A 72,089-nucleotide genomic window follows, 5' to 3' on the forward strand; every position below is an offset into this window, starting at 1 on the left:
GTCTTACTGAAAATACAGCTGTCCCGGTGGATATATTATCGAATAGATATTTGAAAAACACCTTGAGGAGTGATTATAAAACAACGTTTGCCATGTTTCTAATATAGAATATTTTTCGGCGTTGTCGTGACTGCAATTTCCGGTCGAATTCTCAGCCAAACGTGACGAACTAACGGAGTTATTTCGGCTACAAAAATAATATTTTGGGAAAAAATGAACATTTGCTGTCTAACTGGGAGTCTCGTGAGTGAAAACATCGATGCGCAAAGGTAAGCGATTTAATTTGATTGCTTTTGACTTTCGTGACCAGGTTGCCTGCTGCTAGCTAGGCATAATGCTATGCTAGGCTATCAATAAATTTACACAAATGCTTGTGTTGCTTTGGCTGTAAAGCATAATTTCAAAATCTGAGATGACAGGTTGATTAACAAAAGGCTAAGCTGTGTTTCACTATATTTCATGAATATTTTTTCGAAAAGATTTGTCCGTTTTTTGTCCGTTGCGTTATGCTAATTACTGTAGTTGATGACCATGCTCCCGGGATGGGTAGTTACGCCACCTGGCACGCTAACCAAAATACAGGGGGTGATCCACCCAGGTCTTACCTAGTTTGCATAGACAGAGTACATACTACGGGTATATGTATGCCTGCAGGCCTCTTTCCTAAACACTCCCAAGGTGCCTTCCCCTTCACGGAACAAAAACGGAACAGTTACTAATGTAAAGTGAGCATTTTCAAATAAAAAACACAGCCCTTTTGACATAAACATACCTCTGCAGGACCAGCTACAAAATACTTTACAACAAATTATACAGACCCACACCAAACCACATGACATACAAAGAAGCTCTCTCTTCTCCTGACAAAGGAACACTGGCTTTTATCCAGCTGCAGAAGGAGTTTGTAATTGAAGACAGCTGTATCCCTTGACGAGAGGGCGGAGTCAGAGTGCCAATCTGCAATGGGGCCGACCAATCAGCTGCTTTGGACTTCAGGAAGCCATTTCCTGAAATACAAACATACACACCCAAAACAACACTGAAACTGGGGAACGTAACACCAAGCTGCCGCGAGGATGGAATCTTTCCCGGAATGGTACTGGGAAAACGGTCCTCTAAATTTTGATTTCATCATCCGATTTCACTGAACTGGAAGCTACATAATAAAACAACTATCTACGTATGTTGGGATACTTTTAAATATCCTGGACTCTGTGGACAGCCTGGCATATTTAGTTAGTTAGCTAATAGTCATAATGTATTCACCATACACCTCCAGAGTACATCCTCTTGATCGTTTGCTTAGTTGGGCTGGGATTTTCTGGAACATTCTCTTTTTCCTGTTGTATAAAGGAGAGGACACCATGCATCTGTTCTGATTTGGGACTTTACTGTGTCATGTTGCTGTGAACTCACATAGCCCCTGTCTCATTTCACCCAGAGATCAAACCAGGCAGCCATGACTTCTCCTAGGTGGGCACCGATAGCTCTTACTGGAGGATTCAGTAAAGAGATGTGGACTCAATCATTTGAGTAAATCTCAGTAATTGGTGGACTCAGAGCTGATTAATGCAAATTGGGATGATTCTTATGACCCTGTCAGTGCTACATCTCAATCATGTTTCCCCTTCGATAGTTGGCACATTGTTTTGGAATCCTGATTTAAAGCCGGGAACTGACTTTCTGAATTAATAATGTTGCAGGGAATAACGGTTTCTGTGCTGGATGTAACTCTGCATGTCAATGACGCATAAAGCAGGCAAGGATTTTTTTTGCCACTGAGAAGGTATTCTTCGTTCTCTGCCAGAGAGAAGCCAGGGCTGGTAGACAGCAACGGGAAGCCCTATTCCCTCCCCTCTCCCTTCGGATAATGGGCTCTAAAAGCTGGCGTGGGCCAGCACTCATTTAGCCCACAAACAGGGACAGTAGTGGGGAAAGCCTCTGTGACCTTCAAATTGGTACTGCCAAGGAGAAAATAGTCCATCCCTCTCTTCCCTCATGGTTTGGGCTCATGTTGTGAGAATAAAGGTGGAACAGGCAGATGGGATGCAGGCAGGCATGTTTTGTAGGAGTAAAGGGCAGGGAACATGATTCTCATGTGTTGGTAGCAGACAGATGCTAGAGTCCAACAGTATTGTCTGGCCCTGGTTCAATGAATTGATAGTTTACTAGAGTAAAACTAGAGTCAAAGCTCATAGACTCCATTCTGGTCTCTATTATGAAGCAACTATTAATACACTATTAGTTTGATGTATAATGTGTCAATGGCAAATATGTTGACATGCCAAAACACTGTTCACAAACTGTTTAGTCACCCTTGCTGTGTTCTTACACTAGCGGCTGCTTTTGCAAGGGATGCAACTTTGGTTTTAGAAGTGGGGGGGACAGAATTGTTTTTATTTTTTATTATTATTTTTATCCAGTCGGATAAACACTCCAAACAGCCTACCCGATGCTCGGAGGCTTCTGCATGGTCCTAAAACACACCGTATCCTCGTTTTGTGTCCCATTCCAATGATACACCTGGAGGGGGGGGGGCAAAAATGCAATTTCAGAATGTGTGTGTGTGTGTGTGGGGGGGGGGATGTCCCCGCCCCAGTGAATGTTGCGCCTCTGGCTTTTGCAGTTAATATTGTGTGCATTTTGTCTACAGGAGTGGTTGCATGTGCTAGATATAAAATCAAAACTGACAGCCTATGGATAGTTTCCACCTACATATAATCCATAGGGAGTTTATTGAGTGAATATAGACTGGTAACACACAGCTTAATGGAGAGGCAGACATGTATCGATATAGGAAAACAAATTGAGTTATGATAGGATTTCAGAATTTCTACAAAAATATATTTCTATCAAGACCTCTCTAACTTCAAGTTACGATTGGTTTTGGCAAAATATCCAAACTTAGAATAGAGTCTATATTCAGAAGTGAGAAACTGTGTACCACCATATCAGACCATTATTCTCACTGCAGAAGCCAGACAGGGAACAGCAGAAAACTCACATAAATAGTCCAGCTCAGGCCAAGGGTAAAATTGTGTGATATTTCCCTAGAAAAGTATTTTGGGAAGTCATGACTTATGAGCAAAATACTAGCAAAAAGTTCTACATAAAATTGAGATCAGCTCTCCATGGGCTATTTTTCCTCACAGTTCACTTTTTATTCCATCATAACTTTCTTGTATCTGACTCCAAAGGGTGCTCTCTCTATCAATCATTATTTTGACAGAGTTGGATGACAAACCTTTGTGGTTACATGGTAACTTCTCAATCTTGCACTCAATCAATAACTATCAATTTGATAAAGTACAGGGGATTGTCTCCAGAGAGAGCCCTAATAGCAAACTTCACATTCAGAAAACGTAGAATAACAGATTTGTTATGATTTATCGTGTTAGCATATTGGTAACGCTACATTTTAAGGGGTCCTTATTACAATGTAATTACATATGTAATAACACTGTAATTACATTGTAACAAGTATTGTAATTAATTGTAACACGTAGTTACATTGTAATAAAAACATGTAACTGATGGTAATTGCAGTCTGTAATTAGAGAGGTGTGACAATGAGTGCTTGTTACTATTCTTATTACAAATGTTAAAGTTTCCAATAGCATCCCAAGCATATATCCCAATGCACGATATTTCTGTGCCTGCACATTTCAGCTTGCACAAACCATGTGATAAGTGTTAGCCAATTGAAAACCGACCACCTCATTGATACAACTCTGTAATAAACTAATAACTGACTTGCCTAGTTAATTAAAGGTAAAATAAATACAAATGTGACAGTGTGCAAAGAACTGGTCGAGAAGAAGGTCAGTGTGCAAAATCCAGACGAGAGATTGCTGCAAAAGAAGCAAAGTGTCATGGACAATACAAAAACGTCAACACAGGATATAGAAAGTCAGTTTCCATGCAATTTGTTTTGAATTTTGCATAGGTAGTTAGCTAGCTAGCCTAGTGTTGGCTAGCTATTCAACTGTAGCTAGCTAACGTGACCTTTTCTGAAGTTTTAGTTAGGCCTATCAACTAGGCTAACTAGCTAACTTACGCTAACCCCATTCCGTACAAATGTGCGCAACCGCGACATTCAAACAAGGCTGCAAAGAAAACTAATGGGACTATAGTGACTGTGTTGACATCAAAATCTGGGGTGTGAACTACGTTTCTATTCAAGCGTTGATTGACATGGTAATGGCTCTATAGTATTGGAGAAAAGTTGAAAAAACGTACGTCATGACGTGTAATTGCGTAACGTGCAGCATGCTTAAAGCAACTAATTCTGTCTTACAGCCTCTCTCCACCAGGTGTAGCACTGCTCTCACCATTTAAAAACAAGAAAGGGACAGGGACAGGGTAAGGGGTGATACCTAGTCATTTTTTGCGTCATCACTGCAAGCGGTCATGACTCTCAAAACCACTGTTTACTTTTGAAGATCACTTTAGCACCGCCCTAAAAACCTGATTCAAATTTGACACAAACCTTCAATAGGTATGTAATGACACATGTAAACTCTTTATAGTGTTTTATTTACATTTTAGAGGCGATAAGGTGATAAGTTGGACAGATAGATTGAAAAAAAGCAGTTTCCCCACAAGACATCTCTCCTTCTCACAATCACGCTATAGGTTTCGTTTCCCCACCCGTCATTTAAAAAAAGACCCGATGAAGCTCATTGCCTTCTTGAATCATGCAGAGATGGGCATCATGAAGGACTCGTCATTGATTTTGTTGAAAAGGGGAGAAATTGTGCTTTACAGTGGTATTGATATTACAGTTGATCTGGAAGAATTACGTTTTTTGGGCGCAAAAATAAGGTCAATTGTACGGACCAGCGCAATGTACAAAAGTGAGTTAGTTTACATTATCTAGTTATCATCTACGGCACATATGTCAGAGTCAAGGCCCGCGGGCCACATCCGGCCCGCAAGAAGGTTTTTTACGGCCCCTGGGATGATCTTGATTTATTATTAGAACCGGCCCGCAGCAAGCCGGCAGCCCGCAGATCTTTTACACGCACCAATACTACATTTCCCACAATGCAAAGGTGACGCACCGAGCAGTAGGCTGCTTCATTTCAATATTTATTGGCACAGCAGTCGTCAGCATCACAGTAAAATTAACTTTCAGATACCCATCAAAAATGGCAAAACGGAAGGTGGATACTGAGAACCGGGGGTTTCAAACAAGGTGGGAGTCGGAGTATATGTTCACGAAGGTAGCTGGAAAACCTGTGTGTCTTCTGTGTGGAGAAAGTGTGGCGGTACTGAAAGAGTATAATCTGAGACGACATTATGAAACGAAACACGCGGACAAAAACAAGAATATGGACATGGAACAAAGGCTACAAAAGGCAGAGGAATTAAAACGAGGCCTCAAATCTCGACAGGCTCTGTTCAAAAAAGCCAAATCACAAGGCCAGGCTGCTGTCAAGGCCAGTTTTATTTTGGCAGAAGAGATCGCTAAATCAGCCCGGCCATTTACGGAGGGGGATTTCATCAAAAACTGCATGATTAAAGTTTGTGACGAAGTTTGCCCAGAAAAAAGGCAACTCTTTTTAAATGTGAGTCTGAGCAGAAACACCATTGCCGAGAGAGTAGACCAGTTGTCCATCAATCTAAAAGAGCAGCTTGTGAAAAAGGGAAAAGATTTTATTGCATATTCCTTGGCTGTGGATGAGAGCACCGACATTTCTGACATTGCCCAGTTGTCAATTTTCATCCGCGGAGTGGACTCCAACCTAAGCGTGACAGAGGAGTTTTTGGCTTTACGTCCTATGCATGGCACAACTACGGGGCATGATTTGTATGAAGAGGTGTCAAGATGTGTAAATGAGATGGAGCTGCCTTGGGAAAAACTTGTGGGTTTGACAACCGACGGAGCACCTGCGATGTGTGGACACAGGAGCGGACTGGTGGCGAAGATACGGGAAAAGATGCAAGAGGAAAACGCCACAGGTGAGCTGACAGCTTATCATTGTATCATACACCAGGAAGCGTTGTGCGGTAAAGCCTTGAAAATGGAGCATGTAATGAGCATCATCACGCGCACAGTTAACTTTATCAGAGCCAAAGGTTTGAATCACCGCCAGTTCAAGGCATTTCTGACGGAGTTAGAAACGGAGCATGGTGATTTGCCTTATCACACAGAGGTGCGATGGCTAAGCCAGGGAAAGGTGCTTCAAAGATGTTTCGAGCTTCGTGAGGAGATTTGTCTGTTCTTGGACAGCAAAGGGAAAGACACAACACAACTCCGAGACGAAATGTTTCTGTGTGAAATGGCTTTTCTGTGTGACATTACGAGTCATCTGAATGCAATAAACTTGCAGCTGCAGGGTCGGGATCGTGTCATCTCTGATATGTACAGTACAGTGAAGGCATTTAAAACCAAACTGACTCTGTGGGAGACGCAGATGCGGAAAGAAAATTTGAGCCACTTTCCCAGCTGCCAGACCATGAAAGAGAAGCTCTCTACCAGTGCGTTCCCGAGCACACAGTTGGCTGATAAAATAGGTATGCTTGCCGCTGACTTTCGACGCCGATTTGCTGACTTTGAAGCACAAAAAAGCAGGTTGGAACTGCTCGGTAACCCATTTGCTGTTGACGTGGAAAGCTCACCACCAAACCTCCAAATGGAGTTGATTGACCTCCAATGCAATGATGCACTGAGGGCAAAATATGCGGCAGTGGGTGCTGCGGAGTTCGCCCGTTTCCTCCCCGGCACAATGCCCCAGCTGCGCATCCAGGCTGCTCAAACGTTGTCTATGTTTGGCAGCACATACCTGTGTGAACAACTGTTTTCTTTGATGAACCTGAACAAAACATCACACAGAAGTCGACTTACTGCTGAACACCTCCACTCAATTCTGAGGATTTCTTCAGCTCAGAGCCTTACCCCGAACATTGATGAACTTGTGGAAAAGATGGGACACCACCAAGTATCACCCTCAACCTCAAACAAGTGAACATTACTGTGCAATCACATATTTAGAGTTTTTACTCAGTTCAAGTTTAAAAGTTAAAATTTAATATTTGTTTTCACTGCATGTTACTTCTCCTTAAACAAAGTGTTGTTTTTGATTAATAGATTTTTGCACTTTATTTTTTTGTATTTCAATCCAATTATATTTTAAAAATATTTCAGTTGAGTGGATGATAGAAAATTGCTATTATTGTTTTTTCTTTGAAGTAAATTTAGCCCACTTTTGCTAAAATAGAAAATATAGTCTACTGATGGTGCCTTGAATACCGGTTTCTTTCATTTAATGTTCATGTTATGGGGATATTTATATAAAGGAAATTTGTCTTTTGTGTCTGTTGAAAATTAAAGATTACTGACAGAGCCATAAGAAAATATTGCTTTATTTATCTGATCATATTGTAATATATTTGTTAGGTTTTCAGTAGGTTCAATTAGGTTCACTAGACTATATGCGTCATTTAAAAATTTTTCAATGAACATTCGAACAGTCCGGCCCTCGTCTTGTAGCTGATTTTTTTATTTGGCCCTCCGTCCATTTGACTTTGACACCCCTGATCTACGGAATAGAATTTCAATGCAATCTGTTTAGTTTTTTTTAGATTAGCTATCACACTAACTAGCTAGCTGGTTTTCTAACCTTGAATAGCTGGCTACTGAAAGCGGACAAATAGCTATGCTATGGTCGCTACTCGCTAGATAACTATCTAGCTAACGTTAGCTGGACTCGATGGTCTAATCTTTCCTGATCCTAATTTTCAGGTATCGGAGCCCAAAGGGTATTACGTGAAACACACCCAGCATGCTAACGTTAGTTATCTAGCTAGCTACTTGTGTCAACACACTATGAGTAAGTTTCAATGTAGCTAAACACAAGCAAGTGTATTAGTTTCAGTAAACACTATTATTGCTATCTGGATAACACAACAACTAGCTAGGTAGCAGGCCTAAACTATAGAAAGAATGATGATAATAGTATAGAGTCATTGAGGATGAGGATGACCCCAGTCTGTGATGTTGAACTACACCACCTCGTTCACAAAAATGGATCACTACAACAGAGTCACAAACCCCGTGGCTTGTTATATAGAGCAGGCAGGCACGCATCAAGGCTTTCAGTTTCTGTTTTGATTGAACATTACAATGGGCAAAATGAGTGACCCAAGTGACTTTGAGCATGGTATGATCGTCGATGCCAGGCGTTCCGTATCTAAGAATCGTCCGCCCTCCTGGACTTTTCATGCATGACAGTGTCTAGGGTTTTCCGAGAATGGTGCAAACAAACAAAAAATATCCAGTTAGCGGCGGTCCTGTGGGCGAAGACACCTTGTTGATGAGAGAGGTTGAAGGAGAATGGCAAGAGTCTTTCAAACTAACAGGCGTGCCACAAACAGACAAATAAAAGCGCAATACAACAGTGGTGTGCAGAATGACACACGTTAGGTCTCTTGATACCAACTGAGCAACAAAAGTTTCCGACACCTTACACAATCCATGCTCTGAAGAATTCAGGCTGTTCTGGAGGCAATGGGGTGTCTGACCCGGTGCTGATAGGTGTACCTAATAAACTGTCTGGTGAGTGTAAAAGTTTGGAGACACCTACTCATTCAAGGGTTTTTCTTAATTTTGTACTATTTTCTACATTGTACATTGTACATCAAAACTATGAAATAACACATGGTATCATGTAGTAACCAAAAAAAGTGTTTAACAAATCAAAATATATTTTATATTTCAGATTCTTCAAAGTAGCCATCCTTTGCCTTGATTTGCCTTGGACAGCTTTGCACACTCTTGGCATTTTCTCAACCAGCTTCACCTGGAATGCTTTTCCAACAGTCTTGAAGGAGTTTCCATATATGCTGAGCACTTGTTGGCTGCTTTCACTCTGCGGTCCAACTCATCCCAAACCATCTCAATTGGGTTGAGGTCCGGTGATTGTGGCGGCCAGGTCATCTGAAGTAGTATCTCAAATAGCCTTTACACAGCATGGAGGTGTGTTGTTCATTGTCCTGTTGAAAAACAAATGATAATCCCACTAAGCACAAACCAGGTGGCATGGCATATCGCTGCAGAGTGCTGTGGTAGCCATGCTGGTTAAGTGGGCCTTAAATTCTAAATAAATCACAGACAGTGTCACCAGCAAAGCACCACCACACCATCACACCTCCTCCTCCATGCGTCACGGTGGGAACCACACATGCGGAGATAATCCGCTCACCTACTCTGCGTCTCACAAATAGACGGCGGTTGGAACCAAAAATCTCCAATTTGGACTCATCGGGCCAAAGGACAGATTTCCACCGGTCGAATGTCTAATGCTTGTGTTTCTTGGCCCAAGCAAGTCTCTTCTTCTTATTGGTGTCCTTTAGTAGTGGTTTCTTTGCAGAAATTCCACCATGAAGGCCTGACTCACGCAGTCTCCTCTGAACAGTTGATGTTGAGATGTTACTTGAACTCTGTGAAGCATTTATTTGGGCTGCAATTTCTGAGGCTGGTCACTCTAATGAACTTATCCTCTGCAGCAGAGGTAATGCTGGGTCTTCCTTTCCTATTGCAGTCCTTATGAGAGCCAGTTTCATCATAGCATTTGATGGTTTTTGCGAATGCACTTGAAGAAACTTTCAAAGTTCTTGAAATGTTCCAGATTGACTGACCTTCATGTCTTAAAGTAATGATGGACTGTCCTTTCTCTTTGCTTATTTGAGCTGTTCTTGCGATAGTATGCACTTGGTCTTTTACCAAATAGGGCTATCTTCTGTATACCACCCCTACCTTGTCACAACACAACTGATTGGCTCAAACGCATTAAGAAGGAAAGCAATTGCACAAATGAGCTTTTAACAAGGCACACCTGTTAATTGAAATGGATTCCAGGTGACTACCTCATGAAGCTGGTTGAGAGAATGCCAAGAGTGTGCAAAGCTGTCATCAAGGAAAAGGCTGTCTACTTTAAAGAATCTTAAATATAAAATGTATTTTCATTTGTTTAACACTTTTTTGGTTACTACATGATTCAATATGTATTATTTCATAGTTTTGATGTCTTCACTATTGTTCTACTTTGTAGAAAATAGTAAAAATAAAGAAAAACCCTTGAATGACTGGTGTGTCGAAACTTTTGACGGGTACTGTATATTTAATCTGTTTTTGTAAACTCAGCCAAGTTAAGTCAGATAGTACGGTTTTTGCAGCAAGTGCTAGCAACAACATTGAGTGGAAATCTTTAAAGAGTGTGCATTCACGGTTAGGTAATTAGAGACTATGTAATCTAAGACACCCAGCACATCTGTGAGGAAGTGAAACACTAAATTGGTGAATTTAGTGGAAACTTGCCCATTTGTAACAAGCATTGCAGACTGCAATTACATGTTGCTATTACAGTGTAACTATAAGTTATTACAATTAACTACAGCACTTGTTAGTGTCATGGCACATGTCATTACACTGTAATAAGGACCCCTTAAAATGAAAGGTTACCAGCATATATTTCTATGGTTGATGTTGCAGATAATTGTGTCATTATGCATTTCTATTAATGTCTTTTTTGCATTTTATTTATGTCAGACACATTCATTTCCCCTTCACAGATGAATCACTATTTAATTAATCACAATTTTTCTTATTTTTAACTCTGCATCGTTGGGAAAGGGCTCATAATCATTTCACAGTCAAATCTACACCTGTTGTATTTGGGTCATGTGACAAATCAAATAAAATTTGATTGGTTGGTTAAATATAGAAAACATGACATTGCATACCGTACCTGGCTCCATATACAGTACTGAGCTCCATATACAGTACCATACAGTACCTAGCTCTATATTAGCAGTGTCGAACACAAACTGATGTGGTTGAAAATGAGTGAATATATGTCTAAACGTTTCTGTGTAGCTTGCTTTTGCACAAGCTATACAAGTGGTCAGTCAATTTAGGGACAGAGTACCATTGTGGTAGCCTTGGGAACGATGGGAAAAATGAAAGTCTATTCATTGGCAGTTAAAGCAGAAATCATTCAGCCCAGTTGCATTGATGCACAAAATGACAGAGTCGCAAGCTTTTGTGATGTACTGTGCAATAATTACCTAAACAATTCCAGTCCAGGTTGTAATTCAAACACACTCGTCATCTCCAACGTAATCCTGTGACCAATCATCCTCGCTCTACGGCCCGTTTCAGATAATTGACTATTCACATCACAATGCAGCCCATTTCTGACTTCTCCCAGGGCACAGACGGTTTGATCTTCAATAACCATGCATTCTCACAATGCTTTGATTAGAAGTATAAGCAACAACTTTTGGATGGGTCCCAAACACCCTCTCATCCCCCATCTTCCCCCCTGCCCTGATGTATTTTTGATCTACCCAAAAGGTTGAGTTTTCAGAGTGAACCCGCCATATCGTCTATATACCAGACCGTTGGAATATGAGGTTGTAAATCTAAAATATATTATCCCTCAGGGAGGGGTGGTGATTTCATGTTTTATTAAGCCCTTAAGCTAAAATGTAGGCCTACATCTCTTATTTTTGACAGGGTTTGATGTAGGAGGGTTTGAATGATGGGGGTTTGCTATTAAAGGGTGGTGAGGTTCCAACATCTGAACATTGGGTACATGTCAACAGCCCTCTGATGTTTAAAGATACAGTGCATGCTCTCTTTGTACAGGCATTACTGAGTGATGTTTTGTACATTTAGTATAGTACCAAAGTATAGTAAGGTAATTATAATGCTGTTCCTTGAGTTGACCTTATTCTGAAATATGATGAGTGATGCAACTGTCAGGTGGGTAGGTGGCTGAGACCATGTGAGAAACTTAGCTCGTCTTACTTCCTGGTATTATGAGATGCTTGAGCAGGCTCCCATTATTTTTAAACAATTGATTAGGTTATTTTTTCCAATTTGTCTGGTTAGTTTTAAATAATTACCCCGGGTCCACTGCTCAGCTAAAACTGCATTACGTTAATTAGGTGATGGATCTAACCAGGAATAAAGCCTGTATCTATCATGCAGGGAATTAAGTTACATTATCCAATGCCGCAATCCCCTGAAAACCAGTGCATGTTATACGTTTTAATTGACTTGCTACAAAGAAAGTTGAATGGATGCTTTTGACAATCTATCTTCTTTCAACTGACAGCAAACTCAAAGATAGCACATTTCAATTTACAAAAAAACAACAACTGCGTTTTCGTCTTTTGATCTTCTAGTCATGAAATCTATGCAGCCTACTCAGTCACTTTTTATAGCTACTGTTTACAGGCCTCCTGGGCCATATACAGCGTTTCTCACTGAGTTCCCTGAATTCCTATCGGACCTTGTAGTCATGGCAGATAATATTCACATTTTTGGTGACTTTAATATTCACATGGAAAAGTCCACAGACCCACTCCAAAAGGCTTTCGGAGCCATCATCGACTCAGTGAGTTTTGTCCAACATGTCTCCAGACCTACTCAATGCCACAGTCATACTCTGGACTTACTTTTGTCCCGTGGAATAAATGTTGTGGATCTTAATGTTTTTCTTCATAATCCTGGACTATCGGACCACCGTTTTATTATGTTTGCAATCGCAACAAATAAAATGCTCAGACCCCAACCAAGGATCATCAAAAGCCGTGCTAGAAATCCTTGGACAACCCAAAGATTCCTAGACTTCCAGACTCCCTCCACCTACCCAAGGATGTCAGAGTACAAAAATCAGTTAACCACCTGACTGAGGAACTCAATTTAACCTTGCCTAATACCCTTGAAGCAGTCACACCCCTAAAAATAAAAAACATTGTCTCTTTCTGCTGTAAAGTGAGTATCAACAGGTATAATAAACAGATATATATATATATATATATATATATATATATATATATATATATATATATATGAGTACAATCCAAGATGGCGTAGCAGTCAGATGTCTTTGTCCTGTCGTGACCCTTGTTTGTGTATATCGTTTTTTACATATTTTTCTTCACATATCTTTTAAAATATTTTGCTAAACCTCAACATCTAAATACTCTCCTGCAACCCGCCTCACCCAATGGAGCGTGGATCTGCTTTTTTTCTCTAAAGTATCTATATTTACTTCGGATCTGGAATCCCTCAGCTGAAGCTAGCTAGCTAACTACCAGCTATCAGTCAGCAAACCATTGTCAGCGGTCATCAGCTAACCTTCAGTTCAAATAGCTCTCGCCAGTTCGAACAACGTGACTCTAACCAGAGCATAACGGACCTATTATTTTTATCCCCGGATTCCCACCGCAAACTGAACATTTTCATCTGCATCTTCACAACTAGTTAACCGCAACCCCGGATGACTACCGCTAGCGTTTCCATCCACTTAGCTTGAAGCTAGCCCGGCCAGAGCTCCTGTGCTACCACCGAAGCATATTCCTAAGCATACAATATCCTGACCCCTTCTACAGCCGGTACGGGAATGGAACCCCGCAGATCCCCTACGACTGGAATACCGACATAATCTGCCCGAGGACTACAACAGGCCCCTCAGGCGCGACGCCCACTGAAGGCCCATTATGCTAACCAGCTAGGCCTGCTAGCTACCTAGAGCTACTTGGAACCCTACTAATTCCACGCCTGGTCTATCGACGTCACCGCATGAAGCGGCAAAAACAGACTTAACCCCATCGCGACGTCCCCCAAAGGCTAACTTTCTAGCCCCTGCTATCTGCTTGCTTGCTAACCCGGCCTGCTAACTGCTAGCCTGCCCCGGTCTACTAACTGCTAGCTTGTTTAGCCCCGGTCTGCTAACTGCTAGTTTGTTTAGCCCCGGCCTACTAACTGTTAGCTTGTTAGCACAGGCCTGCTAACTGTCTGAATCGCCGTGTCCCCAGCCAGCCCAACCACTCACTGGACCCATATTTATTTTCAATCTCTTTTCGATTTTTAATTCGATTATACCTTCCGGTAAAATACCTCACCCAATGTGATACGGAATCGCTATTATTTTAAATTTTAGAATACATTCAAGAACCTCCAGAAGCTAACCAGCTAATTAGCTACAAGCTGTTTAGTCTTTGTTAGCCACTGCTAGCGGCTTTTACCTTCTGCACAGCCAGCCCTGTTTTTAGCCTGGATAATACTCGCCAGTCTACCAGTATCGAACTGTCTCTCCACAACAACGCCGGATTCCTGCCGTAATCCCTGGACCACTACTTCTGATCTTCACAGCTAGCTTGCACCCAGTACCGAAGCTATCCCTGAGGCCCACCTCCCGGCCTACTCAGCTGTTCACCCGAACCCCACTCATACACGGCTAGAGCCCAATACTCCACCGGATCCTTGCTGTAAACTCTGGACCTTGGCTAACACCACTGCCACGAAGCTAGCACCAGTTAGCCGTGATCCAGGCACATCTCCGTGCTAGCAAACTAAATTCTACAATACCTCTTTCGCCATCTGGCTTGAAATCCCTGTCGACACGGCTCCCCGCCGCACCACCACGACTTGTCTGACTGGTCTGTGCCTTCAACCGGCCTCCGTCTGAGCATAACCCCCCTACCACCCCCGGGCTACTAACTTTAAACGCTGTGTCGCCCACGTGCAAGCGTAGTGGCGGCTTCCCTGTTACATCTACTGCTGCCCCCTGGACACTCTGATCACTTGGCTACATAGCTGATGCCTGCTGGACTGTCCATTAATCACGGTACTCCATTCTGTTTATTTATGTTTTATCTGTCGGCCCCAGCCGCGAACTCAGGCTCTGTGTGTAGTTAATCCAACCCTCTCTGCCTAGTCATCGCCATTTTACCTGCTGTTGTTGTGTTAGCTGACTAGCTGTTGTTGCCTCACCTGTTGTTTTAGCAAGCTCTCCCAATCAAGACCTGCGATTACTTTATGCCTTGCTGTATGTCTCTCTCAAATATCAATATGCCTTGTATACTGTTGTTCAGGTTAGTTATCATTGTTTTAGTTCACAATGGAGCCCCTAGTTCCACTCCTCATACCTCTGATACCTCCTTTGTCCCACCTCCCACACATGCGGTGACCTCACCCATTATAACCAGCATGTCCAGAGATACAACCTCTCTTATCATCACCCAATGCCTGGGCTTACCTCCGCTGTACCCGTACCCCACCATACCCCTGTCTGCACATTATGCCCTGAATATATTCTACCACGCCCATAAATCTGCTCCTTTTATTCGTTGTCCCCAACGCTCTAGGCGACCAGTTTTGATAGCCTTTAGCCGCACCCTCATCCTACTCCTCCTCTGTTCCTCGGGTGATGTGAAGGTAAACCCAGGCCCTGCATGTCCCCAGGCACCCTCATTTGTTGACTTCTGTGATCTAAAAAGCCTTGGTTTCATGCATGTCGACATCAGAAGCCTCCTCCCTAAGTTTGTTTTACTCACTGCTTTAGCACACTCTGCCAACCCTGATGTCCTTGCCATGTCTGAATCCTGGCTTAGGAAGGCCACCAAAAATTCTGAGATTTCCATACCCAACTATAACACTTTCCGTAAAGATAAAACTGCCAAAGGGGGAGGAGTTGCAATCTACTGCATAGCCTGCAAAGTTCTGTTATGCTTTCCAGGTCTATGCCAAAACAGTTCGAACTTCTAATTTTAAAAATGAATCTCTCCAGAAATAAGTCTCTCACTGTTGCCGCCTGGTACCGACCCCACTCAGCTCCCAGCTGTGCCCTGGACACTATCTGTGAATTGATTGCCCCCCATCTAGCTTCAGAGTTTGTTCTGTTAGGTGACCTAAACTGGGATATTGTTAACACCCCGGCAGTCCTACAATCTAAGCTAGATGCTCTCAATCTCACACAAATCATCAAGGAACCCACCAGATACAACCCTAAATCCGTAAACAATGGCACCCTAATTGACATTATCCTGACCAACTTGCCCTCCAAATACACCTCTGCTGTCTTCAATCAGGATCTCAGCGATCACTGCCTCATTACCTGTATCCGCTACGGGTCTGCGGTCAAACGACCACCCCTCATCACTGTCAAATGCTCCCTAAAACACTTCTGCGAGCAGGCCTTTCTAATCGACCTGGAAGGATATTGACCTCATCCCGTCAGTTGAGGATGCCTGTTCATTCTTTAAAAGTAACTTCCTCACCATCTTAGACAAGCATGCTCCATTCAAAAAATGCAGAACTAAGAACAGATATAGCCCTTGGTTCACTCCAGACCTGACTGCCCTCGACCAGCACAAAAACATCCTGTGGCGGACTGCAATAGCATCGAATAGTCCCCGCGATATGCAACTCTTCAGGGAAGTCAGGAACCAATACACACAGTCAGTCAGGAAAGCAAAGGCCAGCTTTTTCTGAGCTAACTCCAAAAAGTCCTGGGACACTGTAAAGTCCATGGAGAACAAGAGCACCTCCTCCCAGCTGCCCACTGCACTGAGGCTAGGTAACACGGTCACCACCGATAAATCCGTGATGATCGAAAACTTCAACAACCATTTCTCTACGGCTGGCCATGCCAATAGCGTACTAGTGACTCCTGTGGCGGGCCTGGTGCAGGTGTACGGTGTTTCTTACTGGCTTCCGGGTTGGATGTGCGTTGTGTCAAGAAGCATTGCGGCTAGGTTGGGTTGTGTTTCGGAGGACGCTCTCAACCTTCGCCTCTCCCAAGTCCGTACAGGAGTTGCAGCGATGAGACAAGAATGTAACTACTTCCAATTGGATACCATGAAATTTGGGAGAAAAAAGCAACATAACCTGGTTTCTTCCTAGGTTCCAGCCTTTCTAGGGAGTTTTTCCTAGCCACCGTGCTTCTGTAAAAGCATTGCTTTCTGTTTGGGGTTTTAGGATGGGTACAGCACTTTGTGACATCAGCTGATGTAGGCTTTATAAATACATTTGATTGATTGACAGAATAGAAATGAGTTCTTTAGGCATGTGTGTGCATGCGTGTGTGGGTGTGTATATGAGCATAGAACCAAGCTCTATATCCACCAGAGACGTGGATGAAAGTGCTCACACACAGATCTTTGTAGTCATGGTCTGAAATTTGGATCTGGTGAACTCTTACAGGGCCTACCAACATCACAGTCTTGACTCATTGTTGACCTTTAATAACAGGGACCAAAGTCCCTCCCCACACAACAGCAGGCAGTCCAGACCCCATTCTGTCATCACTTTAGAATGAGAATCATGTCTCTGACACTTCAAAGCCGTAATACAATAACAAGTGAAACACCTGTCGACTGCTGTGTTCTGCAACTCCATTATGGGGCTCCATTAGCAGTTCCACATACGGCATTGATAATAACTATCCTTCATTATTAACTGCCTTATCTCTGGACAAACCTTACAGGCAGATGGCAGGCGAGGCACCAAAGACTGTCATCTTATGTAATAGAGCAGCACGGCCTTGTGATCCATATATTCTTCATTATAAGCTGGAGGTCCTACATATTGCAATCAATGGCTGGCTACATATTATGTTACCCTCTCAGTGCTTATGGTAAGTCTGATACCAATAGGCTGAGCACTTCTATACAGAACACAGGGATAACTGCAAAGCAACTGTATGTTTAACAGTAGTACAGTATGAGGTTGTGAACAGTAGCTGGAACACCACACAGTATAAACCCTAGTGTTGGGTTGATGCTGGCACAACACCCAGTATAAACCCTAGTGTTGGGTTGATGCTGGCACACCACACAGTATAAACCCTAGTGTTGGGTTGATGCTGGCACACCACCCAGTATAAACCCTAGTGTTGGGTTGATGCTGGCACAACACCCAGTATAAACCCTAGTGTTGGGTTGATGCTGGCACACCACACAGTATAAACCTTAGTGTTGGGTTGATGCTGGAACACCACCCATTATAAATCCTAGTGTTGGGTTGATGCTGGCACACCACACAGTATAAACCCTAGTGTTGGGTTGATGCTGGCACAACACCCAGTATAAACCCTAGTGTTGGGTTGATGCTGGCACACCACACAGTATAAACCTTAGTGTTGGGTTGATGCTGGAACACCACCCAGTATAAACCCTAGTGTTGGGTTGATGCTGGCACACCACACAGTATAAACCCTAGTGTTGGGTTGATGCTGGCACACTACCCAGTATAAACCCTAGTGTTGGGTTGATGCTGGCACACCACCCAGTCCTACATCTTTATAGACTCTTGTAGATACTAATTTATTAATTTGTTTACAGTGTATGATGTATGTGTGTATGATGTCTAACACTGTGAGACCTGAAGGTGATAGTATATGATGTCTAACACTCTGAGACCTGAAGGTGATAGTATATGATGTCTAACACTGTGAGACCTGAAGGTGATAGTATATGATGTCTAACACTGTGAGACCTGAAGGTGATAGTATATGATGTCTAACACTCTGAGACCTGAAGGTGATAGTATATGATGTCTAACACTGTGAGACCTGAAGGTGATAGTATATGATGTCTAACACTCTGAGACCTGAAGGTGATAGTATATGATGTCTAACACTGTGAGACCTGAAGGTGATAGTATATGATGTCTAACACTCTGAGACCTGAAGGTGATAGTATATGATGTCTAACACTCTGAGACCTGAAGGTGATAGTATATGATGTCTAACACTGTGAGACCTGAAGGTGATAGTATATGATGTCTAACACTGTGAGACCTGAAGGTGATAGTATATGATGTCTAACACTCTGAGACCTGAAGGTGATAGTGTATGATGTCTAACACTGTGAGACCTGAAGGTGATAGTATATGATGTCTAACACTCTGAGACCTGAAGGTGATAGTATATGATGTCTAACACTGTGAGACCTGAAGGTGATAGTATATGATGTCTAACACTCTGAGACCTGAAGGTGATAGTATATGATGTCTAACACTCTGAGACCTGAAGGTGATAGTATATGATGTCTAACACTCTGAGACCTGAAGGTGATAGTGTATGATGTCTAACACTCTGAGACCTGAAGGTGATAGTATATGATGTCTAACACTGTGAGACCTGAAGGTGATAGTATATGATGTCTAACACTGTGAGACCTGAAGGTGATAGTATATGATGTCTAACACTGTGAGACCTGAAGGTGATAGTATATGATGTCTAACACTCTGAGACCTGAAGGTGATAGTATATGATGTCTAACACTGTGAGACCTGAAGGTGATAGTGTATGATGTCTAACACTGTGAGACCTGAAGGTGATAGTGTATGATGTCTAACACTGTGAGACCTGAAGGTGATAGTATATGATGTCTAACACTGTGAGACCTGAAGGTGATAGTATATGATGTCTAACACTCTGAGACCTGAAGGTGATAGTATATGATGCCTAACACTGTGAGACCTGAAGGTGATAGTATATGATGTCTAACACTGTGAGACCTGAAGGTGATAGTATATGATGTCTAACACTCTGAGACCTGAAGGTGATAGTATATGATGTCTAACACTGTGAGACCTGAAGGTGATAGTATATGATGTCTAACACTCTGAGACCTGAAGGTGATAGTATATGATGTCTAACACTGTGAGACCTGAATGTGATAGTATATGATGTCTAACACTCTGAGACCTGAAGGTGATAGTATATGATGTCTAACACTGTGAGACCTGAAGGTGATAGTATATGATGTCTAACACTCTGAGACCTGAAGGTGATAGTATATGATGTCTAACACTCTGAGACCTGAAGGTGATAGTGTATGATGTCTAACACTGTGAGACCTGAAGGTGATAGTATATGATGTCTAACACTCTGAGACCTGAAGGTGATAGTATATGATGTCTAACACTGTGAGACCTGAAGGTGATAGTATATGATGTCTAACACTCTGAGACCTGAAGGTGATAGTATATGATGTCTAACACTGTGAGACCTGAAGGTGATAGTATATGATGTCTAACACTCTGAGACCTGAAGGTGATAGTATATGATGTCTAACACTCTGAGACCTGAAGGTGATAGTGTATGATGTCTAACACTCTGAGACCTGAAGGTGATAGTATATGATGTCTAACACTGTGAGACCTGAAGGTGATAGTATATGATGTCTAACACTGTGAGACCTGAAGGTGATAGTATATGATGTCTAACACTGTGAGACCTGAAGGTGATAGTATATGATGTCTAACACTCTGAGACCTGAAGGTGATAGTATATGATGTCTAACACTGTGAGACCTGAAGGTGATAGTGTATGATGTCTAACACTGTGAGACCTGAAGGTGATAGTGTATGATGTCTAACACTGTGAGACCTGAAGGTGATAGTATATGATGTCTAACACTGTGAGACCTGAAGGTGATAGTATATGATGTCTAACACTGTGAGACCTGAAGGTGATAGTGTATGATGTCTAACACTTTGAGACCTGAAGGTGATAGTATATGATGTCTAACACTGTGAGACCTGAAGGTGATAGTGTATGATGTCTAACACTCTGAGACCTGAAGGTGATAGTGTACGATGTCTAACACTGTGAGACCTGAAGGTGATAGTATATGATGTCTAACACTGTGAGACCTGAAGGTGATAGTGTATGATGTCTAACACTCTGAGACCTGAAGGTGATAGTATATGATGTCTAACACTGTGAGACCTGAATGTGATAGTATATGATGTCTAACACTGTGAGACCTGAAGGTGATAGTATATGATGTCTAACACTCTGAGACCTGAAGGTGATAGTATATGATGTCTAACACTGTGAGACCTGAAGGTGATAGTATATGATGTCTAACACTCTGAGACCTGAAGGTGATAGTATATGATGTCTAACACTCTGAGACCTGAAGGTGATAGTGTATGATGTCTAACACTCTGAGACCTGAAGGTGATAGTATATGATGTCTAACACTGTGAGACCTGAAGGTGATAGTATATGATGTCTAACACTGTGAGACCTGAAGGTGATAGTATATGATGTCTAACACTGTGAGACCTGAAGGTGATAGTATATGATGTCTAACACTCTGAGACCTGAAGGTGATAGTATATGATGTCTAACACTGTGAGACCTGAAGGTGATAGTGTATGATGTCTAACACTGTGAGACCTGAAGGTGATAGTGTATGATGTCTAACACTGTGAGACCTGAAGGTGATAGTATATGATGTCTAACACTGTGAGACCTGAAGGTGATAGTATATGATGTCTAACACTGTGAGACCTGAAGGTGATAGTGTATGATGTCTAACACTTTGAGACCTGAAGGTGATAGTATATGATGTCTAACACTGTGAGACCTGAAGGTGATAGTGTATGATGTCTAACACTCTGAGACCTGAAGGTGATAGTGTACGATGTCTAACACTGTGAGACCTGAAGGTGATAGTATATGATGTCTAACACTGTGAGACCTGAAGGTGATAGTGTATGATGTCTAACACTCTGAGACCTGAAGGTGATAGTATATGATGTCTAACACTGTGAGACCTGAATGTGATAGTATATGATGTCTAACACTCTGAGACCTGAAGGTGATAGTATATGATGTCTAACACTGTGAGACCTGAAGGTGATAGTATATGATGTCTAACACTGTGAGACCTGAAGGTGATAGTGTATGATGTCTAACACTGTGAGACCTGAAGGTGATAGTATATGATGTCTAACACTGTGAGACCTGAAGGTGATAGTGTATGATGTCTAACACTCTGAGACCTGAAGGTGATAGTATATGATGTCTAACACTGTGAGACCTGAAGGTGATAGTGTATGATGTCTAACACTCTGAGACCTGAAGGTGATGGTATATGATGTCTAACACTGTGAGACCTGAAGGTGATAGTATATAATGTCTAACACTGTGAGACCTGAAGGTGATAGTATATGATGTCTAACACTGTGAGACCTGATGGTTATATTGAATGATGTCTAACACTGTGAGACCTGAAGGTGATAGTATATGATGTCTAACACTGTGAGACCTGATGGTTATATTGAATGATGTCTAACACTGTGAGACCTGAAGGTGATAGTGTATGGTCTGTGGTCTGTAGCGATACATCAATATATTGCCTCAAGCCAAATTAAAACCCTAGTTGCACAATAACAATAATATCACAAATATTTAGAAAAAATGTCGCTAATTAAAATAATGTTTCATATGAGAGAAGAAACTGAATTTATTATCTGGGTACTAGTTTATGTTCTAGATTCGACTGAGATTCACAGATCTCCAAGGTGACAGCCACATCCCACAAATATACACATGTTCTCCCACATTCATGTTATGGGACCTTTCAAACAATATCAGTGAAAATGACATCACCTGGAAAGAGGTCTAAAGCTTGTGACGTGTCAGACACAATAAGCTTAGGGATTAGAGTCAAGCAAACAGATCCAGATGTCTGGGAGACATTATGTATACAGCAGGGTAAGTAGCAGAATGATGCTTAGGCTTACATTTCTCACTTTAAATTGTATGTCAAACAAAAACCAATGATAGCAAAGTTAAACAAACCATACAACTCTATGCCCAAGTACTACATTTCACAATTTCCGCTAGAAAGTATACAGTACAAAAACACATTTACTTGAAGAACAGTGCAGATGCAAATTTTGGTAACAGGATGACGGTTTGTGCTGTTCGTGCCGTCTGAATACCATGACATGAATATAATAGCATCTGTTGTTTTGGATTCTGATTGAACTGCAAATGGAGATAAGCATTAACAAGGTTGAAGTCCTCTTACCATGTTCCTATTATTGTCTTTGCAGAAGGCAGAAGAGGAAGAAAACCTGCAGAGAGACGCCACCGATGACAGTGGATTACGTATATGGGGCATTTGTGTTGTCGTTTAAATCATCAACCGTCATCGCTGAGTCCATAGAGGGTATTCCCCAGTGGCCTTGGCTACCATGTTAGCCTGGAGAATAAAGGAGAATAGTTGCTCTGTGCTCACTGGCCACAGTAAAGCAGAGGGCGGCTGACAGGTGGTCAGGAACACAGGTCCTAGTGGACAGAGCAGCGTTAGGCTTACAGGATAACTCATGCAGACCACAAGCCCCTGGGACCCGGAGAGCCAAGCAGCTACCACAAGCCCCCGGGACCCGGAGAGCCAAGCAGCTACCATAAGCCCCCAGGGCAAAGAGAACCAAGCAGCTACTGGCAGGAACACAAACAGACAAGTAATTATGTTGAACATATTCAAAACACTAAGAAAAAGAGACAAAAGAATATCCCTGCACTGCATTGGACCTGTATAATGAGGCCTTTGTCTTCTTGAATTCAAGTGGTATACTGTATCTGGAAATATGCGCAACATACTGTATGTTCTCTCAAATATCAATTAGAGCTTCACACAGAGGAATGAATCTATTTCCTAACTACTTCCAATTAGTTATTGCTCTTAATATAAGTTTATAATGTGAAGCTCTACCTCAAGAGACTAGTTTATCATATTTCCATTTCATAATCTCTTCTCTCACAGTGGCAGCAGCCACATGAAAGAAATGCCCGAATGTAGAATTTGAATGTGATACATATTCTACAGCATTGTGAATGTTCAGGGGAGGAGGTAGTTCTCGTTGAGCGGGAGACAGTTCTCTGTGGAAGTCAGGGAGGGAGCGTCAAGGTCCTGCTTGACGTGAAACAATGAACTGAGCCTACAGTACTTATGAGAGACACAGAGAGAGAGGGAAATAGAGACAAAGAGAGAGAGCCAGGGAGAAATACAGAGAGAGACAGAGCGAGAGAGAGAGAGAATGTGGGGGCAGAAGAGGGGGCCACAGAGAGACACTGAAAGCGGGGGCAGAAGAGGAGTATGAGGAGCTTCCTGCAGTCAAACCACTAAATTGCCCCCTAGTGGCCTCATGGGTGGAATGTTATTAATTTTTTTCATAATTAATTGTATTTATTTTTTGCAGAAAATCCGGTGTTTCTACGTCAAACGGTTTTGTTATATTTCAGTCTTCTGCGGTGTATTTATATTGTAATACTGGGATGCAAACCCAAAATTGAATATATTGCAACTCTATGTCTGGCATGGTCAGGTGTCTTCTTTTTTTAAGACCATAACCATGTGTGTGAGGTTTATACTTTTGATTCAAAGTAGATTTGTTTGACTACCAAGAAACACTCTGTGTCACCCTGATTTAGCCCACTACAGTAAATTAATAGTGGAGGAGTGTTTCAGTCATAAGGGAACAAGTCACCAACACCCACCTCCGCAAAACATTTTCTGAATCTTTCACTACCACCTGTTTTCACTACCACCTGTTTTCACTACCACCTGTTTTCACTACCACCTGTTTTCACTACCACCTGTTTTCACTACCACCTGTTTTCACTACCTCCTGTTTTCACTACCACCTGTTTTCACTACCACCTGTTTTCACTACCACCTGTTTTCACTACCACCTGTTTTCACTACCTCCTGTTTTCACTACCTCCTGTTTTCACTACCACCTGTTTTCACTACCTCCTGTTTTCACTACCACCTGTTTTCACTACCACCTGTTTTCACTACCACCTGTTTTCACTACCACCTGTTTTCACTACCACCTGTTTTCACTACCTCCTGTTTTCACTACCACCTGTTTTCACTACCTCCTGTTTTCACTACCACCTGTTTTCACTACCACCTGTTTTCACTACCACCTGTTTTCACTACCTCCTGTTTTCACTACCACCTGTTTTCACTACCACCTGTTTTCACTACCACCTGTTTTCACTACCACCTGTTTTCACTACCACCTGTTTTCACTACCTCCTGTTTTCACTACCTCCTGTTTTCACTACCACCTGTTTTCACTACCTCCTGTTTTCACTACCACCTGTTTTCACTACCACCTGTTTTCACTACCACCTGTTTTCACAACCACCTGTTTTCACTACCACCTGTTTTCACTACCACCTGTTTTCACTACCACCTGTTTTCACTACCACCTGTTTTCACTACCACCTGTTTTCACTACCGCCTGTTTTCACTACCGCCTGTTATCACTACCACCTGTTTTCACGACCTCCTGTTTTCACTACCTCCTGTTTTCACTACCTCCTGTTTTCACTACCACCTGTTTTCACTACCACCTGTTTTCACTACCACCTGTTTTCACTACCACCTGTTTTCACTAACACCTGTTTTCACTACCTCCTGTTTTCACTACCACCTGTTTTCACTACCACCTGTTTTCACTACCACCTGTTTTCACTACCACCTGTTTTCACTACCACCTGTTTTCACTACCTCCTGTTTTCACTACCACCTGTTTTCACTACCTCCTGTTTTCACTACCACCTGTTTTCACTACCACCTGTTTTCACTACCACCTGTTTTCACTACCACCTGTTTTCACTACCACCTGTTTTCACTACCGCCTGTTTTCACTCCCACCTGTTTTCACTACCACCTGTTTTCACTACCACCTGTTTTCACTACCACCTGTTTTCACTACCTCCTGTTTTCACTACCACCTGTTTTCACTACCACCTGTTTTCACTACCACCTGTTTTCACTACCACCTGTTTTCACTACCACCTGTTTTCACTACCTCCTGTTTTCACTACCTCCTGTTTTCACTACCACCTGTTTTCACTACCTCCTGTTTTCACTACCACCTGTTTTCACTACCACCTGTTTTCACTACCACCTGTTTTCACTACCACCTGTTTTCACTACCGCCTGTTTTCACTACCACCTGTTTTCACTACCACCTGTTTTCACTACCACCTGTTTTCACTACCACCTGTTTTCACTACCTCCTGTTTTCACTACCACCTGTTTTCACTACCACCTGTTTTCACTACCACCTGTTTTCACTACCACCTGTTTTCACTACCACCTGTTTCAGCTCTGTTTTAGGTTGTCTGCCACAAGCAAACAGTCCAAAACATGAGCTACAATCTAGTAAGGGTCATAGTCACTAGCTAGTAATTTCATTCATCACAACAATTCTGCTGGACTTGGGAATTGTATACATAGAACATATCAGCTTATCCATCCAAGACATACATATTCGAGTGGAGAGATGTCGACAGAACGGTGAAATTGCATTTCAAACTGGCCTGCTGAGAAATGCGACCAGTATGGAATCTGAAGAGGAATTCATTAACATCCTTGCAGTTTGGTCTCCCTTTCAACAAACAACCCACTTCGAAGGCAGATAAGTAAAGTATCTGGGATTAGGTTTGTGATAATTGAATAATCCAATCAATTGCTATGGCACTAAAAAAGCGCTAGCTGCAATTATCCTGTTCTGCCAGCAAGGATTTAAAGCATGGGAACACAGATAAAGCATTAATTGCTACTCGTTGTTTATTATCTATACATAGTCACTTTACCCCTACCTACATGTACATATGACCTCAATTACCTCAACTAACCTGTACCCCCCCTGGTACTGGTACCCCCCTGGTACTGGTACCCCCCTGGTACTGGTACCCCCTGGTACTGGTACCCCCTGTATATAGCCTTGTTATTGTTATTACATTGTGTTTATTTTTTTACTCTAGTTTGTTTAGCAAATCTTTTCTTAAAACTGCATGGTTGGGTAAGGGCTTGTAAGTAAGCATTTCACTGTAAGGTTGTTGCATTTTATTTATTTGACTTGCTTTTGCTCATCTCTTTTCCTCTCCCTTTGCTCACCCCCACCCACACACTCTCTCTCCCCTTTCCCTCTCTCTCTCTTCCTATATCTTTCCTCTTGTAACAGGTTTGTAATCAACAGGGTTTCTACAGTCCACCACCGTCTGTTGTCTCTGTTCAGCTCATGCTCAAACAGCGGGCAGACGAGGCAGATGAAAGGCAGCCATGAGTAAAGAGGCCCACTTTGTCCTGCTGCACAGACTACCTCTCCTCACAGCATCAGCCATGCATCACATTCACTGTCTCTTCACAGACTCTCCTCTCCTCACAGCATCAGCCATGCATCACATTCACTGTCTCTTCACAGACTCTCCTCTCCTCACAGCACCAGCCATGCATCACATTCACTGTGTCTTCACAGACTCTCCTCTCCTCACAGCACCAGCCATGCATCACATTCACTGTCTCTTCACAGACTCTCCTCACAGCACCAGCCATGTATCGCATTCACTGTGTCTTCACAGACTCTCCTCTCCTCACAGCACCAGCCATGCATCACATTCACTGTCTTCACAGACTCTCCTCTCCTCACAGCATCAGCCATGCATCACATTCACTGTCTCTTCACAGACTCTCCTCTCCTCTCCTCACAGCACCAGCCATGCATCACATTCACTGTGTCTTCACAGACTCTCCTCTCTTCACAGCACCAGCCATGCATCACATTCACTGTCTCTTCACAGACTCTCCTCACAGCACCAGCCATGCATCACATTCACTGTGTCTTCACAGACTCTCCTCACAGCACCAGCCATGCATCACATTCACTGTCTCTTCACAGACTCTCCTCACAGCACCAGCCATGCATCACATTCACTGTGTCTGCATATCTATGTCTCTTCACAGACTCTCCTCTCCTCACAGCACCAGCCATGCATCACATGCACTGTCTTCACAGACTCTCCTCTCTTCACAGCATCAGCCATACATCACATTCACTATGTCTGCTTATCTCTGTCTCTTCCGTGGCCAGTGGCAGGGATATACTCAAATATTCTGTCAGCGCCAGTACAACTCTGGCCTCTTGGCTACTCTTTTAAAAGAATGGAACAGCCACAAGTGGATTATAGTGCAGCTGCAAATGGAACAATGACATTTGATGTTTTCCTTCCTATCCCTGCTCATAACTTAGCATTGAGCTAAGTACGGTTGCGAATTTGGCCGATGCATGTGCCGGGTGGGACACGCAACCAATAAGCTGTCAATTGAACATTATATCTAGGGGTCAAAACCTCATGCTGCCGTTGCTGTTGAAACAAGGCCGTGGATGCAATAATACTGTATACTGCTGCCCTACACAGAGGAAATATTAATTCTAGTGAGTCATGCAAAATGAATAATAGCTATGATAGCCATTTCGCAATGTGAAAAATAGCAATATGAGCTATGACACCAAAAAAGTTATCAAATTATATAACATCTAATCATCTCATTTGGCCTGTTCTGCATATTAAGCTAATTGTATTATCTCCTGTCCCTTAGATAAGAGACAACAATGAATGTGTGAAGCGAACGGACACTTTGTGAATCCAGGCCATTATGATGTTTACCATCAACCACTGTTGATTCAAAAAGCTTTCATGAACATTTAACGAACTATTATGCGTGTGGATCCTCAGGGATCCAGATACTAATTTGGAAGACTAATGTTTTCACTTCATAAAGTGTCCAGTCATGCACGGTTTGAGAAGGTCTTTCATTTCATTAGGTTTGTCTCGCACCACTGAAATTTACCCCAGTGTTGGACAGTTTACTTTGTATTCATATTTAAAGCTGCCACTTCCTGATACACAAACTGTGTTGATATTTATCAAATGTATGATATAAGTCTTGAACGTATTGCATTGGCCGCTAAAGTGAGTTCTCTGAATGTCTTCTCTGGGTTTAGGCTTTAAGCCTGCCAGTTCCACTGAGCCCCTAAGTTAATGAATTGTTGGTGTCTTTGATGTTAACTTTGCAGCTAAGGGGTGTGGGATAGGATGGGGTTAGCATTGATTTTGCTCACTCCATGTACTACAGAGCACCTGCATAGGAGCATGGATTACTACAACCATAGGGGGTGAGGGGGATTTGTTAAGCATACCCTAGTCATTTATAACTGGAACCATAGAATTACATACAGTAATATAATATGCCATTTAGCCAACGGTTTTATCCAAAACTACTTAGTCATGCACACATACAAATTATGTATGGGTGGTCCCGAGAATCAAACCCACAACTCTGGCGTTGCAAGCGCCATGCTCTATCAACTGGGGTACAGAGGAATATATAGAAGATATAGGCCTAGTAAATTAATAGGATCTGTGTGCCTGAAATAACATTAATACATTCCTAAATTAGTCACTATTTGATTAAAAATCTAGCTTTTATAAACTGCTACTGAAGAGACATATGGAATGAAATCAGAAATACCCATGAAGTACTCTTTGATAACAATTCACAATCAAAAGTATCTACCAAATGACTAGAGGAAGCTGCAAGAGCCTCCTATCTTTTATCTTCCCCTCGCTTCCTTCTTTCTCCCCCATATTTTCTTCTATTAGTGGCACATGGCACATTGCTACGGGAGCAAATGTTTCTTTGAAACATCACAGTCAGTTCTTCACAGGAGTCTGTGGCTGGGATGAGACACAGGACCCATAGGAGACTTCCTCCACAATCAGTTAAGGGTTTAGACAGAGTTTAACTGTAGCATCAACACCCACACGGAAAGGAAGGAAACTGCCTCCTTCTGAGCGGATTCTCCATAGTAAAGGCTCGTAGTAAAGAGCACCGGCTCTCCCGCAGCTCACCTTCGTACTCTTTCCAGTATTAGCATATTCAGGACACTACAGTAAATCTGCATTTTAACGGTAGAAGAGGGATGGGAGCCCTTTAAAATGTGCTGAATGTGTGGGAATGTGGGGCAGAAAGACTGGAGAGACTGGAGCATACCCAAGACTCTGGAAGAGACACAGAGATGTGATATAAAGGAACATGCAAAATAGGAATTGATTATCGTTTAATTGTCTAGAGTTTTAAATGGCAGGGATTTAAATAGGAGTAGTACTGAATGCCAATTTCCAGATAAAATGAAGGAAAAGATAAGCTCAACATGCAGTTGATATCCTTTCTGCCTAGTAATGTATAGCTCTCAAACTCTCACTGGGGTATTCTATAAGCCCTATATTGCTATGCTTGATAGTGGAGGTATGAAGCTGGAATTACCATGTGTTCTCATTCTGTTTGAGTCGAGTGGATGATCGTAAGATATATCTACCGGTTCTCATCCTATTCTCTTTTCTACTCTCGTTCAATGACTCCTCGCTGTTCCTGCCCTGTTTCTTTTCTGTGTCAAATGGTTAAAAATAACTTTTTCTCTGAAAGTAGATGGACCATGTCTGAGCCCCCAGTCCACTGACGCCAACCTGCCCTTGGATGATCCACAACACACAATCCCACTACCTCTTCTGGTACCGTTACAAGAGTTACACATACTGTATATTGTACGCTAATCAAACATAGAAAGTACATACAGGTGTAGGATCTTAATGTGAATTATCATATGGATTATAATTAATGGACAATGTTTTGTAGGGGTTGATACATTTTTCGTTAGGAAAAATCAAGTCTGACATTTGAAGTGGAAATTACAAACTTTAGAAGCCTTTTTAATCCTGGGATACACTACAAGTTCTCAGCAACAAAAGAGTGATCAAATTAAGATCCCACATCTGTACTTAAAGTTGCAGAAACTAAAATAGGTGATATGAAACAAGAAATATGAACTTTCTCTGCCCTCATGAATACTTCACAGGCAATGATTTTGTAAGAATTCCTTTTCACCTCATAAAACATAACCACAGTTTCCACAGCAAACCCTGGGCATACTAGTGGAGAAGTCTCCATTAAATTAAATATTGAAGACAATCCCTTCGTAACTGGCTCCTGTGCTGTGCTGTATGTGGAAGGTACTGAAGCTGAATGAACACTGAGGGAAACTCCACTGGGTGGCTCTTTATGGGGGCAGTTCATCCACAAAAGGACGCTGATTATGGATTTACTAAACAACAATAACAAACGTCAGTCTACCAGTGTTGCCGACTTCGTATCAGTTATATGTCTAAATGTAGACAAACACAGTGGAATATTACAATGTTTTATGGTGAGCACTTCCATGACAACATGTTAAATGTATTCCTAATCGCTATGTACCACTATATCAGGTCTGGCACAGCACCTGCCCTTTCTTTCACACATTCATATGTTGATTGACAGTTGACTGAATGTAATCATTTAAGCCCTTATCTCGTTCTGTGAAACAGGGGTCAAAAGGACAGACAATGTGGTTATTATCTGTGGCCATTCATGTTTGAGCCAAATGCATGAACTAACTGGGTTGTGGGTGGGTGAAATCCTCCAGACTCACAGCTCTTGTCTCATGTAGTTGTCATTCCACCCATCACCTTCTGACTTCAACCTTGCAGCCCATTTCTACTGCACAGTTTGATCTCCATTCATATCCTGGTCAATGACAGTGGACTTTGCCATAATATTTTGGTCTCATTGCTTATTAGACATTGAAATGAGTGGGTAATACATATATACAGTAGACAGGCATATACTTGTGGATGTGTTCAGAATCTATTTCAGGGTTTTTATTTATTTATTTATTTCATCTTTATTTAACCAATAATACAACAAGTTCTCATTTACAACTGCGACCTGGCCAAGATAAAGCATAGCAGTGTGAACAGACAACAACACAGAGTTACACATGGAGTAAACAATAAACGAGTCAATAACACAGTAGAAAAAAAGAAAAAAAGAGTCTATATACATTGTGTGCAAAAGGCATGAGGAGGTAGGCGAATAATTACAATTTTGCAGATTAACACTGGAGTGATAAATGATCAGATGGTCATGTGCAGATAGAGATACTGGTGTGCAAAAGAGCAGAAAATTAAATAAATAAAAACAGTATGGGGATGAGGTAGGTAAATTGGGTGGGCTATTTACCGATGGACTATGTACAGCTGCGGCGATCGGTTAGCTGCTCAGATAGCAGATGTTTAAAGTTGGTGAGGGAGATAAAAGTCTCCAACTTCAGCGATTTTTGCAATTCGTTCCAGTCACAGGCAGCAGAGAACTGGAAGTAAATGCGGAGGTGTTGCCATCGTGACCAGTGAACTGAGATAAGGCGGAGCTTTACCTAGCATGGACTGTAGATGACCTGGAGCCAGTGGGTCTGGCGACGAATATGTAGCGAGGGCCAGTCGACTAGGTCGCAGTGGTGGGTGGTATAAGGTGCTTTAGTAACAAAACGGATGGCACTGTGATAAACTGCATCCAGTTTGCTGACATCGCCGAAGTCGAGGATCGCTAGGAAAGTCAGTTTTACTAGGGTAAGTTTGGCGGCGTGAGTGAAGGAGGCTTTGTTGCGGAATAGAAAGCCGACTCTAGATTTGATTTTAGATTGGAGATGTTTGATATGAGTCTGGAATGAGAGTTTACAGTCTGGCCAGACACCTAGGTACTTATAGATGTCCACATATTCTAGGTCGGAACCATCCAGGGTGGTGATGCTAGTTGGGCGTGTGGGTGCAGGCAGCGAACGGTTGAAAAGCATGCATTTGGTTTTACTAGCGTTTAAGAGCAGTTGGAGGCCACGGAAGGAGTGTTGTATGGCATTGAAGCTCGTTTGGAAGTTAGATAGCACAGTGGCCAAGGAAGGGCCAGAAGTATACTCACAGTGGTAAAATATCCCAGTTGTGCTGAAGCAGTAAAATTGTAAAAATGTAAAACTGAAGACAGCCTCAGGAATAATTGATCAAGGCTGATCCATGGCAGAGCCCATGGCTTGTTATTCTACAACTCAGGCTGTTCCTGTGTAATACAGCCAACATAGTGCAAGTTTCACTCTTTAATAGCCAGTCCTGTTTTTCATCTAGCGGCTCTCATGGCAAGAGAGACTGAATGTAACTGTCTCCTCTGAGAGAATGCTTTAGGAATGGTAAAATGTTTTTCTTTCCTCAGTCCCCTGTGAAGGGACACTGGGTCTTTCCTGGTGTCAACACTGTCTTTGAATCAGTTACAGTACACTGCTTCCTTGGAGAGAACGTTTTTTCTTCCTCCCTAGTATGAAAGGGATTAGATTGGAAATGTGTGTCAATAAAGCAACACCTTTCCGTCCATTCTATAGGTAACTGCCAAAAATAAAGGAAACACTTGAGTAAATGAGGGATACAAAGTATATTGAAAGCATGTGCTTCCGCACAGGAAGTTTCAGACACTTGCAGAATCTTTGCCAAGGTGCACTGAAGCTGTTCTGGCTCGTAGTGGCCCAAAGCCCTATTGAAACACTTCATGTTGGTGATTCCTTTAATTTGGCCGTTACATGCAGCAGCAGCAGGCTGGAATAGCTGGATAGGGGAAACGTCTCGAGTCGCACAAAAGGGAATATAACGTTGTGGATGAAGTTCGGAATGACACAATTTCATGTGTACAACAGCCAAAGACCCGCGTCACTTCACTGAGAGCTTTGCCATTTCTAAAAGGACGTATTTGGGTGTTTTTGGAGCCTTTGTTCATGTTTTTACAGTGCCCCAATACTGCACAACGAGGATGAGGAAGTGATTAGCTGTTTGGGATAAGTTTCTCAAACACAAGTGAAATCACAAAAAAGGTGTCTGGACCCTTCTATAACATGCCACTTACATCAAATATAGAGATTTGGTTGTAAAAAACAAAACTTCTCCTTTAAGTTTGCTATCAATCAAAATCAAGGTGGTAGAGTGAAAATCGAGAACTGTGGCAGATTTTTTAATCAAGAGAACATCTTTCTATCTGTTACTGTCAGTCTGAATGGGGAGAGTGTTTAAGGCAGGCTGGTTTGCAGGGGAAATTGCCCTTGCCTCGATAAAGGATGTGCTGGGAGTGGGGGACTGGCGTGTGTTAGGGAAGGGGGCACTGCGGCTTCTTTCTGTTGGACAGAGTCATTATGAAGATTGGCACTGGGCCTTTAACCAAACTCACACAGAGTGGGCTCCACTTACACCCCTCTCTCTCTCTCCCTCCCTCTTTTTCACTTTCACCTCTCTCTCTTTCTCTCGCTCTCTCTCTGTCTCTCTCTCTATTTTTTACACCTCTCTCTCTTTCGCTCTCACTTTCTTTCTCACTTTCACCTTTCTCTCTTTCCTACATCTCTTTTTCTCTCTCTCTCTTTCTTTACACACTCATTCTCTCTCTGTCTCTCTACCCTTTCAATCTTTCTCTCTTACACCTCATTTGTCTCAGAAACTTCCAACCACTCAAGTGAATAAAATACTACTTGCCATGCTTGTATTCCATGAGACAGCTTTTTCAAATATTTAAACTTTTCTCATGTAGCCCCATATGTTTCAAATTAAAAAGCTGTGTTCATTCTCTTCCCCTAACTTGGCTATATACCAGAGATTTCTCTAGAACATTCTCTTCTTTACAGCACATGCTCATTTAGAGCATGATCAGCATGACGTTTTGGATAACTTGTTAATTTTCACTTCTTAATCATAATGCAAAACAATTTAATATGCTTATCTTTGGTGTGATATCATGGTGGAACATCTCCAGTGACTCATATCAGAATGCGTGCGTGACACCACAAAAGGCAGTTTTTTTACAACGCCGGCAATCATGTCCCCAATTTTTTAAAAGGGGTAGATCAGCTTTAATATTGTAGATAGAAGCTACAATCTATCTATGTAACTATCTGCATCATTTCCAATCCCCCATATATTTTGGGGTACAGTACCAGTCAACGTTTTGGACACACCTACTCATTCAAGGGTTTATCTTAATTTTAACTATTTTTTTACATTGTCGAATAATAGTGAAGACATCAAAACTATGAAGTAGCACATATGGGATCACGTAGTAACCAAAAAGTGTTAAACAAATGAAAATTCGATTTTAGATTCTTCAAAGTAGCCACCCTTTGCCTTGATGACAGCTTTGCACACTCTTGGCATTCTCTCAACCAGCCTCCCCTGGAATGTTTTTCCAACAGTCTTGAAGGAGTTCCCTGCTTTTTCACTCTGCGGTCCAACTTATCCCACACCTATCAGGTATGAAGGTAAAAACCCAGATGCAGACCACATAAAATAAACAATAGTTTAATATTCCAACAGGGGCAGACAATAGACAGGTCAAGGCAGGCAGGGGTCAGTAAACCAGAGGTGGGGAATGGGTACCGGGTGGCAGGCAAGCTCAGGGTAAGAGTAAGGCAGAGGTTGGTAATCCAGAGGGGGACAAAGGTACAGGTCGGCTGGCAGGCAAAAGGTCAGGAAGAGTGGTCAGGCAGCCGGGCTCGGAGTCACGACAGGAAAGGGTCAAAACCAGGAGAGCGAGACAAAGAGAGACTGGAAAAAGCAGGAGCTGAGACGCAAAACGCTGGTTGACTTGAACAAACAAGACGAACTGGCAACAGACAAACAGAGAATACAGGTATAAATACACAGGGGATAATGGGGAAGATGGGCAACACCTGGAGGGGGGTGGAGATAATCACAAAGGTGAAACAGATCAGGGAGTGACAACACCATCTTAATTGGAGGCCAGGTCATCTGATGCAGCACCCCATCACTGTCCTTCTTGGTCAAATAGCCCTTACATAGCTTGGAGGTGTGTTGGGTCATTGTCCTGATGAAAAACAAATGATAGCCCCACTAAGCACAAACCAGACGGGATGGTGTATTGCTGCATAATGTTGTGGTAGCCATGATGGTTAAGTGTGCCTTGAATTCTAAATAAATCAATGACAGTGTCACCAGCAAAGCACTCCCACACCATCACACCTCCTCCTCCATGCTTCATGTGTGGGAACCACACATGCGGAGATCATCCGTTCACCTACTCTGCGTCTCACAAACAGACGGCGGTTGGAAACAAAAATCTCAAATTTGTAATCATCAGACCAAAGAACAGATTTCCACTGGTCTAATGTCCATTGCTCGTGTTTCTTGGCCCAAGCAAGTATCTTCTTATTGTTGATGTTTTCTTTGCAGCAATTCGACCATGAAGGCCTGATTCACGCAGTCTCCTCTGAACAGTTACTACGTGATTCAATATATGTTATTTCATAGTTTTGATGTTTCATAAAATTTTATTTCATCTTTATTTAACCAGGTAGGCTAGTTGAGAACAAGTTCTCATTTGAAACTGCGACCTGGCCAAGATAAAGCATAGAAATTCGACACATACAGCAACACAGAGTTACACATGGAATAAACAAAACATAGTCAATAATACAGTAGAACAAAAGAAAACAAAAAGTATATATACAGTGAGTGCAAATGAGGTAAGATAAGGGAGTTAAGGCAATAAATAGGCCATGGTGGCGAAGTAATTATAATATAGCAATTAAACACTGGTATGGTAGATGTGCAGATGATGAATGTGCAAGTAGAGATACTGGGGTGCAAAGGAGCAAGATAAATAAATAAATAGTGTATGGGGATGAGGTAGGTAGATAGATGGGCTGTTTACAGATGGGCTATGTGCAGGTGCAGTGTTCTGTGAGCTGCTCTGACAGCTGGTGCTTAAAGCTAGTGAGGGAGATATGAGTCTCCAGCTTCAGAGATTTTTGCAGTTTGTTCCAGTCATTGGCAGCAGAGAACTGGAAGGAAAGACAACCAAAGGAGGAACTGGCTTTGAGGGTGACCAGTGAGATATACCTGCTGGAGCGCATGCTACGAGTGGGTGCTGCTATGGTGACCGTTGAGGCGAGATAAGGCGGGGCTTTACCTAGCAGAGACTTGTAGATAACCTGTAGCCAGTGGGTTTGCGACGAGTATGAAGCGAGGGCCAACCAATGAGAGCGTACAGGTCGCAATGGTGGGTAGTGTATGGGGCTTTGGTGACAAAACTGATGGCACTGTGATAGACTGCATCCAGTTTGTTGAGTAGAGTGTTGGAGGCTATTTTATAGATGACATCACCGAAGTCGAGGATCGGTAGGATGGTCAGTTTTACGAGGGTATGTTTGGCAGCATGAGTGAAGGATAATTTGTTGCGATATAGGAAGCCAATTCTAGATTTGATTCTGGATTTGAGATGCTTAATGTGAGTCTGGAAGGAGAGTTTACAGTCTAACCAGACACCTAGGTATTTGTAGTTGCATATTATTGACAGTTTTGGAAAGAAAACACTCTGAAGTTTCAGAATCTGCAAAGATATTGTCTGTGAGTGCCCCAGAACTCATTCTACAGGCGAAACCAAGATGAAACGTCAAACAGGAAATGAGCAGAATTTCTGAAGCTCTGTTTTCTAATGTCTACTTATATGGCTGTGATTGCGACAGGAATAAGCTTAGACCTTCTGCCGTTCCCCCAAGATGTCGGCAGCATTGTGACGTATTTGTAGGCATATCATTGGAAGATTGACCATAAGAGACTACATTTTCCAAGTGTCCGCCTGGTGTCCTGTGTCAAAATTGGTGCGCAACGCCAGGTGCAAGTATTTTTCCATTTGATAGAGAGGTGAAACCAGGCTTCCACGAACGATATATCATCGAAGAGATATGTGAAAAACACCTTGAGGATTGATTCTAAACAACGTTTGCCATGTTTTCAGTCGATATTATGGAGTTAATTTGGAAAAAAGTTCGCGTTTTGAGGACTGAATTTTCGTTTTTTTTGGTAGCCAAATGTGATGTACAAAACGGAGCTATTTCTAATACACAAAGAATCTTTTTGGAAAAACTGAGCATTTGCTATCTAACTGAGAGTCTCCTCATTGAAAACATCTGAAGTTCTTCAAAGGTAAATTATTTTATTTGAAGGCTTTTCTTGTTTTTTGTTGAAATGTTGCCTGCTGGATGCTAACGCTAAATGCTACGCTAGCTAGCTACTGTTACACAAATGATTGTTTTCCTATGGTTGAGAAGCATATTTTGAAAATCTGAGATGACAGTGTTGTTTACAAAAGCCTAAGCTTGAGAGATGGCATATTTATTTCATTTCATTTGCGATTTTCATGAATAGTTAACGTTGCGTTATGGTAATGAGCTTGAGTCTGTATTCACGCTCCCGGATCCGGGATGGCTAAGTGCTAGAGGTTAAAAAAGTTTGAAATATCCAATAAATGTCGTTCCACTTCATGATTGTGTCCCACTTGTTGTTGATTCTTCACAAAAAAATACAGTAGTATATCTTTATGTTTGAAGCCTGAAATGTGGCAAAAGGTCGCAAAGTTCATGGGGGCCGAATACTTTCGCAAGGCACTGTATATTCCTTCTTTATTATTTTCCCCTAACCCTACCATCCCTCCCATAATTGAAGTAAACTAATGGACAACAATACTTAGACTTCTACTTCCAGCTTATACATCCTATGTGTATATACGCACATTGTATAACGTGTCAAATGTCTTATTTACTTGTTTAAGATGTATTCATAATTTAAGAATGACATTCAAAGCAAAACAATGTTTAGTTAACTGACATAGTTAAATCTATTAATTAAAAACCATGATTATCACCCTTACAAGGAATATGGCTGCCAGATGAAAACATGAAAATAGTCTTGTGAGATTTACCAAAGTATATAAACCTCTTAAGACAAAGAAAAATATACTTTAAATTGGAATCTCTGCCCAAAGGCCCATTGCAATTGATTTGTTCTGTGACTCAACACAGGACTTTTTGGTATTCCACACCTTAGATATGTCGAGCTCTTTGAAAAATACAACAAATACAACTATATGTTAATTTAATTTAAGATGTAAGGTGTGTTTGATTTATTGGGGGGTAGGGGCTGACACATGTTGGCACAAATTGCCTTACATTACATTTCATTTAATTTCTCTGTGATGTGGCTTCTCTTCTCTCCATCGTGCTGTGTGCTTTGTGCTGCTCAGCAAATCATTTCAAAGGTTCAGCTCCATTGAATACAGAAGCTTCCACATCTTGGTGGCTGCAATAGGGATAGTGTCATACATGATTCATACTGAAATTGTCTAGCTCAGATTTTAGAGCAGCTAGCACTTTACTATGCCTCTGCACGTCCTACTGTCCACATTGTCGCCGGCCCCAACTTCTCAAGTATTGACAGGAACTGAAGAAAAGAGAATCTGAACATCTGACTTATCAGTTTAGAAGGGAGCACACAGAAAACACTATGCTATGCCCATCTGTTAGTACTATACTAAATGCATGAGTCGCTGTCTGGTCTGAAAACACTATACTAAATGCAATAATACCGTCTGGACAGAAGACATAAGGTTGAATACAGAGCTGCTGTTTGATCAGGTGCTCCCAATGTCTGATTAAAGCTCTACAATTTACATTTTAGTAATTTAGCAGACCACTTATCCAAAGCGACAGGTGTGCTGGAGTCAGAGAAGATCCCCGCCAGCTGCAACCTGTTTCATAATCAAGACCTCTACAAATACTCAGTCCTGCCACTTCCACACGGACAGTGTGGAATCTCTGCCCAGTCAGTCCATGGTTCTAGCCATTTGTTCCTGTTGTGCCTGGTTCCCCTTGCCTGATGCTGTTTTCCTCTCCACTACAGTTCTGCCCGCTCTGACTCTGGTCCTTGTCTTCAGTCCGACATCTCGTCAGTCCTGCTACTCTGTCCTGGATTCCCCAGACCACCCTACGCTGTCTACTTTGACTAACCCTTCCTCCTGGAGTGCTCAGCTACTCTGGGTGGAATATGCCCACAACATCCTCATCAATGCCTCGTCAGGTATGTTACCCTTTGAGTGTGCTTTGGGCTATCAACCCCCCTTGTTCCCTGCCCAAGAGGTTACGGTAGCAGTGCCCTCAGTCCATGACCACATGCGCTGTTGTCATCGCACCTGGAGGAGGGCCCGGGCTTCCCTTCACCGTGCCTCCACCAGGACCCAATCCCAAGATAACCGTCATCGTGCCTCAGCTCCAGTCTACACTCTAGGCCAAAGGGTATGGCTCTCGTTGAAGGACTTGCCCTTGAAAGTGGCTTCCAGGAAACTTTCCCCCTGATTCATTGGTCCCTTTGAGATTGATCGTGTCATTAACCCCTCTGCTGTGCACCAGAAACTCCCAGACTCTCTTAAAACTTGTTGGGGATAGGGGGCAGTATTTTCACTTTGGATGAATTGCTTGCCCATAGTGAACTGCATCCTACTCTGTCCTAGATTGCTAATATATGCATATTACTATTGGATAGAAAACACTCTGAAGTTTCTAAAACTGTTTGAATTATGTCTGTGAGTATAACAGAACTCATAGGGCAGGCAATCTTCCAAACAGGAAGTGAAATTCTGAATGTGTGTCTAATTTAAAGTCATCTATTCACTTCCAAATAAGATATGGATCTGCTAGCACTTCCTACGCCTTCCACTAGATGTCCTCATTCAGTAGTACGTGGAATGTAGCTTCTGGTGTGAACTTTGACCGAATGGGAGGGGAAATAGTCACTATCTTGGCAGAATGCAATTTCCCTGTGGCGCATTTGTCTGTGGATGTCACCATCGTTCCATTTGGCTGCAGATGAAAACGTATGCTCCGGTTGGAACGTTATTGGATGTATATGAAAATAACATCCTGAAGGTTGATTCTCTACTTAGTTTGGCCAGTTTATTCGACCTGGAATATATCTTTTTGAAGTTTGTCTGAGTTCTCCTGGACCAGCGTCAGTTTTTGGGCACGTGAGCTGAAAGTGCTAGCAAATGCAGCTAATTGGACACTAGTATTGGACATTATGGAACAAAACAACGATTTATTGTGGAACTAGGACTCCTTGCACTGCATTCTGATGAAAGATCATCAAAGGTAAGGCAATATTTATGATGTAATTTCATATTTCTGTTGACTCCAACATGGCGGAGAAATATATTTACGTCTGAGCGCTGTCTCAGATTATTGCATGGTAGGCTTTTTTCGTAACGTTTAAAAAAAATCTGACACAGCGGTTGCATTAAGAACCAGTGTATCTTTAATTATATGTAGAACATGTATCTTTAGTCAGTTTATGATGAGTATTTATGTTATCTGGCGTAGCTTTCTATAATTCCTCCGGATATTTTGGAGGCATTTCTGAACATGGCGTCAATGTAAACCGAGATTTGTGGATATAAATATGCATATTATCGATCAAAACATAAATGTATTGTGTAACATGTCATATGAGTCATCTGATGAAGATTTTCAAAAGGTTAGTGATTCATTTTATCTCTAATCCTGCTTTTGTGACTATCTTTGGCTGGGAAAAATGGCTGTGTTTTTTTATTTTATTTGGTGGTGGTCTAACATAAATATATGCTGTGTTTTTGCAGTAAAATATTAAAAAAATCGGACATGATGGGTAGATGAACAAGATGTTTATCTTTCATTTGCGGTATTGTTAATGTGTATTGTTAATGGACTTGTTAATGTGTGAAAGTTAAATATTTCTAAAGAATATTTTTGAATTCCCCGCGCCACCTTTTCAGCTGGGGGGGGGGTTCCCCTGGGGGAACGCCTTGCCATAACAGGTTTTAAGATCCACCCAGCCTTCCATGTGTCCCTGATTAAACCTGTCCGCTCCCGTCCCCTGTCTCCTCCTGCAGCAGCACCTCCACCCCCTCGGCTCATCAATGAAAATCCTGCCTATACCGTCTGGCGGCTTTTGGATGTGCACCGTCCTGGTTGCGGCTAGCAGTACCTGGTGGACTGGGAGGGATAAGGGCCCGAGGAGCGCTGCTAGGCGCCCCGCCATCACATTCTGGCTCAGCACCTGGTTTCCAGCAACCCGCCCGAGCTTCCCCTGGCCTGCACTCAATTTCCCCCCCCCGTGTTTCAATAAATACCTTGGATACCTCATCCCAGTCTCCTCATCTGAGTCTGCTCTTGGGATCACCTGTTCCGCTCCGTGTGACAGTTTCCTTATCATGCTTTGTTCACAGTGAAGTCATGTAAGAGCCTGATGATCCAAACGCAGGGTCATCACTAGCTTCCATAGCCACAAAGTCTTAAACCAAACCCTATGTCTAACCTTAAATTAAGACCAAAAAGCAATTTTGACTTTGTGGCTGTCATATGGTTAACCTGTCAAATGGCTAATTTAACTGAACAATGCTATCAGTTAAATAACTGAGAAAATAAGTGTAAAACACATTAAACTAAATTCAGCAAAAAAAGAATCGTCCCTCACTGTCAAATGCTTTTATTTTCAGCAAACCTAACATGTGCAAATATTTGTATGAACATAGCAAGATTCAACAACTGAGACATACACTGAACAAGTTCCTCAGACATGTGACTAGCAGAAAATGAATAACATGTCCCTGAACAAAGGGGGGTCAAAAGTAACAGTCAGTATCTGGTGTGGCCACCAGCTGCATTAGTACTGCAGTGCATCTCCTTCTCATGGAATGCACCAGATGTGCCAGTTCTCGCTGTGAGATGTTAATCCACTCTTCCACCAAGGCACCTGCATGTTCCAGGACATTTCGGGGGGGAATGGCCCTCTCCCTCTGATCCAAAAGGTCCCAGACGTGCTCAATGGGATTGAGATCCGGGCTCTTTGCTGGCCATGGCAGAACACTGACATTCATGTCTTGCAGGAAATCACGCACTGAACGAGCAGTTTAGCTGGTGGCATTGTCATGCTGGAGGGTTATGTCAGGATGAGCCTGCAGGAAAGGGTACCACATGAGGGAGGAGGATGTCTTCCCTGTAATGCACAGCGTTGAGATTGCCTGCAATGACAGCAAGCTCAGTCCATTGATGCTGTGACACATCGCCCCAGACCATGACGGACCCTCCACCTCCAAATCGATTCCGCTTCAGAATACAGGCCTCGGTGTAACGCTCATTCCTTCGACGATAAATGCGAATCCGACCATCACCCCTGGTGAGAAAAAAACGCGACTAGTCAGTGAAGAGCACTTTTTGCCAGTCTTGTCTGGTCCAGCGACGGGTTTGTGCCCATAGGCGACATTGTTGCCAGTGATGTCTGGTGAGGAACTGCCTTACAACAGGCCTACAAGCCCTTAGTCCATCCTCTCTCAGCCTATTGTGGACAGTCTGAGCACTGATGGAGGGATTGTGCGTTCCTGGTGTAACTCGGGCAGTTGTTGTTGCCATCCTGTACCTGTCCCGCAGGTGTGATGTTCGAATGTACCGATCCTGTGAAGGTGTTACACGTGGTCTGCCATTGCGAGGACGATCAGCTGTCCATCCTGTCTCCCTGTAGCGCTGTCTCAGGCGTCTCACAGTACGGACATTGCAATGTATTGCCCTGGCCACATCTGCAGTCCTCATGCCTCCTTGCAGCATGCCTAAGGCACGTTCACGCAGATGAACATGGACCTTGGGCATCTTTCTTTTGGTGTTTTCAGTTAGGACACTAGAGGTCTTTCTACTAAGTTTTCATAACTGTGACCTTAAACAGCTTACAGCCTACCGTCTGTAAGATGTTTGTGTCTTAACGACTGTTCTACAAGTGCATGTTCATTAATTGTTTATGGTTCATTGAACAAGCATGGGAAACAGTGTTTAAACCCTTTACAATGAAAATCTGTGAAGTTGTTTGGATTTTTACGAATTATCTTTGAAAGACAGGGTCTTGAAAAAGGTTTAGTTTAGAAGGCATAATAGACTTGAGAACGAAGACAAGAATACACAATAGTGTGTCAACTCAGGTATTGACAATTCATTTTAGGTAACTGCATGTTAATTCCACAATAGAGGAACAGGAGTGAAATACATCTGAATTCTGACATTTCTGACAACGCCTCTGTCACCTCTCTTCCCCTTTGATGGATTCATCTGAGGCAACACATGGTTTGCCTTGCTACCAGGACAGAATACATCTACAAGCTAATGAGCCAGCAAAGCCTTGCCTAGTGGAGAATACATTTCCTAACGTATTTAAAACACTAGCCTGATAATGAACAAACAAAAAAAAGCAGGAATAGTTCAATAAGAAAATATGATTCTACAACGCTACCTTTCCAAGTCCGTCCTTCCTGAGATTATGAGTTAAAACTTCTTAACTAGGGACGGTATTTTCACGTCCAGATGAAAAGCATGCCCAAAGTAAACTGCCTGCTACTCAGGCCCAGAAGCTAGGATATGCATAGTATTAGTAGATGTGGATAGAAAACACTTTGAAGTTAAAAACTGTTTGAATGATGTCTGAGTATAACAGAGCTTATTTGGCAGGTGACACCCCGAGGACAAACCAACCAGGATTTTTATTTTTTGGGGGTCACTCTCTTTTCAATGGTCTTTCTATGGGGATCTGGATTTCTAAGGCACTTGCTTGCAGTTCCTATCGCTTCCACTGGATGTCAACTGTCTTTAGAAATTGTTTGATGTTTTTCCTTTGTGTAATGAAGAAGTAGGGCAGTTCAGAACGAGGATCGAGTGTAGTGTAGTGTTTGTTAGAGGCGCGTGACCTGAAAGCACGCTCCACTTTGTTTTTGTCTGGTATTGAACTCAGTATTTCCCGTCTTAAATTTGATTGATTATTTACGTTTAAAAATACCTAAAGTTGTATTAGGAAAGTTGTTTGAAATGTTTGGACAAAGATTACAGGTATCTTATTAGATATTTTGTAGTCATGTTGCACGAGTTGGAACCGGTGTTTTTCTGGATCAAACGCGCCAAATAAATGGACATTTTGGATATATAACAACGGAATTAATCGAACAAAAGGACCATTTGTGATGTTTAACCTCTCTGATCTACCCATCCCGGATCCGGTATCGTGAATACAGACTCAAGCTCATTACCATTACGCAACGTTAACTATTCATGAAAATCGCAAATGAAATGAAATAAATATGCTAGCTCTCAAGCTTAGCCTTTTGTTAACAACACTGTCATCTCAGATTTTCAAAATATGCTTCTCAACCATAGGAACACAATCATTTGTGTAACAGTAGCTAGCTAGCGTAGCATTTAGCGTTAGCATTATCGTTAGCATTTAGCAGGCAACACTTTCACAAAAACCAGAAAAGCATTCAAATAATCATTTACCTTTGAAGAACTTCAGATGTTTTCAATGAGGAGACTCTGTTAGATAGCAAATGTTCCGTTTTTCCTGAAAGATTATTTGTGTAGGAGAAATCGCTCCGTTTGGTGCGTCACGTTTGGCTACCAAAAAAACCCGAAAATCCAGTCATCAATTACACCAAACTTTTTTCCAAATTAACTCCATAATATCGACTGAAACATGGCAAACGTTGTTTAGAACCAATCCTCAAGGTGTTTTTCACATATCTCTTCGATGATATATCCTTCGTGGAAGTGTGCGTTTCGTTCTGAATCCCAGGATAAAATGACCGCAACTGGAGATTACGCACGAATTTAGATAAAGGCCACCGGGCGGACCCCTGGAAAATGTAGTCTCTTATGGCCAATCTTCCAATGATATGCCTACAAATACGTCACAATGCTGCAGACATCTTGAAGAAACCACAGAAAGCACATGGTCGTTCCTGCTGCATTCACAGCCATATAAGGAGACATTTGAAAACAGAGCTTCAGAGGTTCTGCTCATTTCCTGTTAGACGTTTCATCTTGGTTTCGCCTGTAGAATGAGTTCTGTGGCACTCACAGATAAAATCTTTGCAGTTTTGGAAACGTTAGACTGTGTTCTTTCCAAAGCTGTCAATTCTATGCATAGTCGAGCATCTTTTCGTGACAAAATATTGCGCTTAAAACGGGCATGTTTTTTTATCCAATAATGAAATAGCGCCCCTATAGGCTTAACAGGTTAAGGGACATATTAGAGTGCCAACAGAAGAAGCTTGTCAAAGGTAAGGCATGAATAATATTGTTATTTCTGAGTTTCGTGTCGCGCCTGGCGGGTTGAATTATGATTGTCGGTGTTTGTTTGATGGGGTGCTATCCTCAGATAATAGCATGCTTTGCTTTCGCCGTAAAGCCTTTTTGAAATCTGACACGTTGGTTGGATAAACAAGTGTAGCTTTAATTTGGTGTATTGCATGTGTGATTTCATGAAAGTTTAATATAGTAATTTAAATTAAATTTGCCATTTCACCGGATGTTGTCAAATCGATCCCGCTAAAGGGATTTAATCCAATACAAACCTGAAACCCACACACTCAATGCGTTTGTTATGACATATTCTTTACAAAATCTCTCCACAGCAGAAACTGACAAACGCTGAAAAAATAATAACATACATTTCTGTGGAGTAGCCCGGCTTTATTAGGCCAACAGCTATGTAATAAAAAGCATGTAATGAAGACAAAAAACACACATGGTCACTGCACTTCAGCAGCAGCTCCATTGCAAAATAAGAAGCACTGTCATTGGTTGGCTGCCATAACAAGCTCACTGGGGACTATCAGTGTAACCTGTTTCCCCATAAATCGCTGGACAATTAGTGATGCCTTTCCAACTCAATCAAACACATTGCTCCTGGAGGGACCCGGTTTTAGCCGTGTTTAATAAAACCCTGTCACTGAAAGCATGTGTCCCATTGTGCAGCACGGGCACATCTGCTGCAGTGGAATCCGCAGTGTCACACACAACCCGGGCAGGGCAGGAGGCAGGACACACCTTTTCCCCTCAGGGAGAATGCACAAAAGGGGGCACAATGAGTGCCTGGCACAGGGTGGTGTACCCTGCCAGGTCTGGGCGTAATGGCTGTGTTAGGCTGGTGTAGTCCTCCTATCAACACAAAAAAATGGCTCCAGGCAGCTGCTGTCATCTCAGCATGCTGTCTGCCTTAATTAAAACGGGATCTATTCAGAGATGCAATAATGTTCACCGTCTCTCACAATGGAGATCATTAGGAGGTGTTTACATCAAACCTTGCTTTTTGGGGTACAGCCTCCACTGATGATGCATGGCAGGGAACTTTAGAGAATGGCATTAATTTTCTTCTTGTTTTTCAGGGATTATGTCTGTGGCTCTTTTCATCTGCAGCATATGTTCAACCCCTCTTCCCTCTAGTGCTTTAGCACTGTTGTGATTCAGAAGACAAAGTCAAACAGCACCAGAACAAAACAGTAAAGTAAAAATGAATGCGGTTGGAGACGGAATCTATAGGCTTTAGGCATGTGGCTGAACTTTCAAGGGGTGCAAACATTTGAGAACGTCTTTTGTGCCTTTGTAAGAGTGAAAAAGTCTGTAGTGTGAGAATGCATAGTGCAACCCCCACAAACACTACAGGAATAGTGCTGATCGTTAGTTTCATTGTTGAGAGAAACTTACATTTATTCAGAGTACATTTGAATAGAAATGAAATATTTAGAAATTCATCAGAACAAGCCTTGAAGTGCTTTTCTATAAGTTATTTGCTAGTTCGGGTGCATCGACTTTCAGACTATTCTGCTATGATGACCTCACACATAATGAATATGCAAATGTAAATGAATATAGTCATTAAATATGAATTTGACTGGGACATTTTTAGAGACAGAGCCACGTGCTATTCATTGGATATGTAGGATCCAGAGAGTAAAATGGATCTGATAAGCAATAATGTTTTTGGACCCTTCCAGATGAATGTCTTTATTGTACCACCACAGTAGCTCTCAACCCCACCACTGCCCAGTGATGGAGCATATCGGAGGGGGATATTTAGAGGAGGGAGTACGTTGGAGCACTCCCTGTCTGACAGTTCAGTCCATACCTCAGCAACTAAGAGAGAAATGATGGCACGTTGCACTTCACTGTACCGTGTGCCATTTTGTCAAAGTGGTTGAAGAAGACACAAGACTCACAAGGTGAGTTTTCTGCAAACGAAGCACCGGCCTGCCAACCTGCCAGTGACAGAGCTGCACCACTCACCAAACTTCACACAAACAGATAGACGCCACAGCAAAATGTTACAATTCCCTAATTCAGCTCCTAGTGTCCTTTTCTTTTCTCATGTTTCAATATTTGCTGACATTTGAACACTATTGTTTTGTTCCTTTAAACAGCTCTAACATCTTCAGAGGACAGAGATGATATGGTACACAACAGAAGTCCAAGGTTTATTCTCTGCCATTACTATGGAAATGACAGGATTAGGATTCACCCTCAGCTTTTCTCTGGACTCTAGAGACCCATGTGTGTGTACTTTCGTACTTTCAGGTTAAGGAACAACAGTTGGAAGGCAGAGACGTCTGTTTGTCTCAGAATTTCCCCTTTATTGGTATGACTGAGGCTGTCAGTTTTTTTCTCTCTCTCCTTTGCCTCCCTAAACTTGGCTGGTGATCACTGGCCTTCTCCCCCTTTTATTTACTCAGTGAAGTTTCTCAGCGCTTCACCGTTTACTTTCAAAACTTTACCATTAAGATTTTATCAGAAGTTCACAAAGATAGTATCCTTGAGTGCAGTCGGGGTGTATTTCCATGAACTAAAAAGCAGGAAAGGTAGAGTAGGCTACCCACAAGGTGAAGAACTGCCCTCTCTTATTATTAACTCTCCTGCTGCGTTGTGGTCGAATTGTCCAATTTACACGTTTTCTCTCTGAAAAATTAGAGTTAATTTAATCTGATTGTCATAAGGTTCCGTGACTTTGTCCACACAGGGCATCTGAACACACAAAATACATTTAGATTTTTTCATTACATTTTTTCAACTTTTCTCACAGCTGTGGTATATAAAGCTTTTTTGAGGCCTTGCTCACAATTCATTATGTGGCAACACAATGACCAAATGATATACTGTATGTGAGGCTCTTGATCATATATTTGATCATGACACTGGTGAGGAGGAGAGAGTCCTTGTTAAACTTTGACACAAAGTAGTCTGTGATAAATAGCACTATGTTTCATCTGAGTATTTGATATAGTCAAAATGATCCATACATTATGCATTTTTTAAAACTCAAAATCAGGTTGTATGAGCTCTGGTCAATGAGTCCTACAGACCATAAATAGCAAATAGAAGTTCAAAACTTGCAATGTTCACAAGAACTTAAGTTGATAAAAATATCTAACACAACATTAGGTGATAATATATGTATTATTATGGATTTATAATCAGCTATAATGGGGTGGTCATTTTGGACCGGGAACACAGAATTAATTAACATGAAACGAACACAACAGGAGGGTTAACTTAACTGACTTGAGAGAGAGAGAGCAGCACACTGTGATGAAGAGTCAGGGAGGAACTGGGGCAGGTAAAGGGATAGGGAGAGAGAGAGAGAAATCTTATCCTGAGTGTCCAAAGACTCGACCGCCTTTTCCATCACAATGCACAACAGTAAAATTCCAACCCAAGCACTTTCTCTAAACAAAGGTCATGTTTCACTGCATTTTACAGCATGTCTTCCCCTCTGCAGTTCCTCTATACTGCAGCATTAATCAAGCCTTGTTCTCCCAGCTCCAGCCCAGTGCTCATTGCAAAATTGACTGATTTACTCACTCTACTAACCCACAGAGAGGAAGGGCGGACGCCAACGTGGCTCCGTGTCCTTTCGCTGGTTCTGCCCCATGAGAGCTTTTATTATTTCAATTATTTATGAGTGACACATACATGTATCTCGCGCATTGATGCATCTGCCTTCCATTTGGTATCTATTAAGGTATGGTTGGAAGATTTATGCATCCTCATTGGCTGTTAGATTGGTATGGTTGTGCTCTTCATTGGCTGTTAGATTAGTATGGTTGTGCTGCAAGCTGTTTTATAGATTTATGCATCATCATTGGCTGTTAGATTGTTATGATGGTGCTCCTCATTGGCTGTTTGATTGATATGGTGGTGTTGGAAGTTGTTTTATATATTTCTGCATCCTCATTGGTTGTTAGATTGGTATAGTGATGTTGCAAGCTGTTTTATAGATTTTTGCATCCTCATTGGCTGTTAGATTGGTATGGTGGTGCTCCTCATTGGCTGTTAAATTGGTATGGTGGTGCCTCAAGCTGTTTTATAGATTTTCTGTAAGTCTCTCCAATGGGCATTTCATGATGGGGGATTGCATTGCTGATGTACTGAATGCAAATCAAAGTTGGTTTGACACAGCATTCTGTCTGTAGGCCTCATAAAACAGAATATACTTGCTTCAGCAAAGTATTTCACCATATGCAGTCGGTTTTAAGACCAACTTGACACCTCTAAGTCTCAAGGCTCTGTGAACCTGTCATTACAGCATTTTAATTGGTTCATGTGGCAGAACCACTTTCTATCACGTCACTGTTACTGTACAGTATGCCGACATGTACAATATGTCACGAACAATGTTACTGTAGGTCTTAGAGTTTCAGTAAGAGTTTCAGAGTTTTTCTTTGCCTCTGAAAACATCACAACACCAAGCTAGTAATGAATTGGAAATCAAAACAGGGACAATGTCCTTCAGTTGGCAAGAATGCAGCAGACAACAAGTGATAGGACTTCAAGCATCCTCCCCTGCTTCTAAAGTCATCTATTGAGACACCCAGCAGAATACCACCTTTCACACAGTTAATAATGGCTATTAAAAACTTGCATGCAGAGTTTCCTGAGCTCTAGCCAAGGAACAGAGCTTCATTCTGGGACAACCAGCCTCACTTTTACTTCCTCTTTCAGTGGCTCGTCCTTCCGAGTCGCTGCTTCATTTATATTAGCTGTCTTCCCTCTGGGTACTCAGTCTAATTCAGCAGAATGTTCCACCTGCTAGTCTGTCAAGATTTGACACATTTTATAAACATCCACTAAAAGGTCTGTCACAGCCGTCCGACCAGAACCATTTCAAGCTTTTTCACCTTAAATGGAAAAGGCTTTTATTTCTGTCTGGAGGCTGAGGAGAATCTGTTAGCACCTACAAGTATCCTGGTTCCAGGGAAACTGTCTGGCCATCTCAACCCTCACCGGGATGTTTGATTGTGTTCTAATGGATTTAGCCTCAGATGGATGATAGTGGTATTTTTGTATTTTATTAGAATCCCCATTAGCTGTTGCGATGGCAGCTCCTACTCTTCCTGGGGTCCACACAAAATATGAAACATGACATAGTACAGAACATTAATAGACAAGAATAGTTCAAGCACGAACTACATATAGTTGAAGTCGGAAGTTTACATACACTTGTATACAATTATTTACAGACAACATATTATTTCACTTATAACTCACAATTCCAGTGGGTCAGACGTTTACATACACTAAGTTGACTGTGCATTTAAACAGCTTGGAAAATTGCAGAAAATTATGTCAAGGCTTTAGAATCTTCTGATAGGCTAATTGACATCAATTGAGTCAATTGGAGGTGCACCTGTGGATGTATTTCAAGGCCTACCTTCAAACTCAGTGACTCTTTCCTTGACATCATGGGAAAATCAAAAGAAATCAGCCAAGACCTCAGAAAAAAATTGTAGACATCCACAAGTATGGTTCATCCTTGGGAGCAATTTCCAAACATCTGAAGGTATGACGTTCATCTGTACAAACAATAGTACGCAAGTATAAACGTCATGGGACCACGTAGCCGTCATACAGCTCAAGAAGGAGATGCTTTCTGTTTCCTAGAGATTAACATACCTTGGTGCTAAAAGTGTAGATCAATCCCTGAACACAGCAAAGGACCTTGTGAAGATGCTGGAGGAAACCGGTACAAAAGTATCTATATCCACAGTAAAACGAGACCTATTTTGACATAACCTGCAAGGCCGCTCAGCAAGGTAGAAGCCACTGCTCCAAAACCGCCATAAAAAGCCAGACTATGGTTTGCAACTGCACATGGGTGTGCGAGCAAGTGTGTGCGAGCAAGGAGGCCTACAAACCTGACTCAGTTACACCAGCTCTGTCTGGAGGAATGTGTCAAAATTCACCCAAATTATTGTGGGAAGCTTGTGAAAAACTATCTGAAATGTTTGACCCAAGTTAAGCAATTTAAAGACAATGCTACCAAATACTAATTGACTGTATGTAAACTTCTGACCCACTGTACATGAAAACATATCACACAAAGCCTACATACATACATACACACAAAAAGCATTATAGTGCTAAAGAATATCTAGTTATAGTGTTAAATAATATCTAGTTATAGTGTTAAAGAATATCTAGTTGTAGTGCTAAAGAATATCTAGTTGTAGTGCTAAAGAATATCTAGTTATAGTGCTAAAGAATATCAAAATTGCCAGCAAATCAAGTTGTATTGCTATATTTGGTAATTTGAGGACAGAAACGAGAAATTAAATGAAAAAATGATGAACCATCATAATGTCGTATTGTTAGATTACTATGTTAGTCACCACAGAGAGAAGTCCCTCAGGACTCATGACTGAAGACATGTTTGAAGCCAGACGGTGGTGTGGTGGATGGCAGGAGAGGGAGATGGAGCCATCATAGACTGACCTAACCAGCAAGTGCGGACTATTGTCTGGAGAGCTGAACCCCTGAACATTCCCTGGGTTATGTCTGAAATGGAATCATATTCAATATTTAGTGCGCTACTTTTGACCATGGTCCAAAGTAACACACTATATAGAATAAGGAATAGGGTGCCATCTGGGATGCAACACTAGTGCCTGCGCCACTCCACACGGCAGTCAGCTAGCTCTTATTTCTATTATCTCCCTAGCATCACCAGCCACCAGCCAGGCATTCAGGTGAGGGACAGTGAGCACTCCTACAGACCCTCATACAATATTAATCAGCAATTAGAAGTTGAGGCTGACCCCGGGCCAGCCCTCTGTGATGAGAAGCAGTTCTGAAGAGAGCGGCCTCTGTGTGCTAGCCCCGTATCGCGACAGGGACCTTTAAGAACCCCCATTTATCACAGAGCACAGGGAGTCAATGTTCGAAGATAAAACAGCGAGCGCCTCACCTCTTGTGCTTCGGCTGTGTTTTTCCTCTCCATCCCCGGCATTTGTCTTCCTCCTCCTTGTTCATACCCCAACGCAATTATCAGTATTTTCCTGTGATTGGTGCATATCGCCTATCGGGGGTTAGCCACTAAACATGGTAATGAACAAGTCCAAAAACAGCTACAATATTGGAGCACATTTGAATTCTTTAGCATGGGGAGGAACAGTGAGGGGTGCAATACCTTTAGCATAGGGAGGAACAGAGAGGGGTGCAATACCTTTAGCATAGGGAGGAACAGAGAGGGGTGCCATACCTTTAGCATACGGAGGAACAGAGAGGGGTGCCATACCTTCAGTATAGGGAGGAACAGAGAGGGGTGCCATACCTTTAGCATAGGGAGGAACAGTGTGGGGTGCCAAACCTTCAGCATAGGGAGGAACAGAGAGGGGTGCCATACGTTTAGCATAGGGAGGAACAGTGTGGGGTGCCATACCTTTAGCATAGGGAGGAACGTTGAGGGGTGCAATACCTATAGCATAGGGAAGAACAGAGAGGGGTGCCATATCTTTAGTATAGGGAGGAACAGTGAGTGGTGCCGTACCTTTAGCATAGGGAGGAACAGTGTGGGGTGCCATACCTTTAGCATAGGGAGGAACAGTGTGGGGTGCCATACCTTTAGTATAGGGAGGAACAGTGAGGGGTGCCATACCTTTAGCATAGGGAGGAACAGTGAGGGGTGCCGTACCTTTAGCATAGGGAGGAACAGTGAGAGGTGTCATACCTTTAGCATAGGGAGGAACAGTGAGGAACAGATAGTGGTGCCATACCTTTAGCATAGGGAGGAACAGAGAAGGGTGCCAGACTTTTAACATGGGGAAGAACAGTAAAGGGTGCCATACCTTTGGCATTGGGAGCAACAGTGCGCGGTGCCATACCTTTAGCATGAGGAGGAACAGTGAGCGGTGCCATACCTTTAGCGTGGGGAGCAACAGTGAGCTGTGCCATACCTTTAGCTTGGGGAGCAACAGTGAGCAGTGCCATACCTTTAGCGGGGGGAGCAACAGTGAGTGGTGCTATACCTTTAGCATGGGGAGGGACAGTAAGGGGTGCCATACCTTTAGCACGGAGAGGAACAGTGAGGGGTGCCGTAAAGTTGTTTACAGCAACAACCTATTCATCCAAGACAGGGGAATCACATGATGATTTGGGGATACAACAACCTCACAACTTAAGGGGAAAAAAAGCTAATATAAACCATTTTTTTTTTTTGGGGGGGGGGGGTTGAACACACGTTTGCTGAACACACATTTGGTTGTGGAGGGAATTGCTTAGTTTGCGACCGCAAGGCCCTCCAGCGAGTGATGAAGACAGCCCAGTGCATCACTGGGACCGTGCCTCCACCTATCCAGGACATCTACTCGAAACAGTGGCCGAGGAAAGCCTGCATCATCAAGCACCCCACACAGCCCAGCCATGAGCTGTTCACTCTCTTACCGTCAGGCAGATGGTATCGGTGCATGGGGTTTGATACCAACAGGTTCGGAAACAGTTAAAATGTTTGTATTATTATTTTATTTTACCCACCCACTTTCTCTCCCCAATTTCAATCTTGTATCATTGCTGCAACTCTCCAATGGGCTCAGAGGGGCGAAGGTTGGGTCATGTGTCTTCCGAAACATGACCCGCCTAACTGCGCTCCATAACACCCACCAGCTTAACTCGGAAGCCAGCCGCACCAATGTGTCGGAGGAAACACCTTTCAACTGGCGACCGGAGTCATCCTGTAGGACCCGGCCCGCCATAAGGAGTCGCTAGGGTGCGATGAGCCAAGTAAAGCTTGACTGTAGTGGAACAAGTTGAGAGCTTCAAGTTTGCTGGTGTCAACATCACCAACAAACTATCATGGTCCAAACACACTAAGACAGTCGTGAAGAGGACACGACAAAGCCTATTCCCCCTCAAGAGACCGAAAAGATTTGGCATGGGTTTTCCATTCTCAAAAGGTTCTACAGCTGCACCATCGAGAGCATCCTGACTAGTTGCATCACTGCCTGGTATGGCAACAGCTCTGCCTCTGACCGCAAGGCACTACAGAGGCTAGTGCGTACAGCCCAGTACATCACTGGGACCAAGTTTCCTGCCATCCAGGACCTCTATATCAGGTGGGGGGTGTCAGTGGAAGGCCCTAAAAATTGTCAAAGACTCCAGCCACCCTAGTCATAGACTGTTCTCTCTGCTACTGCACGGAAAGTCGAGGTCCAAAAGGCATCTTATGTCTACCGCCAAGACATAAGACTACTGAACAGCAAATCTAAGGGCTACCCAGAACCATCTTTTACACTGCTGCTACTCGCTGTTTATAATCTATGCAAAGTCACTCTACCTGTGTACATATTACCTCAATTACCTTGACTAACCAGTGCCCCCGCACATTGACTCTGTACGGGTACACACAAAGCCCTAACCTCAATCCCATAGAACATTTGTGGGCAGAACTAAAAAAATGTGTGAGCAAGGAGGCCGACAAACTTGACTCAGTTATACCAGCTCTGTCACTAGGAATGGACAAAAATTCACCCAACTTATTGTGGGAAGATATTGGAAGGCTTCCCGAAACGTTTGACCCAAGTTAAACAATTTAAAGGCAATACTACCAAATACTAATTGAGTGTATGTCAAATTCTGACCCACTGGGAAGGTGATGAAAGAAATAATTCTCTCTACTATTATTCTGACATTTCACAGTCTTAAAATAAAGTGGTGATCCTAACTGACCTAAGACATGGACTTTTTACTAGTATTAAATGTCAGGAATTGTGAAAAACTGATATATTTTTACTAAGGTGTATGTAAACTTCCGACTTCAACTGTATATGAACTTCTTAAAGCATTGTTGGTTAAGGGCTTGCAAGTATGCATGTCACTTTAAGGTCTACCTACACCTGTTGTATTCGGCACATGTGAATTTCATTTGAAAGCCCCCCTGGCCAAACCCTCCTGGGCCAATTGTGCACCATCCTATTGGACTCCCGGCCAAGGCTGGTTGTGGCACAGCCTGGGAATGAACCCGGGTCTGGATTAACACCTCTAGCACTGCGACACAGTACCTTAGACCACTGCGCCTTTTTCATTTTATTGTTGCATTGTCGAGAAGGGACCTGCAAGTAAGCATTTTGTTGGACGATGATGTATGCCGTGCGTATCCCATAAATATGACTAATAAAACCTGAACTTGAACAAGGAGGCATCAAGCACAGTAATTTCCCTTTTCTGTTCAGTTTATGTCAAGACCTAATGCTGAGGTCCGGGATAAGGCATGGGAATATCGACTTCTCATACAACCCGTAAGGGCATTATCTGAGTTTGGAGACAAATCTCCCCTCTCTCCTTACAAAGTTAAACTGTTTTCCCCCATTATTGTATCATTGGGTTCTAATGAATCCACTATCATACTGTATATGACTGGCCAAACATGTTTCTTTGAAAGTTGTTCAAGGGAAGCATGGCTACAGGGGGAGGAGGATGGCGCACAATTGGCCCAGTGGGGCAAAAAAGTATTTAGCCAGCCACCAATTGTGCAAGTTCTCCCACTTAAAAAGATGAGAGAGGCCTGTAATTTTCATCATAGGTACACTTCAACTATGACAGACAAAATAAGAAAAAAAAATCCATGAATTTATTTGCAAATTATGGTGGAAAATAAGTATTTGGTCAATAACAAAAGTTTATCTCAATACTTTGTTATACACCCTTTGTTGGCAATGACAGAGGTCAAACGTTTTCTGTAAGTCTTCACAAGGTTTTCACACACTGGTTGCTGGTATTTTGGCCCATTCCTCCATGCAGATCTCCTCTAGAGCAGTGATGTTTTGGGGCTGTTGCTGGGCAACACGGACTTTCAACTCCCTCCAAAGATTTTCTATGGGGTTGAGATCTGGGAAACCTTCTGGAAACCTTGAAATGCTTCTTACGAAGCCACTCCTTCGTTGCCCGGGCGGTGTGTTTGGGATCATTGTCAAGCTGAAAGACCCAGCCACGTTTCATCTTCAATGCCCTTGCTGATGGAAGGAGGTTTTCACTCAAAATCTCACGATACATGGCCCCATTCATTCTATCCTTTACACGGATCAGTCGTCCTGGTCCCTTTGCAGAAAAACAGCCCCAAAGCATGATGTTTCCACCCCCATGCTTCACAGTAGGTATGGTGTTCTTTGGATGCAACTCAGCATTCGTTGTCCTCCAAACACGACGAGTTGAGTTTTTACCAAAAAGTTATATTTTGGTTTCATCTGACCATATGACATTCTCCCAATCTTCTTCTGGATCATCCAAATGCTCTCTAGCAAACTTCAGACGGGCCTGGACATGTACTGGCTTAAGCAGGGGGACACGTCTGGCACTGCAGGATTTGAGTCCCTGGCGGCATAGTGTGTTACTGATGGTAGGCTTTGTTACTTTGGTCCCAGCTCTCTGCAGGTCATTCACTAGGTCCCCCCGTGTGGTTCTGGGATTTTTGCTCACCGTTCTAGTGATCATTTTGACCCCACGGGGTGAGATCTTGCGTGGAGCCCCAGATCGAGGGAGATTATCAGTGGTCTTGTATGTCTACCATTTCCTAATAATTGCTCCCACAGTTGATTTCTTCAAACCAAGCTGCTTACCTATTGCAGATTCACTCTTCCCAGCCTGGTGCAGGTCTACAATTTAGTTTCTGGTGTCCTTTGACAGCTCTTTGGTCTTGGCCATAGTGGAGTTTGGAGTGTGACTGTTTGAGGTTGTGGACAGGTGTCTTTTATACTGATAACAAGTTCAAACAGGTGCCATTAATACAGGTAACGAGTGGAGGACAGAGGAGCCTCTTAAAGAAGAAGTTACAGGTCTGTGAGAGCCATAAATCTTGCTTGTTTGTAGGTGACCAAATGCTTATTTTCCACCATAATTTGCAAATAAATTCATTAAAAATCCTACAATGTGATTTTCTGGATTTTCTCTCTCATTTTGTCCTGTCATAGTTGAAGTGTACCTATGATGAAAAGTACAGGCCTCTCTCATCTTTTTAAGTGGGAGAACTTGCACAATTGGTGGCTGACTAAATACTTTTTTGCCCCACTGTATCCATGAAAAGTCTATGGAATTACGTGGAATATATCCATCGTGGACCGTATTGGCGTAAGGGGTTTGTATAGTGGGTCTGTTCAGTAGCCATTGTTGTCCTGTCACTTCTCTTAAATATCAGACTGTTTGGTGATGGGGGTGTGACTTCAAGCAGTTCTGGAAACTAAATCTGAAATATGCTTCTGTCATGTTCCTTTACATAATGCCTTCTTCTCAGTGTGCCGAACGTCTAAGTCACTTCTTATTTTCCACGGTGAAAAATGTAACATAATTGTGCCTATGTAGTTTAGTGACAGCATGCTCTTTGTTGACTGGGACACGGAGTGGCGGGCCGGGGTGGTGTAGCGGGCTGGGGTAGCGGGCCAGGTTGGGGTAGCGGGCCGGGTGCGGTGGTGTGGCGAAAGAGGCCTTTCTGAGTGCCGACAAACATGCAATTTCAAATATGTCATATCCTTATAGTTTGGGAGTGACTTGGATTATTCATAAAAAGCCTTCTGCTGCCAGAAAGAATACTGCCTCACATATTACTGCCACAGCCCCAGTGGACCCATCCAAGTGACTTATTCCACCCTTTTTTTAATTTTATTTTTCACCCCCTTTTCTCCCCAATTTCGTGGTATCCAATTGTTAGTAGTTACTATCTTGTCTCATTGCTACAACTCATGTATGGGCTCGGGAGAGGTGAAGGTCGAAAGCAATGCGAAACACAACCCAACCAGCCGCACTGCTTCTTATTAACACGCGCATCCAACCCGGAAGCCAGCCGCACCAATGTGTCGGAGGAGACACTGTGCACCTGGCGACCTGGCTAGTGTGCACTGCACCCGGCCTGCCACAGGAGTCGCTAGTGCGCGATGAGACAAGGATATCCCTACCTGCCAAGCCCTCCCTAACCCGCACGACGCTAGGCCAATTGTGCATCGCCCCACGGACCTCCCGGTCGCGGCCGGCTGCGACAGAGCCTAGAGCCCTAGACCACTGCGCCACCCTGGAGACCCCCACTGCACATTTCTAACGCAAACACTCCAATAACGTAGCTAAAGTTCCCCTTATTACTCTCCCCCTACCTACCACCTCTCGTACTGTAGGTGGCTGCACAACAGTGGATCAGAATTCTCTGGTAGATGACCCTACTCTCAGCCCCCGCCTAACACTCACCACATGGCCCTTTACAGAGTCAATAAGGAATCATTTATTGCACAAGGAGGTTTAACACAGGAAACAGCCCTGGGTCTGCTCTTACAGCCCTCATTATTTAACACACACACAATATTGCCATGGCAACAATACATCCAAAACATACATATTTTTGTGACAAAAGCCTCAAATGCAATTATCTTTCTGAAATGAATTAAAATTTTTAGGGATTAAATACAGAATATTGAATGTTATCAGCTTATGTTCACTATAAATAAAATCACTTTTCTTTGTGTGTGCTGCTAATTCCACTCATGATTATAACATTGTTGTTATGGTGATAATAAATACTTTCAAACTTCAATTAAACTCAGAGTCTCAAAGAGCCACCTGTCCCTTTTAATAGCCAGGCATCGGCACACATTTCAACAAATAAATGCCTATTTCAAATAAATGCCGGTTCTAAATGAAATGGTTACGAGTGAACTTCAGTGAGAACCGTAAAGATGGCGCAAAAGGAGATAAAGAAGAGCAACATCATTACCATGGACGAGACAGCAGTGGGGTTTGACATGGTTGCCTCAACTACGCAGATACAAGACACAACAAGGCGCAACGAGTTAGAGGATGGTGCTGAAGCGCAAAATCTGGGGTGTATGATAGGCAGCCTAGTCTTTGCAAGTCTGATCTGCAATGGATGTGTTACTGGTCATACAGTCACAGTTAGTGTGGTAGTCTTTTCAACATTCTATTGAGCAAAGGCTGTGTACGTTAAGGAAAGGAAAATGGAGTCCTGGACTCAAATAGAAGCCCGTCTCTAATAATCACCAGTTGTGTTCAGTGATGGAAGCAATGAAATACCTGGGCTATTCAATTAAGTTTTTACGTGTAAGGACATTTTACAGAAGCCAGTCGCTCAAAATTAAGTGAAGTATGTCTCCCACCCCAGATGAAATGGGAATTCATGACTTCTTTACCAAATTAACTGAATGCTGGAGGGAAACCATCTTGTTGCTGTCTTTCATTTCGTTGATTGAGCACCTGAAACAAAAGATGATTTATCAACTGGATATTACGTTTCCATAATACGATGATAATCTTTCCCTCACTGACAAATATAGAACATGTGGTTGTCTTGATTAGGAAGTGATAGGAACTGGTTTTGGACCCTGTGTGTTTTGTGACGGTAGGCCTCGTATCATCGGTAGACTTCATGTCATTATTTAACCCATACAGTACAACAGCAGCACCTATAAAGATGGAGGGGACCTCACTTAGACGACTCCCAAGCTTAGATCCACACTACATTAAGACACCAAGAGACAAATATCTCTTCAGCAAATGGCACAATAACTTCTACGCTTATTAGCGTGTGTACCTTAAAGAATGTTTGGCTTCACAATTAATCCAAGATATCCAATTAAAAAGGGAAAAAGCCCCTTTTATTAATTAGACTGATGTAATGCGTCCCTGCCCTAACTAACGCAGGCTTTACACACAGCCTTGGACGACAAGGACCTTTTTAAGTTCTGGGTAATATGATAACTCATTAAAATCCCACTAGTGCATCATAGACCCTGCCCTCCTCTGCTCACCACCCCACCCCACCTCCCTCCATCATCATGAGCCTTGAGGGTCCCTTGTCGTGGGCCTTGGCACTAAGCAGACGTCCATAGAGGTATGGAGCAGCCTAGGAGCCTGCCACTGGTACCAGCTTGTCATTAGCTGCCAATAAGCCCTTAGCTGAAGGCCATGGTCAACCTTTAGCCTCCAGATGAAGTTCCTATGGCAATTAAGGAAAATTATGAGGATATTTAAGTATGTAGGATATACATAATTGTCTCTTTCTCAAGCTTATGAATGTATTTAACTTTCAGCTGCTGTAACTTTTTGGCCTGCATTGGCATGATGTTATCATGGAAAGGCTCTTTGAGTTGTAGTAGTAGTACCATACATTGATTATTGAGGGTGCAGTTGCATCTGACAATGCTGAGTGTTGAATTTAACGCCCTAGAGTCGATTGATGCACCGGTGCATCAATCTTATTAGCATAATCCTAAAATCCCCATACAAATCTGTCAGTTTAAACTAGAGATACGGTATCTGTCTCAATCCACCGCATCCGCCTATGTAACACTTCTGCATCTGCGGTGAAAAGTGACAGAGTTAGAGCCGTGTTTGTCAGACCATGAGACCATCCCAAAAATGGTTCTTCTCACAAAGACGTCTGCAGTCTCCAAACAGTTTCTCTTACAAACTCTCTATGGAAAGGGGAGACTCTCACAAACACGACGGTGATCTCCGTTTTGCTCTACGATCCCCATAAATATCAGGGGACTCGTCTGAAGTCGGCACCGTCGATGTATTTGTATTGTCTGAACCGTTGGGGCTACAAACTAATGTGACCCCACTGTGGAAAGGGATGATTCTCACGAACATAATGGTGTTCTTTGTTTAAAATTAATGGAAGGATCAAGGTAGTTTTGTGCCTACCCAAAAAAGGGGTTAAATATGATTTATTATTTTTTGCCATTTATGAATGTGTTATCCAATGCATTTCTCTGGGCTATAGTAGTAAAGGCCAAGTTCAATATTTTAGCAAAAAAATATTAATACCTAAAGGGGACCGAAAATTCTAAATCAAATCGCTAAATTATCCATAGTATGACCATCTTAAATCCATCCACGGCTTACACTTTTAAGAATGAAGGTATTGAATTTACATTTCTCCGATTTAAATTAAGAATAAGGAAACCATTTTCTGTCATATCAAGATTATGATAATAATATTCCATATCATGATACCCCACAATAACCTGAAAGTACCCTACATTTTCTGTACATTTTTGCTGCTGTCATTTATTAACAAAAACATAAATATGAGATGTAAGATGAATACAATTGCCATTGAAATAAACATAAAATGCCTTCCATCTTGGTTGTGCTGTCGATGCAATACTGCAGAACAAGTATGTTCTGCCAAAGCAGAAATGTTCTAGTCTCTCCCCATTCACAATGCAGGCCAGTTAGTCGGCCTCTCTAAGCTGATTGAGAGGCAGCCTCTAATTTCCTGAGCACCCAGCTGATTTCTCTGTTTTCTGTAATTGACTTCATCTCAGTAGTCAGAGAACAATGCTGTGGGCTAAAGCTGTTTCTCTCTCTCGCTCTCTCTTTCTCTGTCTTTCTCTCTCTCTCTCTCTCTCTCTGTCTCTCTCTCTCTCTGTCTCTCGCTCTCTGTCTCTCTTTCTCTCTCTCTCTCTGTCTCTCTCTCTCTGTCTCTCTCTCTCTGTCTCTCTTTCTCTCTCTCTCTCTGTCTCTCTCTCTGTCTCTTTCTCTCTGTCTCTCTCTCTGTCTCTTTCTCTCTCTCTCTCTCTTTCTCTCTCTCTCTGTCTCTCTCTCTCTGTCTCTCTCTCTGTCTCTTTACAAATCCTGTCTGTCTGTCTGTCTGTCTGTCTGTCTGTCTGCCTGTCTCTGCCTGTCTGTATCTGCCTGCCTGTTTGTATCTGCCTGTCTGCCTGTTTGTATCTGCCTGTCTGTCTGTCTACCTGTTTGTATCTGCCTGCCTGTCTGTCTGCCTGTTTGTATCTGCCTGTCTGTCTGTCTGCCTGTTTGTATCTGCCTGTCTGTCTGTCTGCCTGTTTGTATCTGCCTGTCTGTCTGTCTGCCTGTTTGTATCTGCCTGTCTGTCTGCCTGTCTGCCTGTTTGTATCTGCCTGTCTGTCTGCCTGTCTGCCTGTTTGTATCTGCCTGTCTGTCTGATTGTATCTGCCTGCCTGTCTGATTGTCTGATTGTATCTGCCTGCCTGTCTGCTTGTCTGATTGTATCTGCCTGCCTGTCTGCCTGTCTGCCTGTCTGTCTGTCTGCCTGTCTGATTGTATCTGCCTGTCTGTCTGCCTGTCTGCCTGTCTGTTTCAGATGTGTACTGGAAATATCACTATGGGTGTAAAAGGAATCAATATCCTTTTCCTGATTGCTGGGTTGGTAAGAGTTGCAGGCCTTGGTAAAGTATGGTATGTATACAATGAACGATCACAAGCAAAAAGAGACTCAGTCATTACAGAACTCTTACATTGACATTCCCCCTACACATATGGATATGAAACATCTATGCTTGCCTCTAAATACTGAAAAAGACATTACAGAGAAAATCAACTTTCTTTCCTTGTGAATATAACGGAGTGGACATTCCCCACGGTGTCTTCAACTTGATTCATCTTCAATAATACCCTCTTCCACTAACATACTGGATTAAGCCATTAATCAAAGTCATACTCAGACCACCTGATGTTTAAACATGATTCAACGAGAATCAGACTCAACGTTTGATGGAATATTTCACTGACACACAGGCCAGCTTTTAAAAAGTAAAAAACCATAAACAGATGGTAGACATCTCAATCTAAAATTAGTGACTAGCCCCCCGGGAGTAACCCTTTACGACAGTAAAATCCTCCATCCAGTTAAGGTAGGAAAATTATAGTGTGTATAGCAGTGCACTGATTGATCAGTTGTTCTTGTATTGATTTGTTGTCCTGACTAAATCTAAAGTACTTTGTTGAGCACATGTAGCCTTAATCAAGTAATTAAACATATTGGTTTCTGCTGAGAGAAATGATCTTTCATTCAGCGTGTAACTCCCTCAATATAGGCTATATGAGAGTTAGTCTGGAAAACCCGACCCTAGGCAACACAGTGGCCAGGGTTTGGTTTCATTGATGGACTCTTTTGGAATAGAGGACCTACGTCACTGCCTACGTTGATAATGGGAAAATAAATCAGGGGACTCCCAACAAATCATGAGGCAAACAAGTCGGAACGTCACGATTCAAAACCAAAGTTCGCAGGCAAAACCTTTGCAATGGTTTTAGTGAAGGTAGTTGATGCAAACTAGCCACCTGTGAAATGTACTCATAAAAAATAGCTTTTGTGATTTCCATCTTGCTAGATATTACTTAGTATTTTATTCAAAACGGTTAGTGCCTAATCACTGTGTTGCCTAGGGTCGGGTTTTCGAGACTATATGTTAGTCCTAGATAGATCAGTAGATTGCATGGCATTTCCAATTTCACCCTTGAGACAAAACCGACTGGCATTTCTCCCTGGGCTGTATTAAACCCCGAGCTCAGGGTATTTATGTGGCTCTCTGTATGCCTGGCTCCCTATTCTATCATGGTAAGTAAATTAACATAAAGTAGTTCAGTTTCATATGATTTTTTTCAACATTAAATTAAGATCTTAAAATTATTTTTAAACTTTTAAATTGAAATTCCAAAGTCAAATAGTGAGAACATTTAATTGCCAAAATGTAATTGTCTTATTACTTGTTTTTTTAATGAGTTTCTATTATATCATTGCTTAGTCATCATCTCATCTCTGCTCAGGGAGTAGCACCCTAGCAGCCAGCCAAACAACCATCTAACTTTATCTCTGTGTTCCCCAACGAGTCATCCTATTTAGCTAGGCTAGAAGCTAGCAAGCTGGCTAGCTAGTAGCTGCCTATGTTGCAGATCTATCTGATTAAATCACAATTTTATTAGTTTTGAGTAGATAGAGAATACTTTCAAGACTGCTAATTAGATAATTTCACGGAATAAGTGCCTTTTGAGTCCATTTGATAATTTTGAGTAGAAATTGTGCACTAATATTGCATTTTTAAAAGCCTATGATGTTAAATGAGTGCACTTTAATATAGACCACGTGGAGAATTCAATACATCAGATTTTTTTATATGAAAAAAGGCTTGCTAAATTGCAAAAATTCTGTATTTTGTCATGTTCCTCCTTCAACTCTGTGTCACTTCTAGGAAGAGTTTTACCCACTTGATCCCAGCATTTCTCCCAGTTTCCCCATCATTGCAAAGTCCTAGTGTTTTTATTGCTTTGACAGCCATTTCTGAAGATTTGTATTTATTTAATGTGATTACTGATTAATTTATGTCTGTTCCTTCCACTCCCCTTCCATTCTACCTGTCACAAGGGGATTTATGGCTGATTTAAGCAAGAAATTGTCAACCCTGTTACGGTCAACACTGTTACTTTATTTTCCCACTTAATAGGCACTTATTTTAATTTAATCTTGAGATGGGAAAACATGTTTTTATGAAGTTGAACATGTGCTCTTGATGACAGAATGTAAACATTTGGTGAAATCATTTTTATAATTTAAAAAAATGTATACTGGTGGAACGACCCAATTATCAACCACTACAACTATCATTTGGGTAGAGCCACCTCACGAACTGTCTCTGTCCCTATTGTCAGTGTCGTTTACGTTCCTCTCTCTCAGCCAAGCCTGAATTGAAGCCATAATGATAATAATATATTGTTTGTATAATAAGTTGATTATAACTCCCATCCAAATGGCCTGCGTGATATATACTCATGTCATAGTCATCAGTCAACTCCATTACACTGAAAAGTTTCAACCACTGTGTGCTAGTGATGGCTTGCTAAGCTAGCTATTCTACCAGTCTGTCTGTGTTAGCATGTTAATAGCACACACAGTACACAACATTTCAATTTTTTAATGGGGTATGCAGTAGGTTGATAACGATAACACCAAAATATGTTGAATCGGACATTTCAAACAACATTCCCAACAAATGAGAAAACAGTCATGGTATTTATTTTCAGAAAATAAAAAATACTTAACAAGGCAACCTTGGGGCTAATTTGAATGGCAGATGTTAACATCTATGCCCCAGTATGACCCTCGTGACCTCAGTAAAATGTCACTCCATGTCTGTCCGTCTGTCCAGGGAAGAAAAGGACAGGCAGAACCGGCGCAATGGATTATGGGCATTGTAGTTAATTACCAATTTTTTTTTGTGCTGATCTAGGTTGAATATTTTTCTGTAGAAAACAACAATTTCCTGTAGCATCTCACAGTTCGTTCTTGATCTGATTTCTCTAGTACTTGTTTTGATTTTTCTTCATGAAAAAAACAAACTAAATGGATTTCAAGTAATTTAACCGATATCGGCCAATTAGTTGTTTAACAACTGAAATTCCACCTGAAATTTCGGTTAATCGCTCAACACTAACATAAAGTCAGTGTAGGCCATCTGTGAAGGGGAAAGTATGGCTAGGTGGTGTCTATTAAACTGAAAGCCTATCTCCCCTGATTTACAGTACCTCTAATGATATTTAAACCTGAGCCATTTTGAAAATGGGCAGAGGTAATATACCTGAAGAATAGAATAGAATACCTGTTGTATCACACAGAGAGAGGCCAGCTAGGATACCAGCCACTCGCACTTCATTATCCCACTGTACCACTGTATCCGGATAGCTGGGGTGAGGTGGTTTCACCATCTCTTAGCAATAAGGCAAGAGGGTTAATGACTGCAACTACAAAAGGTTATATTTCTTTGTCGCTGTAGAGAGCAGGATTGATCTGAGCTGGCCCAATGTCAGGTGCTGTCAGTAGAGGCTGAGTTTTCACCGACAGCCTGACAATGAGAGTTGACCCTGACTCTAATATTTAAACAAACAGTGTTTTTCCCCTTTCTCTTTCTCTCTCCCTGGTTGTTTGCAGAATGACAGTCTATAGTAATGATGTTGTGTAAGGACTGGGACCTGAGGGTCACCTTGGTGGCATGTTGTTATTGAGTGGCTGATAGGATAGAAAGGATTTCTACCATTTTTTTGTCTCTCATGAAAATCTCAGAGTGCCTTGAGCACAGAAAAGAATACACTTGCACACACATTTCTTTTAGGCTTCACGACAAACAATCATATATACAGTGCATTCGGAAAGTATTCAGACCCCTTGACATTTTCTACATTTTGTTATGTTTCAGCCTTATTCTAAAAAGTATTAAATTGTTTAATTCCCTTCATCAATCTACACACAATACCCTATAATGACAAAGTGAAAACAGGCTTTTAGACATTTTTGCTAATTTATTACAAATAAGAAACAAAAATACCTTATTTACATATGTATTCAGACCCTTTGCTCTGAGACTCGAAATTGAGCTCAGGAGCATCATGTTTCCATTGATCATCCTTGAGATGCTTCTACAACTTGATTGGAGTCTACCTGTGGTAAACTCTATTGATTGAACATGATTTGGAAAGGCCCACACCTGTCTATATAAGGTCCCACAGTTGACAGTGCACGTAAGAGCAAAAACCAAGCCAAGAGGTTGAAGGAATTGTCCTAGACCTCCGAGACAGGATTGTGTCGAGGCACAGATCTGGGGAATGGTACCCAAAAAATTCTGCAGCATTGAAGGTGCCCATGAACACAGTGTCCTTCATCATTCTTAAATGCAAGAAGTTTGAAACCACCAAGACTCTTCCTAGAACTGGCCACCCTGCCAAACGAAGGGCCTTGGTCAGGGAGGTGACCAAGAACCTGATTGTCACTCTGACAGAGCTCCAGAATTCCTATGTGGAGATGGGAAAACCTTCCAGAAGGGCACATGACAGCCCACTTGGAGTTTGCCAAAAGGCACCGAAAGACTCTCAGACCATGAGAAACAAGATTCTCTGGTCTGATGAAGCAAAGGTTGGTCTTTGGCCTGAATGCCAAGCGTCACCTCGGGAAGAATGCTGGCACCATCCCTACGGTGAAGCATGGTAGTGGCAGCATCATGCTGTGGGGATGTTTTTCAGGGGCAGGGACAGGGAGACAAGTCAGGATCGAGGGAAAGACGAATGGAGAAAAGTATAGAGAGATCCTTGATGAAAACCTGCTCCGGAGCGCTCAGGACCTCACACTGGGACAAAGGTTCACCTTCCAACAGGACAACAACCCTAAACACACAGCCAAGACAACGCAGGAGTGGCTTCGGGACACATCTCTGAATGTCCTTGTGGCCCAGCCAGAGTCCAGACTTGAACCCGATCGAACATCTCTGGAGAGACCTAAAAATAGCTGTGCAGTGACGCTCCCCATCTAACCTGACAGAGCTTGAGAAGATATGCAGAGAACAATGGGAGAAACTCCCCAAATACAGGTGTGCCAAGCTTATAGCGTCATACCCAAGAAGAATCAAGGCTGTAATCGCTGCCAAAGGTGCTTTAACAAACTACTGATTAAAGGGTCTGAATACTTATGTAAACGTAATATTTCAGAGTTTTTTTTATACAGATGAAAAAAATTCTAAAAACTTGTTTTTACTTTGTCATTATGGGGTCTTGTGTTAGATTGATTAGGAAAACAAACCATTTAATCAATTATAGAATAACGCTGTAATGTAACAAAATGTGAAAAAAGTCACAGGGTCTGAATACTTTCCGAATGCACTGTAGTATACTTGAAATATGTTTAGTCTTTGATAAAAAAAAAGATATGTAGGTATGATAAGATCAGACCATTTTGACTGTCGAACTGTAGATCATTGCAGAAACATGTAAACTCTAGATCAATGTGATGTTTTAAATGGTTGGGATTGGGATTAGATTTATGTTGTTGTATTAAAATCCAAACGGGAACACCAGCAGTTCTCTTTTACAGGCAGTAGCTATGCTAAACCCTCCAGTGAGTCACCTTTCCCTGTGGATAGAGGTGGACTATTAACTGTTTATATATATTAATTGTTTGCTTGATTATATGATTATATGCTTATTTGACAAGTCCACACCCAATGACAGTGTGTAAACCTAAATTATAAAATGGCTAAGGTCCCCCATGTTCCCTTATTGCGTCCCCTCTATTCAGTGCACCTTTCTGCGCTCAGGATATAGCATAGCCACAGATAACTTCCAAAATAAAGGAAACACTTGAGTAACTGAGGGATACAAAGTATATTGAAAGCAGGTGCTTCCACACAGGTGTGGTTCCTGAGAAATCCCATCATGCTTAGGGTCATGTATAAAAATGTGGGCAGGCCATTATTTTGGCTTCCTTGTGCCCCCATAGGATGACAATGCCCCCATTCACAGACCACTAGGGGTCACGTAATGGTTTGATGAGCATGAAAACAATGTAAACCATACGCCATGGCCGTCTCCGTCACCAGATCTCAACCCAATTGAACACTTATGATGGAATATCTCATGGAAGAATGGTGTCGTGTCCCTCCAATAGAGTTCCAGACACTTGTAGAACCTTTGCCAAGGTGCATTGAAGCTGTTCTAGCTCGTAGTGGCCCAACGGCCTATTAAAACCTCTTAGAGCTACTTTTTTCAATTTCCGCCTGAAAACATATCCAAATCTAACAGCCTGTAACTCAGGCACAGAACCAAGGATATGCATATTCTTGGTACCATTTGGAAAAAAAACACTCTGAAGTTTGTGTAAATGTGAATTGAATGTAGGAGAATATAACACAATAGATCTGGTTTAGATAATACAATGAAAAGAACCATATGTTTTTTTAAATTGTTTTATCATCATCTTTAAAATGAACAAGATAAAACAAACATAGAATGATGGGGACAATTTCAGTGAAAAATATGAGAGGGCAACATTACTTGTGCAAAGTTTCAGAATGATAACTTCCAAAATGAGTGTGCTTCATGACATTTATCATGAAGTGACCCAGGTGTCCCACACAAGTAGCCCAAATGGACCCAAGTGGCCAAATTGTTGAAGTTATACATTTTGAATGGAATAACTATATACAAAATACCAAAATTGTATTTTAACACCCCCCCCCCCCAAAAAAATGGAGAAAAAACATGAAGAAAAAAATATATACATTTACAAAATAACACTTTGTGTTACAAACAAACCAGTTGATTGCAATGAAATCAAACATGACTGGAAAAGTCACACCTGTGTGTGTATTTACCTCGAGTGTGTCGTCAAATGGAATGAGACGGAATTCACGACAGAAGCGGTTCACAAAATGTTTCGTGTTAGGCTATAAAAATTGATTTTATCAAACAATAGACCATTCATTGTGTAACAATGAGCATTGGGATTGCAAACAGAGGAAGATCGTCAAAGGTAAACATTTATTTTATTGCCGTTTGTGATTTTGTTACGCCTGTGCTGGTTGAAATAGTTGTTTTTTATGGGGCTCTATCCTCAGATAATCACATCGTATTCTTTCACAGTAAATCCTTTTTTAAATCTGACAACGCAGTTGGATTAGCAAGATTATAGGCTTTCAAAGCATGTGAGAAACTTGTATTATCATGAATGTTTAATATTACTATTTATGTAGTGATCACCGTATGTTGTTGAATTTCATCCCGCTACCGGGTTCCGTGTGCAGAGAGGTTAAGGCACTTTATGTTGGTGTTTCCTTTATTTTGGCAGTTACATGTACATTGTGCTATACAATTGTCAGGGACACATTTCAAGGCCAGCTTTCATGCATTAGAAGAAGCTGTGTGTGTCAGGAGTTTGTTGACCTGCCACTCACCTACAGTCTTCTGAGGCAGGTTGTCAAGCAGTTCGAGGCTGAGGAATCAGACATCAGTATTTCTGCTTACTCTAAACTCAGCCCCCATGATGATTGCTATCTCAGCTGATGACAACATTTAATGTTTCTCACGTGGCTAAATTAGCAACAGAAGAGGCGACAATGTCAGAAATGTTGTTCTTCACAGCTGTTAAGTGGAGCTCTTTTTGACCTAGAGTGATGCTACGATCTGGAGAACATGTACTTTGCGAGGCACCCGGGGGAAGGCTCATCTAATTAACGCAGCATCTGCTATCAATGGCCGCAGACTTCAACCTCTCAGACAGCATGCTGCGTGCTCCGGCTGTGCTTGAGGAAGAACACTGAGGTTATAGGGGAGAAAGGATTCAGCTGTAATCTTCTCTGTCCACGTCATCACTGATCCTATTCACCTTCGACCTAACTATGTCATCAATGTGAAAGGTTGTGACAAACACTAGCTGTAGATCACATTAGTGACCTTAATTCATCAATCAAGTACAAGAGTTCTCCACGGAGGGCCGAGTGTCTTCTCGTTTTTGCTCCTCCCTTGTACTTGATTGATGAATTAAGGTCAATAATTAGTAAGTATCTCCCCTCACCTGGTTGTCTAGGTCTTAATTAAAAGTAAAAAAAACAAAAACCAGCAGACACTAGACCCTCCATGGAATAAGTTTGACACCCTGATGTAAGCCGTTGCTAAACAGAGTATTGCTCTGCTCTACCCTCTCCATCCATTCAGCCAGATATTAGTTTTAGATGACATATGAGGTGAGCTGTAATGGACCTTCTATCTGAGCATACCTCACACCTTGTCATGCACTGCGTCCTTATCGCTCTGACATTCTGCCTCAGGATGCCAGAGGACATGGGCCGGTGTTAAGACGGTGGTTTCCGTTTCAATTTCACCTCGCCAATCAATTTCACAAATAAGTATGGCAGAGTTCTCGGTGGAAAGTGTTTGAAAACAAATCTTGGGTTGAACAGAGCCTGTGGCCTAAACAGCAGCTGTATGCTTCAGAAAGCAATTTAAGAATCCACCAAATAAATTGGAAATAAACAAATTTACAGCCACATCCTGAAGGTTCATGATTGATATTTGTTTGTGGTGCTTTGGGCCAATGATAGTGTGATATTCCTAATTATTTTACATTAGTAATCAAAACAGACCTTGCATCTCAAGACACTCAAAGAGGCAGAGACTTGAACTGGAATCTTTTTTTGACACTCCAATGGTATATTTTATTCAGAACTTTATTATTTCTAGGAATGCCAGTTATTTAATGTAAAATGTTGAGCACCTAAGACCTTAGACTGCAGCACCACAATGAATCATGCCCTCTCGTGTACTATTGCTTTATTAACGGTTGAATGAAAGTGACTTCGTGATATTTGTTTTTTATTATAGCTGCTCGTGTCACAAAATAAATGTCTTCAATTTGCTCACAAAATTTATAAAAACAAAGGTTTTAACACAAAACCCAATATAGTCTCTTAGAATCATGTGTAGCATTGCACACACAAAATACAGTATAGTTTTAAGCCTTAAATAGGAGTACCATAATACTACTAAATCAATGTATTGGTTCATAGCAACATTAATTATGAGCAACATTTCACAAAAATGGTATCAGTGAATATTTGGGCAAACAGCAATAATTGAGTATGTTGTATATTCTAGAGAATATGGCAGATTGATGCGCCTGGTTTCATCAATCTTCTAACACTTAACATGAAATATGAAATTAGAAGACATTTAGAACGAAAAACCTTGAGTTCAGTGAAGCTGTATCTTTCCCCCTCAGACCTCTCACTAGCAACAGTGTTGTTAAGGAGGACACTCTGCAGCTACTGAGGGTTTCCTCATCAAAGGGCTGAAATGTCAGCTCGGTGGCGCAGGGCGCAGGCACCCAGAACAGGATCAAGAGGGAAAGTAACCTTAATAATTGGGTCGTAGCACCGCTTTTCCAGAGCTGCGGATGGACCCATATTCATACTTATCAGCTACTGACCGATATTTATAGGTATCAGGCTCTGCTTGTGAATGAAAGACATAATGATGGTTTCATGAGGTATTGGTACAAAACTCGGGAGTGTAGGCTGAGCAGGCATTGGACGCACATGGGTGGAGCAACAAAACTGAATTGGTTTCTTGGGGTTGACACAGGAATAGAAAGCATATTAGGTTATAATATGCTGTTAGCTAAATCTGGTGAAACGCATCAGTTCTCACTTCTGAGATAAAATGTTCTGTTGTACATTGTTCCTGTCCAAAT

Source organism: Oncorhynchus clarkii, chromosome 31 (assembly GCF_045791955.1).
Source record: "Oncorhynchus clarkii lewisi isolate Uvic-CL-2024 chromosome 31, UVic_Ocla_1.0, whole genome shotgun sequence".
NCBI lineage: Eukaryota > Metazoa > Chordata > Actinopteri > Salmoniformes > Salmonidae > Oncorhynchus > Oncorhynchus clarkii.